Source organism: Lytechinus pictus, chromosome 3 (genome assembly GCF_037042905.1).
Source record: "Lytechinus pictus isolate F3 Inbred chromosome 3, Lp3.0, whole genome shotgun sequence".
In the NCBI taxonomy this organism is placed as follows: Eukaryota; Metazoa; Echinodermata; class Echinoidea; order Temnopleuroida; family Toxopneustidae; genus Lytechinus; species Lytechinus pictus.
Genome location: NC_087247.1, coordinates 51,880,212 through 51,952,300, shown reverse-complemented (window position 1 = coordinate 51,952,300; position 72,089 = coordinate 51,880,212). Strand labels below are relative to the sequence as shown.

The 72,089-nt window shown below is 34.2% G+C and overlaps 1 protein-coding gene and 1 long non-coding RNA gene across 3 annotated transcripts; both read right to left on the bottom strand.

The window, feature by feature from the left end:
* Positions 1 to 26,063: 26,063 nt before the first annotated feature.
* On the bottom strand, positions 26,064 to 38,602 carry LOC129257048 (high mobility group protein B1-like). Of its 2 annotated transcripts, none has more exons than XM_054895276.2 (5): positions 38,438 to 38,602; positions 38,115 to 38,299; positions 33,900 to 34,010; positions 32,959 to 33,204; positions 26,064 to 32,035 (listed from the first exon to the last, which is right to left on the bottom strand). In XM_054895276.2, exons 1-5 carry the CDS (start codon positions 38,538 to 38,540, stop codon positions 31,766 to 31,768), a joined length of 915 nt encoding a protein of 304 aa, XP_054751251.1. In that variant the 5' UTR covers positions 38,541 to 38,602; the 3' UTR covers positions 26,064 to 31,765. The 2 variants fall into 2 exon arrangements, with proteins under 2 accessions (XP_054751251.1, XP_063953410.1); XM_064097340.1 differs by having other exon boundaries at positions 38,115 to 38,317; positions 38,438 to 38,601.
* An 11,063-nt stretch (positions 38,603 to 49,665) lies between these two features.
* LOC129257049 (uncharacterized) lies at positions 49,666 to 67,439 on the bottom strand. The gene is made up of 4 exons (XR_008584133.2): positions 67,252 to 67,439; positions 63,869 to 63,931; positions 56,681 to 56,746; positions 49,666 to 54,331 (listed from the first exon to the last, which is right to left on the bottom strand). It is a non-coding gene; the product is annotated as an uncharacterized LOC129257049 (long non-coding RNA).
* Between the last annotated feature and the right edge of the window lie 4,650 nt (positions 67,440 to 72,089).

The window sequence follows — 72,089 nt, the reverse complement described above, 5'->3', positions numbered from 1 at the left end:
ACCAAAACCAAACAAGCTCTCTTCAACTTTGTCTTGGTTTACATTTGTAGTGGCTATTGTTGATAAAGGCAACCAGTGTTGTGCTCTTTGGCTTTCTCGAATCATGAAGGTGCACATGTAGACAACTCAGTATTGTTCTGAATATGTACTGAAGTCTGTACCATTCTCAGGATTCTCAAATATTTCATAACATGCCACAATAAATTAATATACATTGAGTATTTGCTCTCCTTACATGTAATTGTACAGAGTAAGCTGAGAAATATTCAAAAGAGTAATATTTATTTTACATGTACATGTTTTAATAAAGCACATGTTGACTTCACCTTCTGCCCATTGCTAACCCAAATGATATTTTGAAATTAGCCATCACGACCTTTCTTATAGGCTTTACAGGATACAGCTTTGTGGTATAATGTTTTATGAACGTGAGCTTCTTTCATGGCAATAGACTTTTATGAAACATTAGGTGGTTTCAGACCGCCTCGAAGTTCGTCAGTTCCAGGTATTTTCTGATCGGGAAATTTACCCGATCAGATAATACCAGGTAATATTGGCAATGTGAAAGCAAATTATGAGTAATCTCCCCGAAAGGAAATACCCACTAAATAGTAGGTACTTGTCAAAATTACGAGAACTTTCGCAGGGATTTTTCCAAGGTCGCAGGTATTTTGGCAATGTGAAAGCAATTTACGGGAACTTTTAGCCCAGCGTGTAGTTGGGCGCGGGCGCCGTGGGTGGCTGCTGAGCTAGTGATTTTGAATCTCGCGCCTTGCCTGCTTATCAGACCATACTGCGCATGCTCGTAACTTCAGGAACTTATCCCGAAGGGTATGTTTCGGGGCCGTGTGAATGCAGGAATAATTAATGGGTATTTTTTAGCCTATAAATGTTCTCGTAATTTAACAGGATTCTTATGATCGAGGTGGTTTGAAACCACTTATTGGTACATGTACATGAAAGTTTTATGAATAGAATTCATTCAATATTCACAAAAGATTCTGGCATATTTCTTAATCTAATATTCTGCAGATTCCCAGGATGCTGACCTGTGAAATCCATGTGCATAAATAACTTTACACTGATGAAGAATACAATTAACGTATGGACACTTCCATAACTTCAAAATCAGTTTCTTATTTTTTCCAATTATTGCACACAAAAACATCCAAAATGATTGATAATGTAATATATCTTGAGGCTACAATGCCTAAGTTGAAAAGGGAGGAGTTAAAAAAAAAAAAAAAAAACAAGCAGCAACCAATCGTATCTTTGGATCCATGAGGACGTTGTGTTTATACCATGGACTTATGTACATTGTAGGTCCATTGTTATACACAGTTTATTCCTAATAAAGAGAGCTGCAGTCTGATTGGTGAATAATCAAATCATGTGATTGAAGCTAATGCATGTGTGCATTAAAAAAGAACAGTAGCATATACATGTACCCACAAGAAATTAAACTTGTTTACCTAAATTTAGCCATCAAATATGATTCAAATTTAGGCATCATTTTTTAAGAGAAATATAGCCCCATTTCTTTCCACTATTTTCTGCTTTGAAATGCAAAGATAATGGAATCAGTGGATGAGACAAAGTATCATTAAGTAGGTTATATGAATATGAATGCTTTCTTCAGAAGATACATGTAGTTATAAAATATTAAAGTATACTTGTGGATGCTCTCTTATATTAGAGAGTTGCATAAAATAAAATGTAAATTGACATCAAAATTGCCTCAGAAATGATCACTTGTCCAATCACTTTACCAACAGTATGTATCTGCATAAGGCTTCTGGACTGGAGCTGTCAGCTGGCTAAACTTAAAGGAAAATGAAACCCTTGAAACAAGATAGCTTGTGCAAAAACAGAAAAATCAAAGAAACAGATAAACAAAAGTTTGAGAAAAATTGAATAAATAATAAGAATGTTATGAGCATTTGAAGTTTAGATCATTGTAATGTAGATCCTCCTATTGGCAATGCGACAAAGATGTTTGATGTCACATGTGAACAACTTTCCCATTACTTTTCTATATATTTCACTTAGAATGCCTCTTTTCTCACATCTATCAGTAGATCATGTATTCTTTCTTTAGGAGGGCATGTAATACAGATTTTCAAAGAATACATTATGGATAAAGAAAGAGCAAAAATATACATTTTTGTGGTATTTTATAGTCCATCAAAGGGAAAGTTGTTCACACGTGACATCACAAATTGTAGTCCATTGCCAATGGGAGGATCTCCATAGCATTAGTGATCGCAATATTCAAATGCTCATAACTTTCTCATTATTTGTCAGATTTTTCTCAAACTTTTTTTGATCTTATTCTTTGATTTTTCTATTTCCACAAAATCCAACTTGTTCCAAAGGTTTCATTCTTGTAAGTCAAACAACTTTTGTAGTCCAAAGAGATTCAAATTTTATGAAGTAACGTAATCAAACTGAACATTTACAAGACAATGCCCTGAGATGTCAATTACTGATATCAAACATCACTGTGGTCATTTGATAGTACCAGTACAAAATGTACTTCACTACAGTTTCACCATTTGCATATCATTAAACAATCTTCATCACAATGTAGGCCTACAATATGTACATGATAGGCATCAATGTTATTGTTTTTATTCTTCACAACAGAAACAAACAATCTGGAAGAGGAATACAGCTTTGCTATTCCCCCCCCCCCCCTCTCCCTGCCATATCATTACCAGTGAACATTTTGATGATAAAGTCTATGTTGGTAATCTTAGAACTTAAACACAAGATGATACAAAAAGATATATACTGTATATATACATCCTAAAGTCTACCCCCCCCCCCCCCCATTCTAGGATTCTAATCAAATTTGACACATTAATTTTTGTATTATATGTAAGAATTTTACTCAGCAAAATAAAGGACAAAAAATAATTGCAATCTGATTGGACACCAAAATACAGGTCACTAGTTGTACATTAACAGTTTTATATCAATACGAAATACCACCCTTAAAGGTGGTATATTTACATACAGTATTTTCTTGTAATATGATCGCTAAGCAGTCAAGGCCTGTCTGTGTATTCAGGTTAGTTCCATAGCAAAGTGTTCAGGTATGAATAGCTTTGTGTAATTGCACTTTTCTGACAAGACAACTTTTTTGTTGAAAAATTACTTTGACACACTTGTCAAGGTCTACAAATTGATAAACAATCAAACAAGGACTACATAATGTTTTTACAGTACATTGTCATTAGGTTTTCGTATAAAGCATATTAAAGGTAGTGCATACATTGTATGTTCTACATTTTTGTACATGCCGGCCTCCACATCATTACAAATTCCATAAAAACTGAACTCTATACAGAGCTCTCATAAAATAAATAAAACTCCTGCCATGGACAAGTGTACATTGCTGATAGTCTTCACACATACTTTTATATCAAATCATGAATTTTTGGTTTAAAAAGTATGATTGCCATTCAATCCTTATTGAAAAGCAGGAATGCCCGGAACCATTCTGCAATTAGACAATCAAGACAAACTTGAGGAAAATCATTAAAGGGCATTAAATATGTAGGCAGTTGGCACACATGACATGACCCTAAAATTATATAATGGGTAGGGGATCCATGAACTATACTGAGTAGTTTAGGTCTTTATGATAGTGTTCAAAGAGGCTGTGGTATATTGACTTATTAATTTATAAAATAAATGTATAATACTTGTTTGAAGTTGTTTCTATGTTTCTATGATTAGCATGTAAATTTTGACCGGTCAATTTATAAGAGCATACAAAAGGGGTGGTGCCTGCATACAAAAATGGTGGCAGGAAGACTCTTATAATACAGACGAGAGTGATAATGTTAATTTTGGAGAAAAATTAACAGTACATCCTATCACACATGTACAGGATACAATGTATGGTCAAGAATTTCAAAAAGCAAGGCAAAGATGGCATTATCAGCAAAATGCCTTAAAAACCTTCCTTCACAAATTAAAAAAAAATCTTCCTGGGCAGAAAATACATGTATGCAAATTTTAATACTGTATCCTGTATATTTGTCTTCCCCAATTAAATGTGCCCTTCTCTTGAGCAAAAACGATGAAAGTAAATCTGAAAAATACAGCGAATCAAACCAGAGCTGCATAGAATGACACATGCACAAACAACCAGAGGTAATAGGAGCTCTATCCACTGAAAATAACCATGGCAACCACACTGTTGATCTTTTGCGTCATTCAAAATGTGCCTGATTAGAATTGAATTTTAATCAGATGCTAACTTTGAGGTTAGTGTAGGCCCTACACTCAGTTTTTTAGCACTAAGCAATACAGTGTGCATGACTGTAATTTCAATTTCAAACAGGGCTTGCCGCTTGTAACCTCAAATATTTTTTCACTTAACATATTTCACACTTAAAAAAAATCTTCACAATTTAAAAGGTAATAGGCCCACCCTACTAAAGGAAATATATAGATTCTCATATACATGTTGTTGTGTCTGTGCAATAACACCCCAACACCACACTTTCATGCAGCGCATGCACACAAAAATGCCCTTAGCTGCATGCGTAAGGGCATTGTGTACGAGCGTTTCTGAACTTTCTGCACCGATGGGGTGTGCGAAAATGTTAAAAGGCGTTCTTACACCAACACGACGACACGGCTTTTCATTTTTAATCATATTGGTAATGGTTATTGTTATAAAGAAATGGTCCTGACAATTTCAGTCCCTATAAATATGGTGCTTATGGTCAGTGGCGTAATGGTAAACAAATATGGCATTCTGTACCAAACAGGAGGGGCAGATAATTACAGGCAAGAAAATGTTGTCTTTCCATGCATATTGTTATTTCATTCATGAAAATTTAATTAATATGAAATAAATGCAACCTCGTGAGATTTATGACATCAAAGCAAAATGTACCGGTAGAATAAGGAATTTCATTCATCCCATTCATTTTTCATTGGTGCACCTGGTCCCAATCAAAGAGATGAAATTGCGAACCATTTTTTTTAATGACCCACAACTTATTTCAATATTTGGCAAAGATTTTCTGTAACTGAGAGAAAATAATAAGGAGACTCGAGAGCATTAATACAAACTAATCTCACACTGCTAGCTCTGAAGAGACTCCTAGTGAAATCAACCAAAGCCTGTCTGGTGAGAAAAGGCAACCTGATCAATGGGTCAACACTGGGTGAAGAAAGAGAAAATGCATCTCTGTTGTCAATATATGCACAGGCACTCAACCAGCACAGGCATAATGTTCACATGTCATTACGTTAAACCCACCAGCATGGTAAACAGTGGGAGCCATTTTTATATAATTTCTCTGCTTCTATCGATATGTGAGCCTGAATGTAAGGCTTATTTGTGAGAGTACATGAAGCAAATCAGATTGCAGTAGTATAAAGGCCTACACGTTTTTTTTTTAAATATATAATGTGGCATAAATGCTGGTTTGTACTAAGGAGGGTTTAAATCCCTGAAAGAATACCCTCCCTACATGTGCATATTCCAGGGTTCAAATTATGACACTGAACTATGAATAGGCCTGTGTAAAAATCATATTTTGCATGTTCTTACATATTTTCTGTCATATATCGGCCTATACATGTACTTGTGATAATACATTGATTTCCATTTAATATCTAAAATATTCATTCTCTGATCAATATAAAATAAATTCAATGTAGGCCTACAATTCATAGGTATATCGACCATAAAAATTGCATTTGCCTGTACCTAGGCCTAAATGCTAGCATATTCATCAATACATGTAGGTCTACATGTTTATTTATATTTCACACGCCAACATTTACACCTGCATGAATTAATTCCAATAGTGTTAAAGAACATTGCCACCTTTGTTAATCCTTCACACCAGAGGAAACCATTGATCATGGTTCAATAAGCCCATTGTCTCATCTACTGTATATTTACTACTGGCAGGCCTACAGAATTTAACCACATTGAATCTGCCATACATGTAATGGTTCCTCGTCACATGAGGCAACTTGTTTGGGTAGCACAATGGATTGACTAACCCCTTTAAACTGAGGACAATGTCCTAAGGATAACTGGCTGATGAGATCAGGGGGATTAGGCCTGAACTACACCATTGACTGGGGATAAAAGTCATAAGGGTTCAATGGGTCAGAGGGCAGTGTATTCATTGCTACCTTGCTCCAGTGTAGGTACTGTAATGGTCTTTGTTTGAAAGAGGTCCCATTGATATTAAAAGTACAGGAAGTGAGGATGATGATAGCCTACAGTTAGTACACAAAGAAATAATATATGTAACAGGGCATTCGCCAACTCTCCAATCCATTTCATACCAAAAGGCCTACATGTACATACTGTCTAAAAATAGGTGTACGTTTACATGGAGGTCTACCTATACTTGTTTTCAATGTGAATATGTTAATGTGAGCAGTTAAATGGTTCAATAGACTTAATTAACTATATTTTGTTAGGACTATTGATTGTTGTAATGAGTGATTTCAAGTATGGTGATCTGGTGTTGGAGTTGTGGCAACACTAGCCACAACGGTGTACTTGAAATAAATGTATGAGGCTGGTGTTAAAGACTGACCTCAGAAAATTTTCGGCACTTCGTGTTGAAAGCTGGTTTTGTAAGTCGTCCGCTGAACTAAGCATTACAGCTGGTGTTGACGCTCTACATGTACGTACATTATCCCCATTCACCAACACTAACCCCTCAGGATGAGGGAAATCATGTCAAGTTTGGAGTCGGTGAAATGTTGTAAAAATTAGCTTGAAAAGATGAAAGCAAATCAGTATAGCTTTATATTTCACAAGAAATAACATTTACCCTTTGGATTCTTAAAGTGATTTTAGACTATGCATTCTAGATTTACTGCAAAATCTTCATGATTTCACTTTCATCACCATGACTTCTCATGTGAAAAAGGGATAATAAGCAGAGGCATGATGTCAAGATCATTATCATCCTTCTAACCTCATTAAAGGATTTCCAAATGAAGGGGGCACAAAAGATTTGTTGACCAACAACAAATTAAGGGGGAATGTGACCACCAAAAAATCTGGTACTTAAAGGACAAGTCCACCCCAACAAAAAGTTGATTTGAATAAAAAGAGAAAAATCCAACAAGCATAACACTGAAAATTTCATCAAAATCGGATGTAAGATAAGAAAGTTATGACATTTTAAAGTTTCGCTTAATTTCACAAAACAGTTATATGCACATCCTGGCTGGTATGCAAATGAGGGGACTATGACGTCATCCACTCACTATTTCTTTTGTATTTTACTATATGAAATATGAAATATTCTAATTTTCTCCTCATTGTCAAGTGATACAACGATTAATTCCTCCCTGAACATGTGGAATTAGTATTGTTTAATACTATATGGTTCAGTCAAGTTGGTCCTTATTGTCAAATCTATAAAAAATGAAATATTGTATTATTCAAACAATAAAAAACAAAAGAAATAGTGAGTGATGGACATCATCGACTGACTCACCTAGTTGTGCATATCACTGTTTTGTGAAAAATAAGCGAAACTTTAAAATGTCATAACTTTCTTATTTTACATCCGATTTTGATGAAATTTTCAGCACTATGCTAGTTTGATTTTTCTCTATTTATTCAAGTCAGCATTTTCCTGGGGTGGACTTGACCTTTAAACATACTTTTCTTTCAGTATTAAACTTTTCAAGACAAGGGTTTTTTAATGTGTATTTTTCAATGGCATAAGTTTGTTTGCCAGAGTTTTTGTTTATTTGCCAGAATTTTTCTATGGCAAAAATTTCATGCAACGGGCCCTAGTTCAAGTACAGTTCAAGAAATGGTTTTGAGTCAGACAACATTAATTACAGTCTACTGATCACTGCTTAGGAGGATAACTGAAATTCTCTCCTCCCATCTTTCAAGAGAGGGCCTCCCAAATCCATTATTCATCTGATGACTCATGAGGTTATATAGAAGCAACTTACGCCTTCTCCTACGCACCATCCATCTTGCTCCTGGAAGTGTTTGCATCCTAGATGATGCAAGCCCAAGACTAGACCATCTCCTATTATTACAGTCAATTATCATACTGCCATTGCAATACATATACCTACTGTAGATGCTGAAAATTATTAATCTATAAATTTACGGTAGTTGAAGAAAGAAAACTAGAGTACTATAGTATCTAGTTGTCTGTTGTCTTTTTAATTTTATCATTTATAATTGTGAACGTATGCCTGGCATCTTTCCATGTCAAGTTAAAGTTATCAGCAGGATTCAGGATGGTGATTTAATGAGGTGGAACCAAAGGTAAAAGCTGGAAATATGCCATACATGTATTACAGTATCTGCAATATTTTATAAATCTGCTGCAAATTTCCTTCACTGAGAACCAAGCTACACTATGAGAACTAACAAAATTCACTACACATGTTTATATGTATGTACATGTACATGTAAGTACTGTTTTGTAGCTATTTCATGTATCTATCCCATTATAGAAATCTAAAATTCACCACTTTCAGAAGAGCTACAATTTACAGCTTCAACACAGCACAATAGAAAGAAGGGGGGATGCTACGACTTGGCAAGTAGCTCACTGATACACAAACCGGTTAAACTTTAACTGTATGAGCATAATGTAGAAGAATAGGAAATGGTCACAGTATTTCTGCCTTCTAAAATTTGACAGATGAGTGGATGGTAGTGTACATGTACGTGTACAATTTATGTACATGTATGGCACTATGAAATTATCTCCAGCCAAAACCAAATTGCATCTTCATATGAATTGAACTAGTTGCTGAATAATTTACCAAAGTTCAAACAGTACTAATAAAAAGTCCTGAATTAACTACATTTTATGATGATTTGTAATTCTCGCTACCCCAAATAGCGATTTCGCCGAGATCCGGGAAAATCCCTGTAACGCGCATTGCATTATGGGATAGCTTTTCGGTATTACAACTTCCTGTTCGGAAGTCCAATGCACTGTTTTGCCATTCAGATCAACAGTGCCGTCATGCACAACAACACAACGTCGCTTTCACTCGGAAAGTTCGTGATCACAACCCTCTCTTTCACGATACAGTTTAACTGCCTTTTCTGCTAAAGTCACTCATTCTGCCCGACGTTTTCCATTGCAAGGTATTCCTCTGTCAGTTAAGATTTTTTTAAGATCCGAAACTGATTTTTTATCCATTTTGTGGTCGACGAAAAATTGAACGGAATGAATGCTGTATATATTTAGCGTCTAGTCGAATACGATCGTGATGTCGGGCCGGTCGCTAAATGCTAAATTCAAAGATATTCATTTTTTGTTTAATTTTTTATAACCAAATAAAAACATGAATAAAAATTATTTTCACGTGAAATATATGTTTAATTTTTATTTATAATTCAAATGGAATCAAAACTGACCAAATTAAATAAAAAGTATTATAATCTGTACATATTACGCTGATTGGCATCGATTTCAGCGTGGTGGAAAACTCAGTATCGCGAACCTCGCGCGAGCATAACTCTGAACCGGAAGTGGTGATGACGACCCGACGGAGTGAAAATTATCTCGTCTCGCGCATTATGAGATTTTTGTTCCTATTTGGGGTAGCGAGAATTTTGGAATGAAAAATACAAAAATAGCTCAAATAGCGTCTTTCTTACAAAATGATCATGAGATTGTTCTGATCAGGATAATTTGCCAGATCAGAAAAGGAGACAAAATTTGAAAACTGTAGATAGGCCTACTGTATATGCATGATAGACAGATATTACATGTAGATGAAAACTTTCCTGTCTAGATCTGGCCATGAAAGATCAACAGTTTGTCAATTGATGAGTTTCTTTCCTATGTGGTCAGCCTCGTAGGGATAGGTCTACATGGACCAAGCTTTCTGTTAAATTCATTACAGAGGGAGGTCTACTCTTGATTGCCAACTATAAGTTTCCTTTTTTAGGAAATTGAAGAGACAGGTCTATTCACACAGTATTGGAATAGAAATACACGCACTTGAACGATGGAACTTCAAAAGCTTGAACAAAGGTGTAAAGACTTGTTACAAGTTGTATCATTATTACATGTACATGTAGGTCTACATCATGTACTTTAAATTTGTCATTGCATAATTTTGTGCATTTTCTATAACAAATATGGAAATCTTGAAAGAATATTTAATGATGAAAAAAATTGTACAAAGTTTTAAACAATAAAAATAATGGATGTTCATGTTGCCAAATGCCAATGGCTATATATCCTTGTGTAAGGGAGATCATGGTTAGTTGGAACGCGGGGTAAGTTGAAACATTGTAATTCTCTTTCACGCCTTTAAATAAATTTATGCAATACTGCCCTCAATTTATTGCTATTATCAACAGCCATCCACCATATTACAGACAACACATTTGCGACAAGCCTGGTGAAGTTAGAAAGGAATTTTATTTTTTTCACCTTCTGAGTAATTTTTTTTCTCTTTCAGAAATGTTTTATTATCTCAGAGAAGTTTATAGATCAAGTTGGCCTGTTTGGGGGTATAATGGACACTTGTACCAAGCTACAAAGTAAGGTTATTAATATGCCATGGTGAAGTCCCTTTTTTGTGCTGTAAGCTTATAAATGTCAAATGGGCCTCTGGGGTTAGTTGGAACAAAATTGAAGGGGCTAGTTGGAACATGTTCCAACATACCCCAAATATAATTATGAATAAAAACATTGGATATGAGAAAAAAATGTATTCAGTATTTCACTCTTCTGAACATGTATTGTATACCATGCTTGTTTTGTTTCTCAGTTAGGTCTGAGTGTGCATTTAAAGCCTATTGTAGGCCCCTAATGCAATATTAAAGTGATCATTTCACTTTGTTCTGATTTAAGAAATTCTCCTTTTGGTTCCTGAAAATGGGCTAAACATTATGCTTATAGTATAAAAATACCATCCCAAAAGTTTCAAAGTATTATATTTACAGGATCAATTTTAAAACCTTGGAGATGTAAACCAAAGTTTGAAGTAATAAGTATGTGTATACATGGAATCTGTGCACCACAACACATTAATTCTAGATGAACACAGCATGACCTACATACATGTACAGTGTGTACAAGGTATACAGCTAATAGTGTGTGTATAGGAGATACACACAACAGAAGGCAGTCAAAATAGCCAACAGACTTTTTAAATTGGAGAAAACTCGTCATAAGCTGAACCCGTCTACTAGACGGTTCCCAAAATCAGGCTAATAAATTGCTACTTGTATCTAAATGAGAGTTTTTCATCCTATATTGTGGTCTGTTTCAGGGTTTTTGAGGACAAATACAGGCACTCATACGCACGTTTCAACTCAGTTTGAGAATTTTTTAAATCAGCTGCTCACAAAGTTAAACGATCCCTTTAACCCTTATCAAACTGGGGGGGGGGGTCAATTTGAGCCCCCCCTTGACAAATGTCGTCACTATGCCGCCGCGCGATTTTTTTTTACCCAACCGCTCGCTGACTTTTTACTTTCAAGTCTTGCGCATATTTTGAGACCAAATTTGTGATGCATGGGTGCGCGTTTTCGGAATTATGCAACATTTTGTATGTGCATGTCGGACCCAAAATTGCTCAAAAACATGATTCCGTGTACAAGGTCAATGCAAATTGTGTTTTTCAACCAAAAATCATGTGTATGATTATTTTTACTTTTGTTGGTTCAAATGGATTTATTTTATGCTATTTATGATCGCAAAAGAGTCCCCTACAAAGTTCATCAGAAAAAACAATAAAAAACAAAGGTCCGAAAAAACAAAGAAATACCAAAAAAAAATACATAATTATATTTTTTGCAATTTTTTGTGGACATTTGTTATGAAGGTAAAAACTGATACTCTCACCAAAAATTAGCAATCTACTAGCTTAACAAGTGGAACGCCTCTGGCAGTCTCCCTGCAGCAGTGCGGCCTTTGAAAACAGCTAATGAATAATTATTCACAGAAGAAAACACTAATATGATAATAAATATTATGTCCATTGACCCAAAATGACCTTTGATCATGTGACCTAAGACATGCGCAAAACAATCATTCATACTTGATTACCCTTATGTCGATGTTTCATGAGCTAGATCCATAAACTTTCTAAGTTATGCCAATTCAAAACATACTCCCAACACGGCCAGAGTTCATTGACCTTTAAATGACCTTTGATCTTGGCCATGTTCCTGAAATGTGCACAGAGTATTCAGGGATACATTGCTGCTCTTCAACTAGATCCAAAAACTTCTAAAGTTATGACAGTTCCACATTTATACCCCCAACATTACCAAAGTTTGTTGACCCTAAATGACCTTTGACCTTGGTCATGTGACTTGAAACTTGCACAGGATGTTCAAGGGTACTTGATTGCTCGTCTGTCCAAGTTTCATGAATTAGATCCATAAAATTTCAAAGTTATGATGACAATTCCTCAAATAACCCCAACATGGCCAATGTTCGTTGACCCTAAGTGACCTTTGACCTTGGTCATGTGACCTGAAACTCGCAAATGATATTCAGGGAAACATGGTTGTTCTTATGTCCAATTTTCATGACCTACATCCATAAACTTTTAAAGTTATGATGACAATTCCTCAAATAACCCCAACATAGCCAAATTTCGTTGACCCTAAGTAACCTTTGACCTTAATCATGTGACCTAAAACTCAGGCAGGATTTTCAGTGATACACTATTACCTTTATGTCTAGGACTTATGAACTAGATCCATATAATTTCAAAGTTATGACAGCATTTCAAAAACTTAACATTGGGTAAGATTTCGATATTGATTCCCCCCAACATGGTCTAAGTTCATTGACCCTAAATGACCTTTGACCTTGGTCATGTGACCTGAAATTCAGGCAGGATCTTCAGTACTACTTGATTACCCTTACATATCTGTCCAAGTTTCATGAACTAGGTCCATATACTTTCTAAGTTATGATGACACTTCAAAAAGTTAACCTTGGTTAAGATTTCAATGTCGCCGCCGTCGGAAAAGCGGCGCCTATAGTCTCGCTCTGCTATGCAGGCGAGACAATAAATACAGATAAAGGCAAAAATATACAAAATTTAGGGCAAATTTCATATGCTTATTTGCATAATTAATTAATAAAAAATATAAACAGTTAATTTTTTACATGTAAATTTGACGCAGAAGTACATTAAATTGCTGATAGTAATTATACTTAATTGCATGTAAAATCAAACGCACACAGATAAGCGGAAATCTACTACACAGTTGGCTGGCGTGAGTGGCTGTATAATAGAATACATAAAGTTCAACAAATCCACTTTTAATATTTTGAACTTGAAAAAAAATAAAGCAAATATGCTAAAACCATGTAATATTACGGTTGTAAGTAGTTTTGACCATGCAGTGTTCCAACTTACCCCATACCATGTTCCAACTTACGCCGTACAGGGGTAAGTTGAAACACTTGCGATGGTCTTGTTCCAGTTGGATTTTTTTTCAGTGACCATAGAGTTAACAAATTTTATGGGGTACAAATGAAGCCCTTTAGATATATGCTTCAAGCTGATATATTGATTGTTTCTCAAATATAATCTATTTGGATTTTACAGCCATTTTTGTCAAAATTTTCCAACTAACCCCGGTCTCCCCTACATCTGATCTTGATGGAATTTTCATCTATGCATGCTTCTTTTATTTTTTCCCTTTTATTCCAATCCACTTGTTGGGGGAGGAGTCAGCCTTTAGATTTTCAAACTTACATCTCAAGAACTTTAAGCTTTCAAAGGTAAATGAAGGCTTTTTGAAAGGATACAAAATTATTCTGTTTGCTCTCCCCTAGTCTACATGTATTTCAGAATTTACCTTGCATAATCTGGAGTATTTTGTTACTAAGTTTTTCAGATTTGTCATGTGATGGTGTTGGCATTGGACTGCTGAGAGGAAGTAACAGTTTTTGATTACGGTAGTAAATACTAATAAAAATAGAAGAAAAAAATTCATAGTCACCTCAAGGACTTTCCACTGATTCACGGATATACAATGTGTAGAAAGTCACAACATGAAATTACACACCAACTTTACAAACTCTGTATGCACTTATTGGCAAAATATGATATTATTCCTGTAGCCTGGTTTCATTTTCCAGATATACATGACTGTATGTGTTACTCTAATACTCTTTCGATTTACTTGTGATAATCATTGTACATGTACATGTGTTAAAGACCAAAGTTGAAAAGTACATTTATCAAGAGTAAGACTCACCAACTGAAAGATAATTTGCTCAAAATAAATGTTCATGTGTACATGTAGGCCTACACTTAGGTTTTTGTAACATGAACTAAAGAGAAAAATAAAAACACAAACTGACCAGTACCGGGATATACATTGTACCATCAGTTCATGGTAATCACCGTCTCATTTAACAAAGCAGAATTCTGAACAGGACCTGTCTACCTGCAGGTAATTAGCAATTAGGGCTGATTTAATTGATTGGCTTATAAAGACTAATGAGCTAATGTGAACAAGACTTCATGCTAATGATTGGTCAATGCCAACACATCCATAATATAGTATTATGGCATGCATAGCCAATTGAGTTTCTAAAGAATCATTCCCTCTGTAATCAGGATCATATAAAAAATACATGTAATTTAGGGTGCGTTTATGTGCCACTTTTTTACCCTAGAATCATGATTTGAATCATGATTCAAATCATGATTCGGCAGAATCACGATTACATCCAAAAGTGAAAATAAACGTCTTTCAAATCACAAACATGAAACACGGAAAAAGTGGCGTTTGGGAAGACGTTTCTGTAAAATCACGAGCGAAAATGGTTGTATAAATGCAATCATGATTTGAATCATGATTCTATGATGTCACTGTGTTGGGCTGCTTCCTGTTTGACTCTTGCCAAGCTCAAGGCATGTGCTATTATGTGCTACGCATGCATTTCTGTGTTGGTTATCGCATCGTCCACTGTTTTTTTTTTTTTGGGGTCATGGCTTTAACTGCAAGTTCTAGTAAATTAACTAACTGCACAGACAATGATCTCAGTTGTTGAGTTTACAATGTCAATATTAAATTGGATTACGCTGAAATTCACTTTGAACACCATTTTCGATAAACTGACAAGATAAATAAAAGTAAACAAAATGAGGTATAATAGACTGAATATTGGAAGCAAAAGATTGATTTTTCGAGGCGAGACAGACACGTGCGAAAAGTTGACCTATACTTCTTGGGTCTGCGCACTGTGATGCGCACTTGATCGGCCTGAATCAGAGGAGAAACAGCGTTAGAATGAAGGTCGTCTCAACGCTGATTCTGTGGTTTTGTGATTCATGTTTTTGTTTTGAATCATGATTCAGATCATCATTCAAATCGTGATTCTGGCTTGAGGTCGCATAAACGCAGCCTTACTTAATGTTGCAATGATGTATGGGGCAGAGTTGCGTACATTGTAGAACAATCATTTTGATCAGGAGTCATCAGGACTATAGGTTTAGTGCATATTTTTTTTTAGTTAGAACTACACATGTACATGTGGTTATTCTAATTAATATAATCATTTTATAGAATAAAGTAAGACAAGAGTTTCAATGCATTCAAAATAGCTCAACTAATCCCTTTTGATTTTAGGATAGGAATTTGAACAATAGTTTATTGTACATGCGCACATCATTGAGAGAGGAGAAACTGCCATTTTTCCTTAGGAAACCACAGAAATCACCTATAATCTAAAAAAAAGTTTCAAATACGCTGCAGTACCAACTGTAAATTTATGTAAATGCAGCAACTAAATAGGTCATGAAGTGTAATAGAAAAAAATAGTGATCAATGCATTAGTGTTTAGACCGACAAATCAGACTCAGTCTATTTCCGTCAGGGATATGCTCCGATGAGATATATGTACACTGTATGTAGTCTGGCTCTGCGGCATTCCCTCCATCAATAGACCGAAGTCTCACATAGAACTCGTAGTGCCGGTGCTTTGCGCGATGCTAACTACAGCGTCTATGGAAAAAAGGGTGCGCGCTACCGTACCATCTTTGATTTCTCCTTAATTCCCCCTTTTGATGAACAAAAAAGCGTGTGAATGATAATGAACAATCTAAGAAAACAATCAGCTTACCAGTTTCTTCAAATATGTGATCCAAAAATTAAATTTCGAACAGCTGGTGTTGGGTTCCAAAGTAGCTTGAGCATACAAAGGCGCCAGCCAATCATGTTTGCGTTACCATTTTCAAATTATGATGAATTGAAAATGGTTACGCGATTGGTTGGCGCATTTGTATGCTCAAGCTGCAAAAGAAACATGACGATGATCGATCGTTGGAACCCAACAAAGGGCTCTTTGAAATTCAATTTTTGGATCTTAAATTACATATTTCAAGAAATTGGTAAGCTGAGCTGATTATTTTTTTTAAATATTCATTATCATTCACACGTTTTGGTTTGTCCGTCAAAAGGGGGAATTATGGAGAAATCAAAGATGGTACAGTAGCGCACCCTTTTCTCCATAGACGCTGAAGTTAAGCATCGTGCGAAACATACAAGTCCTATGGGAGACCTCCGTCTGTGTAGCAGGAAGACTATAAAAAAATCAGAAAATGTTTAAAAACTCCTGCAAACAGCGGATTTCAGTCTATAGTCATGTACAGTCTATGCAAAATGCCAAATTATAATGGCTTAAAACTAGCCTACTTAAAACAGAATTAAAGTTCCATTCCTACAAGAATAAAGATGCTATGCTTTGAAGAACAAAATACCACTGACCTGGGGCCCGTTTCTCAACACATGGACAAGTTAGTCATATCTTTATCCACCAACTACGGATTTAGTTCCAATCTTACTAAACCTGTTTCTCGAAAGGCTTCCTAACTAGAATACCTTGATATCGATACTATCGGTAAAAAAAGCAGACGAGACGTAGCCTTAGTCACAAAATAGCATAATTTTCAAAAAGAAAAATTATGACAAAATTGCAAATATTATGATGAATTGGGAAATAAATCTTTTCAAAAATAATAGCACATGTGAATTATGCATCATACATACCTAGACCATGAAGACTGGAGCATTCAATTGCAGAGAAAATTAAATTATGAATAATACATTTCATGACCAAAAAATCACTTGTGGACATTGAGATGGGTACCCCCGGGAGACCCGATTTTTATAGTTTACGAAAGTAAACCATAACGGTTTTCTTTGTAAAATGATGATAATTATACGGACTTTTACGATTCCAAACGTCATCAAAATATAGTTTAACGAAACATTTTTAATCATTGATACCGAAATATACGATATTGGACAAATTATATGCATAAATTAGAGATAGAATTATCCAACTTTTAATAGGGGTCTGAAAACAACAAATACGAGTTCAGTTATGGATGGCCTGACGTGGTAGAATCTTTATCGATTAAATCATTTTACTATTTCAAAATTAATGGTTTTGTGGCGTTTTACCAACAGTTTTTATAGTTTCTTTGTATTACAATTATCATTGAATGCATTATCCCACTTGTTTTGTGATGTAATTTCAACCTCTATGATTGATTACGTAAGATTATAATTTTAAAATTTCTAGGCACTTTTGCATGTCATAGTCTACCCACGTGATGCCACTACGTCATTTAAGAAAGAAGTTATGACAGGTTCGGAGGTGTCATAAATATTTAGTGAGGTTGTTGTACCCGATCTTGGTAAAGAGGGCTTCATGAAACGGTTAGCGGACATGTAGCTCACTATCTCCGATTTAATCAAGAAGTTAGACTTATGGCGGTGTTGAGAAACGGGCCCCAGGACGTTAACTTATATTTTTCAGAAACATAAAAAGTAATGGAAATTATTAATTTTGAACATTATTAATCATAACTTTTTTACAATGTCCAAAACCTAGAAATTGATTTTACTCAATGACAAACAATGTCTAATTGTCCTATACCTGCTGCCGTCATACTTACATGTACATCGAAGGCACTGTTTATAGAATCCCCAGATAAGTTCTCCACATTTATCACACCACGTGATAATATTCAACAGTTGTGTTGGCACAAATTTGTGTCCTTCACCTGCATCTCCTTCTCTTCCATTGTCTATATAAACTCCTTCCCCGTTCACACTCTCATCAATGATAGGATAGGGTTCACAAAATGATGCGTGATCTTGAAACGATGAAAAAGACGAATTGCTTAGATCTCCATCTACACTGGAGGAGTTTCTCCTTCTATTGTTGTTATCGTTATTGTGAGTTGGCACAGGTTGGTATTTTTTCCATGGTTGAAAGTAACTGCTTAATCCAGCAAAAATTCCTCTTCTCTGACCATTGTTATTGGGATTGGACACAGGATGCCCCTCCAGATGGTCTAACGAGGAATAATAATCATCATCAAACTCAAGCTCGTCCGATGACTCTTCAAATGATCCTCTGGAATTGGGAATTGTTTGCATTTCAAAATATTCTGTCATTTTGCTAAACATTCCCCCGATGGAACTGACAACAAAGTTGGAAGAGGTTGCAGCTATGTTGCCAACTGGTCCCCGATTACTTGAGGGGACTTGGTTGTTGACAGAGTCATTAGTGACCGTTGGACCTTCAGCTGGCTGTGATGTGGATGGCGTTGCGGCCGGAGCTGCCGTCACAACTGCAGCTGCCTGCCGCTTTGCACTCATAATTTCCGCAACCTATGCACCTCGCTCGCCTCACACTTCCTCTGTCTCTGGTGATAAAGTTTGGTGGCCTAGAATGGCTGGAAATAAAACAAAGCGATTGTGTCAATTAATCAATAATTATCTTGATAAAATTACTAGGAATATCCGCATGCAACACATGTTAGTTGGTTACCATAATAGTCTGTATTCATACTCACTTCGCACTCTTGTATTCATCTGTAGTTTCTCCATGCATGCATATACGCTAATGTTCGATTATTCTCTCTTCAAGGCGCGGCGAACTCAAGATTATGTTGGCCCCAAAAGGCGATTTTTTTTTCTCCCCCTTTTATTGGGATGTTTATATTAAATTTTATGGTCATCCACAGTGGTGGATCGGTCTCCTAAATTGTTAAAATAGTGACTCAATGTTCTCTTTCATAGGCCTATTTCATCTTTTTTGTAAAGGGTAAATTCCATACAGGTGGATAACCTCTATGGTAATTTTCCTTGTGTGTGTGGTTTTTGTTATATAGGATCCCGTTTGTATACATGTCAACCATTAACCAAAGGCCACTGCCTGCCAAATTTGTGTTCATTTTTTCTATTCTGCAAATGTCATTTTTATAGCCTATTTCACTTTTCAATAATATGCGCACTCTTCAACTAATAGAAATATATTTTAGTAAAATAAATGCACAATTCAAATTATATTTCAATTTTCTTAATATATCTCCCACTGCTTCTTTTCAACCAATTCCGAACTTCATTCTGATATTTAAAAAATCCACTTTTGAAAATTCGATAAGACTCCCTATTTACCCCCTAAAAATAGCTTTTTTCTATTTTTTAATAATGTATTTTGTTGTATTGTGTTGATTATGTTATTCATTTTGTGAAATACGAGAATAAATTCAAATAGAATAAAATCAACACTGCAATTTTATAAGAAAACCACCATTAGGACCATAAGACCAATGTTCAAACTAATTGCCCTCTTCTCTGCATACGATAAACAAAAACATTTTCATTCTAAATATATTTCCCCTTTTGATAAACGCCCGGTTTGTGTCTTCCAAGGTGCCTCATTTTCCTAATATTTCTCCATGTCACTTAGAATAAACATTATCATCATCATCATCATCATCACCACCATCATCAATTAATCATCACCATCATTATCGATATCAATATGAAATTGATTGGTAACATTTTGCACTTGCAAATAATAATATTCGGTAAAAGATTTTTTTACATTACATTTGTGTTTTTGTGTCCCTAATTCTAACAGCAGTTATCACACCGTTTGATGAATAGTTATTTTATTTTACACCAAAAAACAACAACAATAAACACATTGGCCCGTATTCTGAAGTCGGGTTTAACTTAGACCATGCTCTAACTCTGTGCTAAAGTCATAGGAAGCCAAACGTTTCAAAATTTTGTTTACAGTGAATGCTTCTCATGTTAACTGTGCTCTTCACTAAATTTTTAATGGTGAAGACATGTTGTCATATTTATCCTTCCCAGGCAGTTAATGTTTTGGGAGTCAAATAATAATAATAATATAGGTATAGTTACCAAGGGAAGCCACTTAAGTTCTGAAAACTGTTCTCCCAGTGGGCCCTGCTATTATTATTACCCGGCTTTAGCTGGGCTGCCTAGGCGCTCAAGGCATTCAAGGAATTTCTTCCTACCGGGTACCCATTCACTTCACCTGGGTTGAGTGCAGCACAACGTGGATAAATTTCTTACTGAAGGAAATTACGCCATGGCTGGGAGTCGAACCCACGACCCTCTGTTTCAAAGTCAGAAGACTAATCCACTGGGCCACAACGCTCCACAATGAGCTGATACTATTGAGCCTCTAATGTTCCATAGTTAAACCACAACTTAAAACTAGAGTTTGAATTAAACCCGACTTCAGAATATACGGGCCAATGAGTCAATATGAACGAGAATGTGTTTGTGGGGTGGTATTTCGAACAATAAATTGAAAAAAAAAACTGCCTAGCCTGAACTGCGGGTGTAGCATTATAGCCTTTTTTCAATGTTCTATATTTTCGTTAATTTTTTTATGGGACATACTTGACTGAATAAGTTTATATCCTTTTAGATTTTCCCTATTATTTTGTGCTGTTTGTTTTTTGCTTTTTTTTTAAATAAAAATGTGAAAACTGGCCTTGTCCTCAAATATCGAGTTTTAAGGCTTGTGATTTCATCCTTTATCAAACTTCATGCAATGTGAAAGCTTTATTTAGAATTTGAACTTTTACTTAGAGATTATGATAATAAAAAATAAAGTCATTGATTCCAAAGTATCTTCATATATAGTATCCGACCCACCCACATCTCCCATCTCTTTTCTAAATTTTCTGATATATATAATTATGTCAGTCTACATTCATTTCAATCATACTCTTTTTTTTCGCATTTGGGTATTTTGGCAAGTTTCAATTAGATTAGATTATCTTTCAATCCAAGCATGTTCATTAGTTCAGAAATCAGGTTCAGAAAATGAATTATACTGCATTTTGTCGCAAGAGGACGTACTTCTATTATAACGTCTTTCTAGTTTTTAACTTGCTGCAGTTTCAGAAAACTGAAAGGAAATGCAATTTGATACCGACCATAATTATGTAAAGATACAGGAATATCGTATATTATTTCATAGTTAAAACAACTATAGATATGTAATCAGCTGGTTGTAATGATAGCCATAAATTTGAATGAAATTATTGTGGTCTAGTTTCACATTAGGCCATATAATGTATTTAGATGACTAAAATAACAGTCACACAGCTGAACGTTTTACTAGATTAATTTAGGGTTTATGGGACAAAACACTAAATAATTCAAATAATAGCATATAAGATTGTTTTAATATTAATTTTACTAAAATTTCCGAAAGGTTTTATTATAACTATATGAGCATATTTTGTGTGTATGTGTGTGTGTTTGTTTCACATAAATGAAAAAAGTGGCAAAAATTATCAAGCTCAATGACACCCCCAATCATGATCTTAATGCAACTCGGCGTAGCAGAGGTTTTCCCTATAGTTTATTTTCTTTCTCACACACACCCCCACACAACCCTTCTATCTCTATTTCTCTATAATTACTCACCCCCGTCTCCGTCTTATCATCCTCTTTTCACATTTGTCTGTTTCTTATCCACTCTTTCTCACCCACTATTTTCTCTATATTCACCCCCTCCCCGACCTCCCCCCCCCCCTCTCTCTCTCTTCCTCTTTATTTATTTCTCTTCATTTTCTCTATTTCTTGTTCGTTTTTCTGTCATTCATTACTTCTCTTTTAAAAGCACATCCACTCTACGGATCAGGCTGTGTTGCAATTATAAACCTTGCGAAATGATAAGCGAATTTCCGAAAATTATGAAAAGGAAAAAAAACGCTGCAGTTAAAATTGAATATTGGTAATTTAGGGTATACCTTTCTGTGTTTACCTGCGATCAGCCGCTTGTCACGGATAAGTGTTGCATAGATCATAAAAGAACAAGTGAGTATGTCAATGTTTTTCCTAGTTTGGATTATCATATCCCGCGGACCCGCGATCATATCACTGTTGTAAAATAAAGTTGTATTAACGCTATATGATAACAATGTCGTATTTTCACGCTTATTAAGCGTTAATACAACTTTATTTTACAGCAGTTACAATGATAATCTAAATTAGAAAATACATTGTATAGAAATACTCACTTGTTATTTTCGGATTTATGTAACACTTCTCTGTGACAAGCGGCTGATCGCAGGTATACACAGAGAGGCATACCCTTTTAATAATCACATGCGTGTCAACAGAAATCTTTACTCTTAGGTTTTTGCAACGCCATGCAGAACGCTTTCAAGAAAATAGAAAATGTACGTATTGTCAAATGCCCTACATGAAAATGAGCAACCAAGAAGTCTCTGTTGAAAATTGGTGAATCAAAACAAGTTTCGTCCTGGGCCCTGTCTTACAAAGATTTACGATTGATCCGATCAATCGTAACTCTATGGAAATCCATCAGTGTCATATTTTTTTTCCCTACGAAAAATTTGCACAATTTCCTTTGTATGCAAAGAGAAGCGCAATGAATTTTCAAGAAAACAATGAATAAATATCATAGCTAGAAAATATTTGGAACAAATGTGCATAATAGATGTTGACGTTGCTGGCCGTCCATAGTTACGATTGATCGGATCAATCGTAACTCTTTGTAAGACGGGACACTGGGCCCCGTCTTACAAAGAAAAACGATTGATCCAATCAATCTTAACTTTATGGAAATCCATCCATACCATAATTTTTCTTCCCGAAATTTGAAAATTCTCCTAAGTAAACAAAGGGAATCACACTGAATCTTCAAGATGATGATGAATGTATGAACATACATGATATCTAGAAAATATTTTGAAAAAAATTGCATTTTAGATGTTGACGTTGCTGGCCGTCCATAGTTGTGGTTGATCGGATCAATCGCAACTCTTCGTAAAACGGGGCCCTGGACTCTAAACAACCGGCGTATTTGCAATTTTCTGCTGTTTCGTTTCACTAATTTTCGACGAAGACACTCCCAGCTGTTCATTGTCATTTGCAATACATTTACTGTGTTCTAGAATTTGATCTACGTGGTAATGCGAAAACTTGCTATTAGTGTTTGTGGTTTTGTTTGGTATTGATTGTCATCAACGGAGAAAGTAAATATTCTTTTACATGTCCAATCTGCAAAAAATCATTTTGCCATATTCATTTGGAAAGCCTATATACGATTTATTTTCTGATCCACGTAATGTAATATTCGACTGTATTTTCAGAATATTAAAATGATGCGTAAGAATATGAAAATAATTAAATGCCTTTCGAACGGACATTATTGTAATTATTGATTCACCCAGAGGCATCAGTGCATCTGTCATGTCTACTCCCTTTCTTTCTCCCTCTCTCATTATCGGGACATATCATCGTACCTTGCTCTTTGAAAAAGGAGTATATATATAATACTGAGTCACGCTTTCCATGAAGGAAATACGGGAGAGAGAATTTATATTTTTATCTTGAACTTTTTGGGATGCTATTACCTTCTTTTTTTTTTTTCTTCAGGGCATTTCTTTAGAGCACATCTCCCGTGGAAATACAAATTTTGCTTCCATTTTTAGGAGTGCAGATTTTGATAAGATCACAAATTATGGGAAATTTTACAGAAAGACGACAAAGAAAATGTCTCCCTGTGAAAATAAACCCAATTGAGATAAATTGATAACCTTTTCTCTCTCTCTCTCTCTCCCTTAACCTCTCTCCATCCACTGTCCTATATATCTCTGACTCTTGCGTTTCATCCAGCCCCAACTTATTTGATGATACATCAAATCAGCATATGTTGCCTGGTATAGCAACTGGACTGCACCACAATTGTTTTGGAATTATCATGATACAAATTACTCAATGCTTTATCGCTACTTATCTAAAAAAAGCATAAACTTAACACTTCCTGAAATCGTAACATTGCTGGTATTGTTGCCAACAACCATTAACTTCACGAAGTGATGGTGATATAACCTTCAATGTGAAGTTATTTTCTGGGGGATGATCATTTGAAAGTATTTCATTTTGATCAAAGGTTTATCCCTCTAGCACATAAGCTTGTTGAAGACTACCTTTAATTGTTACAACACACTCGACTTATTGCTGTAAGAAGCGTACTTAAACACTACTCCAAAATCAAATCGAAATCAAAATGAAATCAGAAGTGTTAAGGAATTGCATTTGATTAAGTAAGTTATGTTCAAACAAATCAATGTTTATATTACCCTGAAAGTCTTATACTAGGTCAATCCTCAATAACAGCTGGAATAGCTTTTTATGAGGTCCTCCTGAAAGAATTTTCATTGGTGGGTTTGACCAGTAAACTACATATGGGCCACCCTGAGCAGCAATACTAAAATACATGTAGTTGGTGGAATAAATATAACTTTTCAGTCTAATAAGTATAATTTATAAAAATGATATGGTTATCAAAACTATAAAATACCATGGTGTTTCTGACTCAACACTCGAGGGAAATTTCATAAAGTTGTGTATCAAGTAATACATAACTTTACCAACTTGCAAACTCAAATAGTTTTAATCACATGTTGCAACAGCTGACATACAATATTTTAATAATTATGAGCCAAAGCATATCCAATTCAAGAGATTAGTTCGGGTCAAACTATAATTGGAACATAATTACATGTTATAACAGCCATGCTTTGAAAAATCTAAAGAAAGATACTGGGTATTCCTTTGGGGCTTTGGGTCATGCATAAATTCATGGTTCCTTTTGAGCAATACCCAAACATGTTGAAAGAAAATAAAAATTTTACTGGAAAAAAATAGGCCTCAACATTCTGAAATATGCTAAAAGTATTTCAATGCCACCGTTACGAATCATAGTACAATTCACATGAAAACTATGAAGGAGAAAGCATAAATTCAGTGGTTATTTTTGACATCTTTATTAAAAATTCTCACTGGGAAGTACAAATGATAAGCACTCTACTACAAAAATGTAGGTATAGAACATCAAGTTAAAAAAAAAAAAGAATGGCAAATACGTACACCTACAGTTTAGCTACTAACAAATTTGACAAGCAATTGCGACAATGAACAGATATTAACAATATATCTTGTTAGGACTGTGGCCATTGATATTAACAAGGACAATTATGAATGGAATCAAAGGTAGTACATATAAAAACTATGTAGTCAATTATATGAATAATGATTTGCATTACCGGTAATATTTGTAATGATTGTATCAAATCAAGAGATATGAAAGATGAAATACTTATTATCTGTGGTGAATTTCATTGAACTATGGTGTACTGAGAAAGACATTATCCTAATCAGACCTTAAAATATATGATACACATGGCCATTTATAAATTCATTAGATTCACATGACAACAGGCTACAAGATATTAAAAATTGATTTACATGAATACATAATTCCAATATTTGAACGATTGGATAGACTAAAATGCATCAGTTGTTGTTGCAGGACAGAATTCTTATTTCTTAAAAATTATTGGGAATAATCATGGTAAAAATATTTCAACATATATTTGTAACAAACTGTTACAATGTAAATGAAAGTTCAATGAAAACAGACTGAAATTTGATTTATTCTATTTAAACATAGAAATACTGGTCGCTAAATTACATTTCTTGTAAATCACTACATTACAAGAAAAATCATTTTATACAAAAACTACTTAGTTACAGCTCTGATATAAAACAGGCGTTACAATTTTTGATATTTTTGCAAGGAATGCCTTACAGAAAAATATATTTGGTGAGCCAAAATTTAATAGTACATGATGTTCATGGTGCATATTTCTTTTTTTTTTGTATTTGCTGTACAGGGGAGAGATATGCTATATAATACTATTTCAAAATCTGATGTAAATAAAAGGACCAAATTTCAAGGTACATCGAAGGATTTTGGGAAGATTTGGACGATTTCTTGTCTGGCAATCTGGTAATTGATGCATGCATTTTTTACTTGAATGAAAGTTATTTCTCAAAATTACAATGCCTTTGTAAAATGAAAACAAAATACAAAACACCTCTCAGCCATTTTTATGCTACCCAACTACAAAAAAAGATATATCTTTGATTCTTTGAAATGTCAGAGCTAGGGTAAATGAATCTGTCTCCATATTGCTCTTTGAAAGGGATCGAGACATTGTGTCACATAAGTTGTTATCAATAACAAATGTTATAATTTTTACCAAATTCCATATTGGCCAATCAAATGGCATGATTTCAGTAGTTTGTAACTTACAATTGATAACAAGTGTTCTGAACAAAGTCAACGAAGGGTATTGTAGCAAAAAGATACAAGTATTTACAATTGATAGTACCGTTATGTACATGATTTGACACAGAGTTACAATCAATTGTACTATTAATCACATAGTTTATGTAACAGGGCCTAGAGCTCATACAAAGAAGTGGATACATGGATCAAACCTCTATGATAACCAAATAATAATATAAGTTTATTTGTAAGCTAGGAGATGAGGAAGCAAATTCTTAGCTTACTTGATTTTGACTGATTGAGGACTGGCTTCATGGATTTTTAATTTTGACGGACTGCAAAATGTTTAGATAAACTCACCCTCTTATATCACAAATATATGTATACCGATTTGCACCGCAAATGTTTGAAATGAAATGAAGAGCAATGTCAAATAATCAAAAATTTGATTTCTATCGTAATCTGAGGTGGTTTAAAGAACTGAATCAAAAGAAAATAAGGCATTATCATCTACTACAATCAGACAATGTTACATCAAACATATTTTGAATGGAAATGATATACAACAACAATGCATTTGTTTGCTACAATGAGCATGGCATGAACTGTAAAAATAAATAAACTACACTGCATTACATACAGCAATATACCATATTACAGGGTTTGGTTTCTTAAATTTCATTACACTTACACATACAATTGAACAGCCAACATAGCAATATAAGACTTAAAACTGAATTATAATATTTGTACTAAACAACCCTGTGCTGTACATAAGTTACAGTCAAGGAAAAGTATAAATGAAAGAAACACAATATTATGTATAGGTGTGTCAGTGTCTGGCGTAACTAATTGTTTATGTGGACAAGGAAAATAATGCTACAACCTGATTGAAAACATTAAAAGAGAATGCAAACAACATAAGGGTTCATTACAAGGAAAAGGCCTTTATCTTTAACCTCTACAATAGAAAAAGTGCATTTTTAGCATCTGAAAATAATTTGTACGTCTTACAAAGGTAATATTTTCAGATCATCAAAATGCATGAAAAAAGTAGTTTATTTCAAAAGTTATTAAAGAAGGCAGACAATCTTTGTAAATATAATGTCTGGCACTTCAGGCTAAAAATGCTGTATACAAGTTGGTCTTCATCAAGTAAGGACTTATTTCTTTCATTATGAATACAACAAACATGGACATACTTTATACACAAGAAAACATAAGTTATTACCTTACATCTCAATTTTGACCAGATTTAATACATCAGTCAATGCATTATTTTTCTTATAAATAGTACAAAAATGCCAATAACTTACTTTATTTGGCAAATACTTTCATAACAATACAGGATCGGTAAAGAGAATAGGAATCATTTGGCAGGTAGCTCAAAAAAGAAGATGATTTTGTAATATATCTTCTTTTCTAAATTTCATGAAAGTTGCCAACTTTATTCCTATAGAAATCATTTCAAGTTGGATATTTTCTTGTCACGTGCCATCACAAAAGTGACATACATTATAAATCAAATGGACACTACTCTTGAAAAATTATTTCTAACTGGAAGAACTAGAAGTAGTCATGTTGTATCTACATGGTTATGCTACCAAAAAGGCTTAAATTTTTGTGCATGATATTTCATACAAAGATCATAAAATAATCAATTAATTTTCTTTCTCCTTACTAAATGGAATAATTCCCAAACAACTCTTTATTCTTACAGAGGCCCACTCTTTACACCAGGAGATTCCTTCCATTTCATTCTTAACTGAAATGACTAAATGAAAATAAAACAAAGGTGGGGGTGATAATTTGTTTGGAAAGAAAGCTGGGTGCATGCAAGGGTGCAAATAATCTCCATAGACAAACTGAAATACAAGATATACATTTTGTCGCATTAGGATCACATTTTCTCTTCATTCAAAAGAATTTGAAGTAATACAGATTTCTGACACCGAAAATAAAAGCAATATGTAGAAAATAATTTGATAATTCTAATTAATAGGTTATCTGGTGTCTTTTAAAACAATACTTCTATACGGGGGGGGGGGGGGGGGAACTGCCAAAGAGTCCCTTAACATGAAGATACAGTAACATCAGATGGAGTTTTTCTGCTTTAAAACAAATATGAGCTGTATTTCTAATGTACATAAAGCATTAAAAAAACATTAAAGAGAACTTTGTTCACATGTGAGATTACAATTTTGATGCAAGCTACCAACTACTTTACAACACTACAAGCATTGCCCTAGCTTCAAACCATATTGTAGATTGCTGAAGTGCTCCTAGTATTTTCAATTTGTATTACAAAGGATATTTCAAATTTTAATTAAAAAATAATTAAAATTAAATACTGGGACACACACAGCTCAAACCAGATAAGAGAATTATTAATGGAATGGAATGACTAATATATATATATTGCAATATCATTACTAAACACAAAGCAAATTTAGTAATTTACACAGCAACCCAAGAAGTGTTTATAACTACAAGACTGCCATATTACATGAAAGGAGATGTATACTAAACAATCTTATGAAAGTAACCATGAAATTAAAGAGGAAATGTTGGGTATTAGTCTTTGCAAAATATTTGTAATTTCATGAGAAGTTGCAGAAAAATGACTTGCAATTATTTTGAAAAAGGTTTATAAACTAAATGCTTTTTGTAAGAGTTGATATCATGGCAAGAGTTGTAGAATCTATCAAAGAAAGCAGTACTCTTTAAGAAAATTAGGGAAAAAAGAGAATACTAACTCTCCTTTAAAATCATTAAAAAATAAATAAAATCTATGACTCAAAGTGGAATTCAATACAATAGCAGTATCAACTAAAAACGTAATTGTCAATTGCAGAGATCACAGAGTTGGGAGTCAAATAAACTGAATAGCTTGGGACCTAGCATGTATCTTAAAATAAATAAAATTATAAGTATAACTATGAATTGTCTTAATAGATTAAAATAATATAATCACATGCGGAGTGCAAAAATGGCAATAGACAGCAAGATTGGGGATGGGGAGAAATGAACAGAGATTGAACGGAATGCAAATCTATAAAAAGCTGCCTCGTGGCTGAGTTGAATAATAATAAGAAAAAAAACATGGGTTGGCACAATCAAAATAGTTATAAACATTAATATAAAGCTTATACAAGGTATAGAGTTTATGAGAAGAAAAAAAAAAGAATTTCGAACAGCCATAATAAATTCTACTAGTGAATATTGTAAACTAGCACCTTTTCTACATGATCATCATCATCATCATGATTTGACGATTTCAACGGATACCTTCATCTAAACGGAGACACACAAAAACCTCTTCAAAAGCATGCATTCAAGAACAATTGCAATCACAGTGAAACAACTTGGCACTGTACAGAGACATCATCATCAATCAATTAAATAAGATAAAATACTACAGGACCATAAAGGAAAGAAAAAAACAGAGATAAGTGATAGAAATTAGTTACTTCAAATTGCAGATACTACTCCACGCAATGGTTATTCAAACTTGAATACAATACTAATACTGTTCTCACATTTTTGGACGCCTTTAATTTCTTTTATATGTTGATTCAATATCTGAAGCCCACGACTAAGACATAGCCACTGAAATCCTTGATTTTTCTCTTACAACCTAAAGACTGTACTCTTTCACACTCAATATAACATACATGTACACCGATGTGCTGGATATTTTCAACTAATCTCTCTTTACAGGTATCTTTAGGTCTTTTTCGTATGTCGCTGTAAGTCTACACACTCTGTTTGTACTTACATGCCATTTCATAACAGTTGGATGAAAACAAAGGTAACCATGTAAATAAGAAATAACCATAGAAATAATACACTAGATGTACATCAAGGCATGCAGATGTCTTAAAATTTCTCATGAAAACCTGTGACCAGCTTCAGTCAAATGGACTATTTCCAGTAAATTATAAGGATAAGGATTTTTAAGTAGCAAGCTATCAAAAATTTACTGTTTTTCATTATTGTTTCTCTACAATACAAAAACCTGTTTCTAAGCGTTGGTTGGTATGTATTGGTCTATGTTACTGATATTGGAAATACAAATCATATACTTGTCTACAAAGTACTTTGTAAACATAAAATGCTTCTTAAAAATCATTACATAGGGAATGTTAAAATTTGATACATTACCAATTATAAATTGAATATTATAGATTGGCAATTCCTTAGAAAAAAAAACTTACGATCATTCTATATTCTTCTCTAAAAGGGGGGAAAATAACTCGTCTGTAATACTTGGAATGTACTTTCATTGGGTAGTATATTATTTACTTTCATACTGTAAGTTATTGGAAAGGAAATAGGTCCTGTTTGCATGGAGCTGGTCACATCTGTCCAACCAATGAGAGAGCTACTTCTACTTTTTTGCACACAGCTGTCGCATAACATTTATCTTTCCATTTTTTATGATCTGTACAGCTCAATTATTCACTCATGGTAATCTACAAAATTCCTGCTTCCAATTATCTTAGGGTTATCAACTCTTCCATGATTTTCTGTGCTCCTGTTATGGAAGTAGACAAAAATATATTCATTTTCAACCCATGGAGAGGAGAAATAAGTTTATTACTGTACATCAAATATATGCAGATATCTTGCATACAAGGTTTGAAGTTATCTAGTTCTCCAACATTGATTTTAAGATAAAATCTTAACAAAGAGAGTAAGAGAGCAAGAACTTCTTCCAAATGTGCATCATGACAGTCAAAAAATACTTGTTGGATCAACCAACCAAATGCTGTCACAAACATTTCAATTTAGTTTATATCAGTATCATACATACTTACAAGAGTTCAATGAAAGCACCCAATACAAAATTGGCTTCATTTGAGTTTTAAATTCTCTTTACTTTAGTATTGAATTGTTTGCAATGAAATTTTCTTTTTTTTTCACCAAAGACAGACTTTGGAGATAACCTTTACAGGAGACTGATTTAAAATGGGAGAATCCAAAATATTTGTAAATCCAAAGATAGGAATATATTTCTCATTGCAACACATTGTGCTCATACTATGGGGGCTTTTTTTACACCATATTTACAGCACCAGCCCTCCTTCAGTCAGCCTAGTGCACTAAACAGTAGCCTGCTAAGCTTTGCTTTCTCTCTTACTTTATTTTACCAACAACAATTTTTTTCCCAATATGGCATGTTTTGTATTTTTTGTGTGTATGTTAAAATGAAGCTATAATACAGTCCTTGCTTTCCCCTTAATAAGGGGTATTTCATTTTTTCTTTACTTTATCTCCTCATTTTTTTTTGGTGATGTTGGCTTTTGACTTGTGGATGATCACTCATACTCATCACCATCATCATCATATTCCTCATCGTCTTCCTCATCGCCTTCATCATCATAGAGAACCTGTTGATGAGAGGATGGGCCTTGCAATTCACCATTATAGCTAGCTTGAGCTGCTTGTGCCATGGCCATACCTGCCATCATGCCTGGCTGTGGATTGTGAGGGACCATAGTAGGTGGGGCATGATGTTGAACTGCTGGTGGCTGTGCCATGGGCTGTGGTGCCGGTCTTGGGGTACTCGTAGCCGCAACCAGACCCTTCTGTTAAAACAGACAAAAATACAGTATGAAATCATACAGATAGCAAGATTGCTTGTAGGATTGTAATTATCTAAATCAGAGAAATAGTACAAAGATCTTTTGTTCTATGACCCCAAAACCAAAATGACAACAAAAGAATCAAACCTAGAACAGCATGGTACCATATTCAACATAATATGATATTATATAAAAGAGGTAAGCGGTGATTACCCCAAAAGAAACATCTTTACTTTAACAAATGGGAACAAGATCTATTCTGTTTGTAACCTCATGATCATTATCATGTCTAATCCATTAATTTATATTTGTATCCTTACTTTCCATCTTCCCTAGCTCAATTTGTGCATAACCTGAAAAAATAGTATATTTTACCCAATGGCTGTAGGACCAAATGTATCTGTGATAAATACCAGGGTCCCACAACAACAAAATTGTGACTAATGAAAGGGCTGATTTTTTTTAATGCTTGAAAGCACTAATTATTATGTAAATCAATCATAAATATCAACTTTACAATCAATTACTCAGCTTAATGTTATCAGACCAAAGGTCAGGAAACAGAGATGCTGGTTGACATCACCCTATTAGTCTTAACCCTAACCCAATGCTGGTAGATCATACAGCCACGGGCCTGTGAGCCCCCCCCCCCCCCCCCCTCCTCAGGATTTCTATCATCGACCAAGCAATCACACCAAACACTTGCAAGCATGTTGCTTATGGCATAATCTACAATATTGCATGTAATATCTAAAATCAATATCCCCAAAAAATGTTTTCTAAATAAGTGATTTCATTGACTATTATGCATAATATATAAATAATTTTTGCATTAATTCATAATTCTGAAGTACACAATATACAAACAGAAGTGATTAAAATTTGAGAATGTCAGAAAAGAGGCACCTCTGAATCAAATTTTATACCTTCTTTCTCCATTCCTCCATAGCAGCTTGATATGTCTTGTATTCTGTAGCTACCCTCTCCAGGTAAGGTTTCTTCTGTTCATCTGTCAGTTTGTTCCATTCCTCACCACAGATCTCTGTCAAACGTCGTCCTTTCTCTATTGTCTTACCCTTCATCTGTTCACGGAAATCCGTGAGAAAGTAGAAGTACGCCGTAGGTGGCTTCTTTGGCTTGTCTGGGTCACGTACTTTCCTGTACACAGAAATCTGGAAAAGATGGAGAGCATTTAATACAAGAAAGAGTGAAATGAGTCTACTAGCTCTTTATGTGGCAAAGACTAATCCTTTAACCTGGAAATGTTAAACCTTTTTTTTTTTTTATGAAATCATTTTATCTCATCTAATTCAATATGATTGACCACATGACACATTATGTGGATAACTTGTGGGGCAATTTAGCTCGAATGCGCGCTAGATATTTCATATTTTGTACAGGAGAGAAATGCTATGAACCATATTTAAATGTCAAATTCATGTTATATATCATACTTGAAAGTTTGGGCCAACTACTACCATGCAACAAGTAAAATTTGCTAAAATGTATTGATTTTGAGTTAAAATGATTAATTTTTGAAGTTCTTTCATGTGAAAGTTATTTTTGATCACATAAGTACCTATCCTATTCTCAAATTTCAAAAAAATATAAATGAACTTAATTCATATGGAGGATGTCAATTCACTGATCATATCTGAATCAGTTATACATTGATGTACAAATCTCAATTATAAACATTGAGTATTGTAATCACTCTGACTACAAACTTATCAAATGAAGACCTTCAAAAGAACCATTAAATTTTGAGATGAGTAATCGGTTCTTAAAGTGTTTTTCAAATTCATGGATTTTGGACAGAATTTGATGATGCAGAAAATAATCAAAATGAAGGCAAACAAATTGTTACCTCTGCTTCATATCTTTTTCTGTCAATGCCTGCTTTCTCCTGGTATGGTCCCTTCTCAGCATCCGTCATCGAACTCCATTTCATACCACATGCCTTTGTGATCTCACTTGCCTGCATTTGTGTCAATAAGATGAGATACATAGCATGAGCTTCATGAGATACATAGCATTAACCTATTAAACTATAACTTGAAAATGAATTCACACATTAAATAAGCTATGTACAATAAGCGCATTTTCCCTTGGATTAAATCAACCCTATTTTCAACAAAAAAGCTGGTTAGGAGATTTTCTAACTAAGATTGAAGTATAAATTAAAGTGTGTATAAGCTGAATGGGCATGTAGTTTTAAGGTATGCAATACACACTATCGTGAAATGAGCATGATCTAAAAAATTATGTTGATATGATATTGCTAGATAATGTATGCATCAAGAAATTTAAGTAGAATTATACGAAATTAACTTTGGTTATACTTGTTTTGTAACCCCCCCCCCCCTGAACTGAAAATAGCATCAATAGAAGTTTAATCTATTAAGATCAACCTGTGAACAACTGAATTACAACATATCCAAGTATGTATTCATGCATTTGTCTCTTTTCTTTGAATACATGTATTACATATTTCTTTATGGAGACATTTGCTAAAAGAAAAGTGAATTTAAGTGATCGGGTATTGGGTAACATTTTAGATTTCTAAAATTATCATTGTGCATTCGTGACACCTGAAAATAGTATGAACATATGAACTGTAGATAAAAATAACAATCTAAAAGAACTGTAATTTACAAAGTGTACATGAGAAGTAGTAATAATATCCGTGACAATATGATATCCAATTTCACTTCTGGTTCTTGTAACGACTGTCCAGATTTCTTTGCTAGATTTGAAAAAGGTTGAGTTTTATGCTTTAAAATTTTGTAAAATTTGAGTTATATTTTAACACAGAACGGTCTGAAAGTCTCAAAATATCAAATAAGATATATATTTAAATCACAAAAATCCAATGTTTGAAGACGATTTTAATGGTATACCAATGACTGATCCTTTCAAGTTCAACAGCCATGTCTCATGTTGAGAAAATATTGACAACATTCCTATTTTTAACATATCCAACACATTTCATTCAATCCTTTAATTTGTTTCAGGTGTTTTTTTTTTCCTTTTTTGTTCTATTTCTTTTTCAATTATATACTCACAATGTTCCCTTATGTATTAAAAAATAAGAATAAATTTCTCATATTTTTTTATATTCCTTATGAAAATTATCTATTCAGTTTGTGATTTCATATTCTACATTGGATTCTTCACTCCAGATTCTTGTCAGGTCCTTCTTGTAGGGTGCTTAAAATGTCTCTCACAAGAATAGAAATGACATCTTTGCAATTGACAAAATGTTGCCAGTCCATAGCCTGTGAAACTACATAGCTTTCATGTCCACAGGGTTTATGGAAGCTACTATTCAATCTGTCATATGACATCATTCAATATGACAGAAGTATGACATGAATTATTCACACAAAAAAGTGAGGAAAATGGGTTTGTAGGGAAGTACTTCTGCATAGATTTTCTATTTAAGTTTTCTATTTAAGTCCCTACAAAATAATATCAACTACATTTGGTCAAATATTCAGAGACATGTCTGATTACGACTCACATATCTATTTTCCTAAAAATTCAGATAATTTAGCATGTGTTTTCACAATACTGCAAACATTATCAAAAAAGATAAACAAATTTTGAAGGTTATTTCATGAAACATAATCCATCATCTGTTTAAGTTGATTTGATTGCTTTCTTTAAAAGAACAACTGGAACACTGACTGACCTCAACTGTCAATGACAAGCCACATGATACTAGATTAACAGAAATTGAACAGAGGTAACTCCATGCAGTAATAATGACTGTAATTCCTCTATCCTCGCAAGATTTAAATGAAAAATATTTTTTATCTTGTCATTTCAGGTTGAACTTTCAAAGAATTAAAATATGGGGACATTATCAATATTTTCTTTAATTGAAAAAAAAATCAATTGTAACTGCAATTAATGTCTGAAATGACTGAAGAGATAATGGTTCTAAATATTAGAAATCAATTGCCATCTTTTTCATGTAATGAAGACAAGAGGTGAACTGATAATAATTAATCAAATATTTAACATGATTTTAAAAGAATCATTTAGTCTTTATTACTTCAGTTTCCTCTCAGCTTTGACTTACTAGTAATTAACATGAATACAGAAAAACTTATTTTATGGAAGTTTGTTTCCAAATAATAACATGGAATTGGAAACAATACTCAATATCAAAAGTAATTGAAGTTATATATATATTTTTTAATGAAGTTAATACAATACATTAGTAACTTCCATGCAATGATTGTCATAAAGCCCCTAAATTATCAAATGAACAAGCCATTTTCATAAAGTTAGGTCATGGGGTAAAATTACCTGTTGCCCTAATATTCCTTTGCTGCTAAGAATAAGTGTTTATATACAGTGCATATCAATAAAAAGTTTACACTTTGAAAAAAACATGGGAATTGAAAAATATACACCATGGGGATAATTTTTTCACTTATATTCTTGGGTTTGGTTCTCGTCATCAAATGAAAGTATAAATTTTGACAGAATGTTACACTTGAGTGAGCACTGTCCATTTTTGTAAAGCTCGCAAAAATTGGTTTGGCAGAAATGCTCATTTTTGCGCTATGTTAAGGAAAAAGGCGAAAAAATCTGACCGTGCGGAACATTTCTCATACATTTCTCTTGCAATTTTAGCCAATAGAAATGAAACAGATACACTTTTTAAACATTAAGTTGTTACATTTTGCAAAAAAAAATTTGCCACCCAAATTAACATTTTACCATTGGGAAGCACAACCTTTTTTGCGCCAGCTGGATCTGAAGACGTAACTAAATGTAAACGAAAAATTTAATTTCAGACATCTCCTACATTCTTTCAAGTTTCTATTATTTAAAGTGGGTTCACATTTTATTTAATACTTGTTCTCCACACTTTTCTTAAGCTTGACAATGATTAACAAAACAAAAATCAAGCCTAAGCCATTTCATGTGAATCACAGCCCCGTGTAAAGCAGATATCATCACGATTACCTCGGTGTGTGTTTGGGGAGGGGGGGGGGGGGGTAATGGCACTCTATGAAGTGTTTTGGGCAAGGAAACAAGTAAAAAAGGTAAAAGATATCTTCAAATCAATCTTCCTAGCTAAGATTCATGTGTTCTTCATGATTTATGTCTACTTTTATTCACATAAATATTTCCAAGTTCTGTGCAAATCATTTTTTACAAACTTTTTTAAAGTAAATGGTGCTCACTGAAGCATAATTTTTTTTTACAGTTATATCGCTTACAGAGATCTGTACCAATGTTTAAATGTGGAAAAGCTTTAGGATGTTACAAATATATAATTTTACAGGATTATTTACTTCAAGTGTTAACTTTTTTATATGCACTGCATACATAAATATATATATATATATATATTAATATATATACATATAAAATAAATAATGCTCTTTCAAGAGGAAGAAGACAAAGCCAGAGAAACGACAAAATTCTAAATCTGTATTTCACTGAGATTCCCTACGGAGGCATTTAGCTGGATCAGCAAGTAGAATAATTGATCAAATCTTGAGATCTGGCGGGAAGCAACTACAGCTAGTGTAATTTCTTACTTCCTCAATTCCATCCGCTAAGTCAATGTACACTGAGTGACAGATTCAACAGCCTGGATTTGATTAATCAAGCCACTAGGTGCTTAAAAACTCTCAATTTAAATTTATCCTATAAATCTTTAGGTATTTCTTCTACATTTTAACATGAAGAATTCATTTTGGGGAAAGGGGGTGGGGGATTGGCTACAATAATAGTAATAGATAATTCTACTAATCTCAACATGTTCCATTAGACATCTTATGATCCGCACTAACAGATGTATATAACCACAGAGCGGTAAAGCATATAAGCTCCCAAACTTAAAAAATCTTGAAGAAATGTCATTAATCATAATTTCCCTTAACTATCATCAACATATTCATGTAATTTCAATTGTACTAAAAATCATTTTAACATTGCAAATTTAATTGGACAATTCTGACATATTCTGAATTTATTAATATACAAACAGGAAAGTATGAAATGAGTAAAATCTGTGAATTGGCAAAGAAATAATTCCACTTGGGAGGATACCTACCCTTGGGATCTGGTCACCATCCTTCACATAATTCTTGCGGAACGTGTCAAGAAAGAAGAAGTATGCTGTCTTTGCTCTCTTCACGTGGGATCCAGGCCTGTTCCTCTTTCGTCTCTTCTTGCCCTTATCCGCCAGAGGCTTGCGCCCTCTCTTCTTGGGGAAGTACATCGCTGAGGGGTCCGTTCCTGACAAAGGGAGAAACTCTGCAAGAGATGAATATGCCCCATGGTTGGGGGAAAGAGGCGATTGGGATTAAATTTTGAGGGGGTTGTGCCGAAAAAGAGAGTGTCCCACCACCTTGGTATGTTAGCATGCATTTTTACCTTGCGATGATACCATGAGGTTCTTCGCCACTGCCTGGGGGTTTGTTTGGGTGGGTCTTGGTCCATATCTAGGATAGACCACATCTACTCCCTGGTCAGACATTGTTGGAACACGTCCTGCTTCACTGATACTATAAACTTGTGCATCAGCTGATCTCCCTAGTATTAGGGGAATAAATAAATTGATGTCAACTGGCACAAAGATCTACATTTTAAACATGTGAGCATTCAATGTTTGATCATACAGTTAGAACATACAATGGAACATACAATCTAATTGAACATAAGACTTGCTTGCTCTGAAGCCTTTAACATGCAGAATGTGACAATGCAAGTAAAATGGTCTGGGAAGCAATTCATGAAAGGAGTTGTCAGATGTTTTATCTGACAAGTCCCATTTTATCTGACAGTAACCATAGTAACACTGCTTCTTAGCCAATCAACATCATTGAAAGTTGTCAGCTGTAACAACTTGTGGGACAAATGTTGATGAAACACTCCCCTGATCTCATTTATCGGCCATGCCAGGTTAATTAAGCACCATTTCTATGAAAATCTATAGGATATGCTATGAGTGAATTGTAAAATATTATTTATTTTGCATTGTGGCTGATAATTATCAATACTCTCTTTCTGTAATAGGGTGAATTGAATGAAAGGTGGATGCTGGATTGGAGACGTTTCATAATTTTGTCCAAAATAATGAGATAGAAATTATATCTAACAGAACGAGTGACAATTTATCCCAGCCACGTGAAGTTTATCGTTGGTGCATATCGTCTGCTGCTATTCGTTGAGTTGATTGGCCCTCAGATTCGGATATGAAGCTTGTTTGTAAGTACACTTATATCATTATTTTCCATTTTTAGAGTAAATTTTATTGACCGATCGAGGGAAGAGATTCTGTCTGGATGGTCAGGCTGGAATTCATTTTCATGGATTTATTTTGGCCCGCGGTACGTGCAGCTAGCACTAGCAGCTGCATGACTTGGTAGCGAATCGGCATGCAAGTTGAATTGTCCAACTCATCATCATAGACGTAATCCCCCTAATTTACCTCCATCCACGTCACTAGAGCTAGAAACTTCATCATCATTCTCTTCATCTTCAAAATCATCAATTTGAAAATCCAAAATCTAGATAAACTTCTGAGTTTTCTTTCATTTCGTGATCGAAGTATTCAGTGACAGTGTGGAGAAAACGTACCCTTGCAACAGGTTTTGCATACAAGTGGAGCTTGACATGGGAGAGCCAATCACGTCTCTCGTACACTTATACACGTCATAAAAAAAAACAAATTTCGCGGACGTAATTGTGCGTTTGAAGCATTCAGAGAAAGAACTTTAAACCATAGAGCTATTAAGAAAAGGAGAACCATCTTCCAAATCCTCTGTTAATCCTTTGTTATCGCTTCCTTCGGGCGAAGGAACGATATCTAACATCAATCGGCGAGCCACCAGGCGAAAGTTAGAGCCCGCTTACATAACGTGATAAGCCCCCTCGTAAAATCTGAGGTCAGAGATTTTTTGAAGGACCCTGCGTGGCACCGCCGTAAACGACGTTCTCCCACATAACTTCTCTCCGAGCTCAGTTTTTTTCAAAATTAAAACACGACTTGCTGTTCCTCTAACATTCATATCTCTTCGTACGGATTCCTGATGTACGTCTTTTGTGTATGGTTGAACTTCTGAGATGCTCCCCTTTGCATACATACCACATACGTCACAATCTGATTTGACTCAACAAAATTACAAACGGAGGAAGTTGGAGATTGGTCATTTTAGGTATGTCTGTCTTTCTTACGAAGTTAAATCTTTCCATGCTCGTACATGGTTTAGAAATTATAATAAGGTGAAAAAGCATACTTTGAGCTTTATTTTCATGCAAAAATCCTTTGCGTGTTTACAATGGTCTTGATTATATAACGACGAATCTGCGGGGCATTTCTCTGGCGATTGTCGCATCCGTACTCCTATTTGTGTAAGTTGAAAGTGAGTGTAATGAATGACGGGAGCTCCGTGCTCGCTCAGCTCTTGTCTCTGGATCGTTTTTGGAAAATAGCAGGGGCCGCGGAGCGAATAAATTTTATTTACAAACCAGTAAAAAGGAGAACAAAGTACAAACAAGTGGAACGCCTCTGGCAGTCTCGCCTGCATTACGCGATTTAATATAGCAGCAGTGCTAACTTTGAAAACTACTATAAAATAATCATTCACAAAAACACCATTCATATAATGACATAATACCACGTTTATTGACCATAAATGACATTTGAACGGTGATTTAAGACTTGTCAACTACACCCATGTCCACATTTCATTCACTCTATCTATTAACTTTCAGAGTTAGGATGGTAATTCAACAAATACCCCCAACACGGCCAAAGTTCATTGACCTTTAATGACCTTTGACCATGGTCATGTGACCTGAAACTCGTACGGGATGTTCAGTGATACTTGATTACTCTTATGTCCAAGTTTTATGAACTAGATCCGTAAACTTTCAGAGTTATGATGGTAATTTAACAAATAACCCCAACACGGCCAAAGTTCATTGACCTTAAATGACCATTGACCATGGTCATGTGACCTGAAACTCGCACAGGATATTCAGTGGTACTTGATTAACCTAATGTCCAAGTTTCATGAACTAGATCCATAAATTTTCAAAGTTATGATGGTAATTCAACAAATACCCCCAACTTGGCCAAAGTTCATTGACCCTAAATGACCTTTGACCTTGGTCATGTAACCTGAAACTCAGGCAGGATGTTCACTAATACTTGATTAACCTTATGTCTAAGTTTCATGAACTAGATCCATAAATTTTCAAAGTTATGATAATAATTCAACAAATACCCCCAACTTGACCAAAGTTCATTGACCCTAAATGACCTTTGACCTTGGTCACGTGACCTGAAACTCGAGCAGGATGTTCACTAATAGTTGATTAACCTTATGCCCAAGTTTCATGAACTAGGTCCATATACTTTCTAAGTTATGATGTCATTTCAAAAACTTAACCTTCGGTTAAGATTTTGAAAATGATTCTCCCAACATGGTCAAAGTTCATTGACCCTAAATGACCTTTGACCTTGGTCATGTGACCTGAAACTCAGGCAGGATGTTCAGTAATACTTGATTAACCTTATGTCCAAGTTTCATGAACTAGGTCCATATACTTTCTAAGTTATGTCATTTCAAAAACTTAACCTTAGGTTAAGATTTGATGTTGACGCCGCCGCCGCCGTCGGAAAAGCGGCGCCTATAGTCTCGCTCTGCTATGCAGGCGAGACAAAAATTGTTATTCTACATAATAAAGAACTTAAAAATAACATGTTTGGGACCAAAAAGAAGTATACCCAGTTCTGTGTCAGGACGATTCATTTTAAGTTACAAAGTCATTTTGAAAAATTTACAAGCGAAGTTTTACAATTTTTAGTACAAAAAATAATTATGATTTAAAAAATATTATAGAGAACAAAATAAAAGATGATTACAACTATTGAATTCATATTTTTAGTTTAATCTAAAGAAAAAAGAAGGTTTCCAAAATATAAAGTGTCCGGACACCCGACCCCCCCCCCCCTCATTTCTAAAACATTCTATTTTTATTCTAAATATATTTAGAAACACGAAATATCATTATGATTTTGTTAGATTATGGGATTTTTTGTTGTTTTAAGATTGTACTTTTTTTCTTTCTTTCTTTCATATCCTTTTTTCTTCATCATACTATCCTTCCTCTTTGCCCCTTTTTTTATTCCATCTATCTTTATTCCCTATCTTTCTTTCCTGATCTTCTCTCTCTGTTCATTTTTCTTTCTTTCCTTCTTTGTCTTACTCTCCTTCCTTTTTTAAATTTCCTTTTTTCCCTTCATTTTTTCTTTCCTTAAACTTTTCTTTGCTTCCTTCTCCCTTTTCTTTTCGTTCTTTCTCTCCTTCCATTATTTTCTCTATATTTATTATCTCCTCCCTCTCTTTCATCCTTTCTTTTATTCTTTATTTTATTTTTTCCTTCTACTTTGTGTCCTTTTTTCTTTCTTTCCTTCCCTCCCTTCCTTCCTGTTTTTCTTCTTTCTTTCTTTCAAAGAATGAAGGAAACATTTTTCTTTTATTCGTTCTTTCTTTCCTCCTTTTTTCTTGCTTCTTTTTTTCTTTTCTCTCCCTTATGTTTTCTTTCACACATCTTCCCTTCCTTCTTTTATTTTTCTTTCCTTCTTATTTCATTTCAAAGAATGACGGAAACTTTTTTTTTTCTTTTATTCTATCTTTCATCATTTTATTCTAACATTCCTTTCTTTTTAATATATTTTCCTTCATTTTCCCCTTCATTTTTTTATTTCTTTCTGTTTTCATTTCAACTCTTTTCTTTCGCCTTTTCATTCCCTCCTTCATTCTTTCGTTCACCCCCCTTCCAATTCTGTACATTTTTTTCCCAAGTCGAACACCATGTAGCCTCCTTTGTTGATTTTTTTTAAGACCTGGCTCGGTCGATCCGCTCATGCAGCGTACTTTGTCGATTGTCCCGTATTTCTTTTTGTAAAATGTGGTCACCCTGCATTCAGCTGGTTCCAAAACCAGATTTTCGTCTTCGAAATCGTGAGCCGCCATGTTTGCATAAAATTCGTGAAGCCGATGTGAAATGCATTATGGGTGAAAACGCTACTCCGCAAGCGCAAACCCGAGCTGTCGACCGCGTCGATCAACTTTCCTTATCTGATTTACGAGCGGCCTGTGTAATGCGCCGTGAGGGACCCTGCTGAGAGGGGATTAGCGGTGCCACGCATGGGGCAAAGCGTTTGAGAGAGTCAGATCTCCTTCTGTTAATAGCTCCATGTTTAAACTATCAATTAAGTGAGTTTCATCGGTCTCCATGATAAATGATGTACACCATCGTGTTCTTCTTATTTTCCCCTTTAATTTGATATATAATTCTTCATTTTTATGATTTTCAATATATTTCTACTTTAAGGCCTGAATTATGTGACACACACACACTGTGTCAGAGTTGTGATTCCATAGGTTTGTTGTACATAGAATTGGATTTCCAGATTATGAATTCCAATTTCGCTCAATTTGCAGAGGAAAATGGCACTGACAATTATTCAGTGGATGGAAACCTTCCTCTTCAGTTTTTTTTTGTGTGATCTATTTGTTTTATTCTTATTTGGTATAAATTGCTATATCAAGAAAAAATGTTATGCATAATCTGAATGCAGATGAAAATGGAAAGCTGCACCAAATAAGCAGGAAATACAATACATGTATGGCAAAAACGAGCCCACAGCTGCAGATTTCATCAATTCAAGCTTGAAAAAAAATATTATATTTCTATGAGATACATTGTAGAAGTGAGGAGAATCAAATGTATCGGACTAATCTGAAGCAAAAATATCAACCAGTTTTTTTTTCTTTAAACCTATGGAATCATAATGTTTTAAAAATAGAATGACATAACAGATCTGAGGCTGGTGAAAAGAATAATTATGCTTATTTCGAAGCCCTATAATTGGAGCTATTCTTAGGTAAAATAACATTCTACAAGAACACCAAGACAATCTTCAGAAAACTGAATTATGACAATGTAACACGGTGTCTTATCTCGAAAAGAAATTTCAAAAGTTATGACAAAAGAAATTAAAGCTCTCCAGAATACCACCCCAGGATTTCATATGCACTATATCTCGTAATTTGGGGCTTGAAATATTCAGTACTCAAATGGATGGAAACCTTACTTTTCATGATGATTTTTGTGATTTATTTGTTTGAATCTTATTGGGCCTATATTGCTAAGTCGGGAAAGAGTCTATTTTTTGTTACTTGTTCTTTCTCCTCTTACTTTTCAAAAACTCCCTTTCTTGAGGTTTTTGTCTATCTTTTGTCACCAATTTACATTAATAGAAAGCAATAACAATGACCAAAAATACACATGAACCAAAACACATTTTTCTTGGCTAGTGTATCAAAATATCAGCTATACATAACACTGTAGACACTATGCTATCAATGGGCCACCTAAATTGTATCAATACTTCATTCAATTGTGTGTGTGTTTTTTTAATATTATGTTTCCACATGAATAATAATAAAATCTGTATCTTTGCTTTATATCATTCTTATTTTTTAAGCTAACTTGTTTGAATGCAGCACAAAAATTAATATTTATTATTCTCATTTCTATTTGGATCAACTGCCTGAAGAAAGAATGATTACCTGCAATGCAAGGACCTAGAAAAATATTCACATCACATCTCTACGATTGAGAATGTAACAAACACCAACTTGTGAAAAACAACTTGAGAGGAGAGAGGGAGGGAAAGGGTAAGTGCGAGTGGGGAGAAGGGAATGAATAATGGAGTGACATGAACAAAAACTGCACATAAAAAAAAACAAAGAAAAAGATAATATTTTTCATCGGAGCAAGAGAGTAGTTCAGCAAGTAATCTGTACACACCACTCCATGAATACTATTTTATAATAAACAAGAAAAAAAATTATAGAGAAAAAAATGAGAGAATATGAGTAATCTCAATACCTGGTACAGGTAACAGTGTTAGCATTATTCTTTGGAATTTCATGCTGGATATCATTCAAGTGTTCTACTGCCATTTTTATTGTATTTGTAATTGTATGTACTTGTATTAGATTATGACATCTAGCTTGCAATAAATCACACAAAACAATAAATTCAAGATCAACCACTATGGCCAGAATTCACAAAGGTGGTTTTGAAAACCCAAGGTTGAATCCATGGTTTACGCAGATTTCCTGTATAAATTACGCTTAATTTATCGCGTATCGGGCGCGTGTATAAAAAATGTCCAATGCTGATGCGCGCTTTTGTCACAGTGCGCCAAGTTGACGCCTGTTGCCGTGGTTATCCACGCTTTTTTATTCATGAGTCCACTCTTCAAACAGTGGACTCATGAATAAAATAGCGTATCTAACCATGGTAACAGGCGTCAATTTGGCGCACTGTGACAAAAGCGCGCATCAGCATTTGAATTTATTATACACACGCCCGATACGCGCTAAATTAAGCGTAATTTATACAGGAAATCTGCATAAACCATGGATTTAACCGTGGGTTTTCAAAACCACCTTTGTGAATTCGGGCCTAATAGTTTATGTTTCCTTCAAATCATGTAAAAGCAATAAGGTAGCAGAGAGACACAGAGAGAAACTGAGGAGTAAAAGAGAGCTAAAGAAAGAGACAGAGAGAGGGGGAGGGGGGGGGGAGCAAGGGAGACAGCACAAACATCTTTCTCAAGACTCAAATACATAGCAAGATGACACAGGGATGTAAGTGGAAATAATATTCATCATATGTATGCATTGCTATCAGCCATCACTGAGAAAATATCCTATTTCCATTCATTAGGTATGAGTGAGGCAGTGAGGAAAAAAACACAAGCCGATGATAAAGGTTACAAGAGAGGTGGAAAGAGAAAGAGAATGAGAGTAAGAGAAAAGCTGTTAGACAGAGCAATAAGGCCAGCGATATGAGCTCATGATAAGCTACATTTAGAGAGTAAGACAGAGAGGGAAAATAGAGAAATAAAAATATGAAGAGTGTAATGGCAGTAGCAAAAATTAATAAAGAAATAAGAGTGTCTGGGAGATCTTGTTGTGAAATAGATAAGATAGTAAAACAGCAAGAGAAAATGAAAAAGATAGTAATTGGACTGTGATGGAAGTATAGTAAGGCATTGCAAAGAAATTGAGAGGGAGGGTAAGCTCAATAAGAAAGAGAGCATTTGAGAGAGAAATAGGTTAAGATGGAGAGGAGAGAAAGGGGGGGGGGGGGGAAGAATCCCATCACTGAACTGAAGTCTGAATGAATGGTTAAAATATGCATGACATTTTCACAAAGAATTAGGGACACATGAATCAAATCTCTACACACAGATCACAAAGATTTATTCACAATACATAGGAAACAGTCTAGTTGGCTAAAATTTGGGCATTCTTAAACCACCAAAATAATGCAAATTTTCAAATAAAAAAGGATTGTTAAAGGGTTGTTTTTTTCTTCCTTACAAATTATTCTCACATGAATATGTGATATTTTCTCGCTCTCTCTCCATTGATAAGAATGCTTACCAGGTTCTCTCTATGTGCTCTCACGCGTGTGTATAAGGCAGGTTCTTTGTTATATTCTTACATGTACTATGTGTGTAGGTGTTGCTTGTGTGTGTGCTTGTGTGTGTGCCTTGATGCGCAGATATCAAAGTACACCAACAGGCATGCATTTTCAATATAGACACCCACACACACACACACAATTTATACATGTTATGTAGAGTCTACTGACACACTCATAACAAAATACACATAAAATGGCAAATTGGCAGCAAAACGTAATGCAACAAAGGAAATTTAACCCAAAATGAATTCCTCATTTCATCAATGCCATGTTTTTTTCTGAAGCTTATATCAGATCATTTCCTTCCATATTTGATTGTTTTTAAGCAGCTTTGTTTCACATCAATAACTTTATTGAAAATATGTGACCTTAAAAAAAAAGGATTACTAATCTGTAACTATAGGCCTGATATGTAAATCATCAATAATCTCTAAGAGCATATAAAACAGCATAACGATAGCAATCTATTATTTAACATACTCCTTAATGCAGGAATAATACATTACAGTACCCTCACTACTGTTCATTTCTTAATTATAAATTTAAAATAAAGCTTGCTAGTTGCTAGTAACAAAAATATCACAAATGCTGAAAGCAATATGAAAGGCAAAATGCAAATGGAGTCCCAATTAATTCAAATCTCCATTGATAACAGAGTACAAATGAAAGAAATAATTAATCCACTATCTCACATAATTATCATGAGGCTCTCTATAAATAGGTCATAATTGAATAATATATTATCTTGTTCTTCAAGTGACAAAAGAATTCAGTTGCCAGGGTCATCTAAATCCCGCACACTTAATTCCTAGCTTTAAAAGATTAAAAGTGATTCAATATTGAGGCAATGTTCCTCCTTTCAGGGTGAATTTTCAAAGAAATGAAACTGAAAAGAGAATTATAGTACTTTATTTTATACAATGAAACTGTGTTTGCAAAAAGTCTCATGCCGCAATATGCATTCTTGTTTCTAAAATAAGAAGGGACTAGTTGGCAAAGTATGACATCAAATATAAAGAAATATTATTCTAAAATATCATTTGCTTAAGTTAATGAAAATAGATAAAAACAAGTAAAATCTATATAAGTTGGGTATACATAGTACCTGATTGAAATAGATACTTGCTAAAATCACCAAAATATGAAAATCAGGGGGAAATCATAAAAGCTCACTCAGGCCAGGTTAGGGACCCGTTTAAATAAACTATTCTAGCATTAAATTATGGGTATGAAGAATATGTCCTTAAAAAATAAACATTTAAGGTAATTTGGGACAAAATCTGTCAATCACTTGATCATTGAATATGGCACTAATAAATATAGTTATTAATTTGCATGATAATTTCTTACAAGTTACAAGTTAATCAATTCTCAGTATGTAATATGGAAATGATTTGTGTGGTACAATACGTATACAGGGAAGATCAGTAACTTCTTTATGATGACGTTTGTAAATCAAGGGAAATGATTTGTGTGGTACAATACGTATACAGGGAAGATCAGTAACTTCTTTATGATGACGTTTGTAAATCAAGATTGTCAGGTTTCATTATGCAACAAATATTGGGATCTAAAATAACTGTTTTGAAACTCCTATAGCTAATACGACAGTTACGGTTGATACATATTATCTTCTAGAATAGTAAAAAAGGCATAACACAAAATGTTATGTCAGAACCATTATTTCATGAATCCCTTTATATGAAAAAAAAAACAAGATGTCAGTGATATTCCAATAAAATGACTTCAAAAGTTCACATTGCTAAACAGAGGGAACTTTTCATTTAAAAACCTCTGTTGAAATTGACCTATATTCATGAGATGAAACTGGACTTTATGCAGCAAGAATGTAGAAATAGAATTGCATGAAAATCACTCTTCAGATGTATTACAGAAACATTTCTAAATATATTTACATAAATCATGAATTATATATTACTCAAAATCAACATAAATGCATTAGGGCTTTTGATATTTCAGTATGTAAAAAAAAGGTTAACCTACATGTACAATATATGTTGACTCCATACTCCATCAATTAACATACAGTGTATGCTAATGAAAAAAAGTGGTTTTATTCAGTGAAATAAATTTTTCCTCTATTCAAACTGCAAAGTCATGATCATTAATTAATTCAGCGTTCAGGGTTCCGTAACACAATGGTTTGTGAAGAATTGCAAATATGAAGGAACAGCACTGATTGGTTCCCAGTCATTATTTTAAATAGAGTGCACATGCAACGATAATCTCATTTGGTGATTGGTATTTAGCGATTGATTGCAAACTTTTGTGTTACAGAGCCCCGGTTTTGGTTCAGTGAACGTTTTGTCATAACTAGAAGGCAGGTAACCATACATGTACATGACTTAACAGTCATTACATTACAAGGTTCCTAATGACACTCTTTTTTTCTATTCCATTCACAATAATTAATTTTGTATTTTTCTCATAGAAAGAAATGCCACATGTTCAAGATATTTTCCTATTTCTTATTCTTTCAAAACAATGGTCCGACTCACTGTCTTATCTGACACTTTTCCCAATTTCTTTTTGCTATGAAAATCAAACAAGACTCCCCAATTGTATATTGTCTATGTCCCCCTTTGTGAATATCAGCAAAGCTGGACAGCTGCAAACTCAAGGAGAAGGCCACACAGATGATTGAAGAGTGAGAGATTCAAACCCATCTCCAAACAATTTTTAGACTTACTCTTCACTATTTTCTGTATCTCATCTACTCGTCAGTAATACCTCCAAATTGGGATGATTCATCATGCAAATTAAAGGTAAATGCAGTCTATGAAAGGTTCAAGAATTTCACCTAAAAAGGATACTGGTAATGAGTTTAAAATGATTCATATATTCACAGCTGACGATTGCAAGGTATTATTGCTCAACTTTTCATTCATATAATTGTCAAAATGTCTAATTTGACTGTTGGAGCTCTTTCTCTCTCCTCTAGAGTTGACGTTCAATCATTTAGAATATGTACAATAGATTCTTTTTCTCTGATATATCTGTGTATATTACAGCATAAGTCTGTCCTATTCTGACATAGTTAATATCTTCATTTTTTTTTTAAAGTTATAATTTACCTGATTTTGGCTATCATTACAGCAATGTATGATGGCAAAAACATGTACCTACTCATGACTTTTTAATCTTACAAAATAGCAATGATAGAGGATAGAAATATCTAAAACCAAAAGACGCTACCAATGTAGGTCTTTAACCACCCCCCCTTCCCTCCCTGCATGTATTTGCCTCGCATTCATTTTGTTTTTATGAGATATTCTAGAATTATATCTTACAACAACATCTACATACATGTACATGATCTATTAAGTACCAGAAACATATGAATATATAACACTTTTCATATTATTGACAATAAAATTTCAGGGGGTGTTGCAATTAACTATAAATTCAAAATTGATAGATCAACCTAATTCTGTAGCAAATGAAGTTGGAATTTGTTTTTACTGCAAAGAAGCAGACCAACATTTAAATACAAAAATAATTTATTGCAAGACTCATGATAAGTAATTGGGATGTACAATGACTTGCAATTGATTAAATGTTTCTTGTACTTGTATTGCTCTGTTTAGTATTCATGTCTGCATAAGAAGGAAAATATCTGCCTCCGACTTAAGTACACGTAGGCCTTCTCCTAACAGGCCAAAAAAATTCTTTATCAAGTTGCATTCATGAAACTATGTTACTGCTCTTGAAAAGACTGGGGGGAAAATAAACACATGCATGTGCAATTTAGAGCATAAAAAATACCAATAACCATTTTCTGGAGGCTACTCTCAATAATTGTTCCTCCAAGTTATTGTTGTTGTTAAGGATGAGAGAGGGGCTACTATATATAGAACACATTGTGCATGAATTATTTACCTCTGTGTAGAAAATATATACTACAGTAGATATGTGACGCTCATGCATTATGAAGTATCCCTAGCGCACTTTGAATCTCATCATCAATTCATTCATGTTCATCAATTATGATGGAGAAGAAATATATGCTGGTACATGCACAGCTAGCCTGCTAGACGGGCCAAAATCTACAAAGAATGCATTGTACTGCACGATGGCATTTTAATCAATTCCCAATTTAAAATGGGATATTTTTGTATTACATTGCCAAAATCTGTTCGCAGTAGTTACACGAATAAAGTCGTATAGATTAATTTCCCTTTTTCTCTCTTTCAGCTATAGATTTGAAGCACATAATTACTTTAGCTCTTCTGTTTTAATCGTCATTAATCCCTTCTCCCTGCCAGCAACAACAAAAAAGAAGAGCGAAATATTTGATCAGCTACAAATTTCAAATACAAAGCTAAATGACTGTAAATCAGATAATTGTATTACATACACATGAAAATTTGAATAAAGATACAGAGTAGAAACCACTGAAAACTAATACCCTTTTCTCACGAGCCAAGATTTCCTTAAACCTGTTAAGGGTGCAGTAAATGCTAAACTTTTTTAGGGGTGGGGCATGGGCAAATATTAATTTTCCGTTTTCAGGGGCTACATTTCATGATCTACTGAATAAATCTGCTACATTGGATAAGCTTTCACATTGCATTTGCAGTGCATGGGGAAGAATTTAAAGTAAAGCTTGACATTGAATGAATAGATGTCAGATTCCAAGATGGCTGCTTGCATGAAAAAGTTTATTTTAAGTGATGATTTTGGAATATATTTTTTTACTTTGGTAAGTAAATACTTTCATCAACTGTCACAAAATAGGGAAATATTGACAGGCAATCAAATTTATCCGCATTTTAGGACAGGATGCAAGTTGAACGATCCACAGACCATACCATATGACTTTTATTTGTCCCCACATACTCACATTGGTGCTAGATCTAGACTTGAAAATGCGAATTTTCTATATTTTTAATGGAAATATTCCAGTTTCACTTCATTTTACATTCAAATTAGAAATATTTATTACTGAAATATACATTCTTAATTCATTTAAAAAACAGTATGGTATGAATTTGGGAATATTTTGGCAATTTTAAGGGAGTTTTTCAGTGATTTCATTTTTTGAAATTTTTTCTCCCATTTACACAACGTTAAATGTAACCGCCCTGCCCATTTATTTATGTTTAAACGTTTTTTTTTTCAAATAAACATGATGACTCAGCCCTAATAACGTCCCATGAAACGATACTGTATTTGTAAGACTACAAAAAAAGCGTACAGGTGTATATGTATGCTCCTACAATTATTGAATAATTGAATAAAAACAAGAGGAGTTTCCAGAAATTGACTCAACCCTTTAACATCCTTTCTTTCTCCTTTTCAAGATAATATTTTTTGCATTATTAACTAGTACATACATGTACATGTATACAGGATAATCCAGACACTTAAATATTTAGACAATGACATGTATACCATGATAATTGTACATGTAGGTACATCATTTGTTTACCTATTTGCAACATTTTGAACCATAACACTGGACTCGAAATGCCCAAACATACTAATATTTATCAAGAGGACTGATTGAATTATTTGGCAGCAAGCTGATAGGATCCATGACAATAGGTGGTTTCAGACCGCCTCGAAGTTTGCCAGTTCCAGGTATTCTCTGATCGGGAAATTTACCCCGATCAGAAAATACCAGGTATTTTGGCGGTGTGAAAGCAAACTACGCGTAATATCCCCGAAAGAAAATACCCGATAAATAGTAGGTACTTGGCGAAATTACGAGAACTTTCGCGGGGATTTTTTCAAGGTCGTGGGTATTTTGGCGGTCTGAAAGCAAATTACGGGAACTTTTAGCCCAGCGTGTCGTTGGGTGCGGCGCCGTGCATGGGTTGCTGCTGGGCTAGTGATTTTGAATTTCGCGCCTTGCTGCTTATCAGACCATACTGCGCATGCTCGTAACTTCAGGAACTTATCCCGAAGGGTATGTTTCAGGGCGGTGTGAATGCAGGAATAATTAATGGGTATTTTTCAGCCTAAAAAAGTTCTCGTAATTTAACGGGGATTCTTGTGATCGAGGCGGTTTGAAACCACCTATTTACTCCTGAAATAACTGCTATCAAAAATTACACATTAAGCCCAACATAAACCCAAATTTAACCTAATCCTCACATGATTCTGAACCAAAAAACCCTATCACAATGCTAAACCTCATCTTATGTAAATATACATGTACCTTCAGAGAAGTTAGCGGAGGAGCAATTTTCCCAGGAGCTGGTTACCAGCTAATTACTTACTATATCAAAATTTCATTTAGAATTTATATCACATTGACAGTGTCATCTCTCAACTCACTCACAAAATTCAGAAACAAATAAACTCGCAGATGAACATGTGATTCTTGAAGATTGTCATAGTGGTGTAAAATCTATCTCAGGTGATGAATTTGAATCTGGATGACGTAAAACCTCTTACTTTTCAGAAGGTGCTGGACTTTGGGGATTAAAAATGATGCTCTAGATCTTCAAATTGAATTCCCTCACTAGCTCTCTTTTTTATTTCCCCTCTCCTTCTCTATCTCTCTTATTCACTCTTTGTTTTCCCCATGAGTTTCCCCCCTTTTTAATGATTTTGTTTTCCCCCATTTTCTTTTTGTTCTTATTTTTTGCTTGACACCAACAGGCAGCTTAGGCCATATTACTGGATTCCCTGGATTCAATTTCTTCTCCCTCTGTCTCCCTGAAATTAACCGCTGCTTATTAGGTTAACATCAGATTCATGAACGCATTTGACACTGTAGGAGTGTGATTCAAGGTATCTGGAACTGCTGCCAGGATTGCAATATTTGAAGCAAAGGTCAACAGTCTCATATCTTTAGAGAATATAGTAACAAGTTTATAGCATTAACTCTAAATACATAAAATGATTCATAAATTAGTTTATTATTTGAGATATATTACTTGCAGGAGGGTGGGGGTACTGAATCAAATTTGCAATGACTGTTTACATGTTTAAATATTATAAAAATTATTATTCACTGTGGGCAAAATATTTGAATAGTAGAAGCAAGTGATACTCTATTTCTGATAAGTGGTGAGGTTTACGCATAGTTAAATACTTGAGTGGGATGTCAAAAAAGTTCTCTGTGACAAATCCATCTTTTAAGGTTCTGAATCCTGCTAACTTTTTTAACCTTTTCATTTTTTGTTTAATTAACACCTTTAAAAGCCACCATTCTGGGTACAAAATCATCACCAGAGAGCAAACTAAATGTTCATGTCAGAGAATTAACATCATGGATTTAATTTGGTAAGTATCTGAATTAAAGAAGTATGTGTTTCTTTCAAAGCAAACATATACAAGCACTGAAAAGGGGAAAATGAATTACATGTATTATCATAGGAGAAACAAATCTTCACAGAGCCAAGCTTCATGTCAACCTACACAAAGAAGTTTAGATTTCTTTGAAGATTGACTTCATATCCAAAGACCAGACAATTCACAAGAGGGACAATGAATAAAGGGTAAACAAATCTGTGAATAAATAGAATGGGAACCATATGCACAACATTCATACAAGTTTAACACATAATGCAAATCAACTACAAATACATGTACATGAAAGCACACTAGACTAGACTTGGAAAAAAGAGAAAATGAAGTTAATCGATGATGTTAGTTGTTTCTTTCAATGACTCAACAACAAGATCAACTAAGAACACTACTAACCTCCATGCATTGTCCTGGGGACAGACGGCTGATTGGCTTGGGCCGTTAACGTATTGTACATTAATCTATCTGTAATTACAAAGAATGGATAAAATAATTATTTGTAAAAATGTGTCAGATTAACTTGAAACACATCAAATTTTTAAACATTGTCATTTCTGGACAGGATGTTGCTTTGACTTCATAAAAAAAAAAAAAAGCCTTTGCATGGATTTTAGAAGCAAGGATACTGGCGCTTTCACCACATTTTGTATTAGACATTTTTTAGGAGCTCTGCAGTTTCTACTCCACAACTTTCATTAATATGGAAATTATTATAATGAATCAAAAACAAATTTGCTTCTCTTTTGCTCATTTCATTTTTGTGTGTGCTAATTTACAGACAAGAAAGAATGACGCAATGGCTAAGCAAAAATTAAATTAAATTTAAAAAAAAAGCAAACCATACATGTACATGCAATTAACAGAGCAAACAAATGAAGCAAGCAAATCAAAGTTAAAAAGTATACAAAATGCTTCAAACAGGATGAGGATAATAACTCTTTTAATTGTTCAAATAAATATACGGTGGAAATATATGTTTTGGAAATAACAAATTCATGAATATTCTTAATTCTGACCCTTTGTGATGATCACTCATTCAATAATTATGTACATCAATTCCCAAAAAAGGAAAAAGTAAAATTTATAATATGTTTGTTTATAATAAAATATCAATATACATAAAGGGGAGATTCTGTGGAAGAAGTAATGATTCTAACTGAAATATCGCATTGAGCATTGTTGATGATGCTTACTTCCCGTCTATTCTTCTGCGTTTGATTGTAGCCATTCATCAAGTAGCACATAACAATAGATATCTAGCCAGCCATTTTAGTTGTTGGACAATTCAGGTTTACACATCATTTTAAAAAGGTTCTTTAAAAGAAGTGCAACACAAATTGATTTTGGGTCAACACAGTTCAAATTGGAATTTGTCATGTTTCCTGATCAAGAGCTGTGAAATTTGGATTTTTGTTGATAATCATATTCATATTATATTCATGCAAAAAATTATGATCTACATTGTAAAATATTAATAAAATAATGGATAAAAAGGAGATTGAACACAATTCTGTTCATCACTTCTACTACTACAGTAGCTTTACCGGTTCTAGATTAAAAGCTCTGAAAACCTGTTCCGCCTAAGGCTAATTTCCTGTATGTGGAAATGGTAAATTTTGATCTATTTTTATTGCAACATTTTTTTATAATCACAGCTGTGCCCAATTAAAGCTGACCTATTTTGTTATATATTCGGAAAATCTCTATCCCCTCACTAATTCCACTTAGATCCGTTTTGCTTGTTCTGAAAAACAAATCTATAAAGAGCAACAGTGGACTTATGATTATTGCTTTGATCTTGTTATAATGTGCGATTGCAAAGGATAGGTGAAAAGGAACAACAATTATTTGTATAGATTTGATACAGAGATAAAAAAAATTGATTTAAAAGCTGATAATAATCCATTGCAGCTTGAAAACAATCATACAATTAAGTACTGATTAAAAAAGAACACATGCAGATAGCAACAAAATGGTCATGCTCTGTGTCATATCATATTGTGAGTCATCATCTGTATCACATATAATTAATGGAAAAGTAAATTTTCAAGTGAAAGCATTGACTTTATCCTCCTCTAACTAGTAGGCATGATATAAAACACAGGTTTAAAGGATTTTTCAAAATTATTTTTTTATTTTTCATTGATGAAAATGCAGGATAAATTTGAACATTCTCCATTTTCTACAAAGAAATTGACTTGAGAAAATAATCAGATGAACTATATATGATCTGGGGGGTGTTTCACAAAGATTTAAGTATGACTAAGAGTCGCACTTAAATGTCTCATTTCGCGCTATATAAAAGGCACGACAGTATTGGTGAGATCATGCCAAGAGGACGCGCTCTACTGCGTATTGATCAATAAGATTGCGCGTTGCATATCATGTACACGTCGGCATTTAAGTGCGACCTAAGTCATACTTAAATCTTTGTGACACCCCCCCCCCCCCCGGTATCTACATTTTTACAAACTTGTATACAGTACTGTACACATTTCAATTAACATATTTTGAGTCTTTGCAACAGTCACATAAATTCCTTAAAGTATCTATGGAATTAACCATAACTTCGTCATAAAAAATGAAATATATCAATTGTTTTAAATATAATCTGAAATAGAAATGCTAAAAAATGAGTGAATATGTGTGAAATGAGTGAACAAATTATAAAATAAATATCAAAATAACTCTATTCAAATGATCATTAACTATTTGGAGGGGAAAAGATGGAATAAAAAGGGAAAACTACATCAAATAGAAACTGACAATACATGTACATTCATAAAAAATAATTTAGTAAACCATCATACTTACGTTGATAGTTTTGGTAAGCCCCAAGTTGTGAGGCGGTGTAATGATCTCCAACCATACTATCATGATCTAATAGGGTATGAGAAAACAAATCATGAAGAAATCATTAAAGTGATAAATAGTGCACTTTAAAAAAAATGAAATGTAGTTATATCTAAATCTTTGCAGCTTTCTACTTTGTAGATCTAGCTTTGTAAGATATTGTTCAAACTTCAAAGGCCCTTTTAACAGAAAGTAAAAATACTAAAGAGTGGGCAGGTATATATCCTTCAATGTGAAACAAAAAATTTCACAAATAATCAATGGATGAAAAGAGTTTGTAAGACTTGAAGTGAACCTTTACCAAACTTTTAGCCGGGCTTTAACATACATGTAGTTAGCACACAATTTAATAAAATAGGAGAAAACTCAGTAGATCAAATCAACTCTGTTAAATACAACACAGATAAATGAATCTTATAAAATACACAGAAATCTGGGTGGCATCATTTTTGACCAGTCCCCTCTTGTGCAAATAGCCATCCATACACTATTTATAATGAAGAAAATAGTGCACACACTTTTTTGTATATTCCACATAAAGCATAAGCAGGTGCTCCTACAGTAATACACAACACCAAGAGAAAAGACCATTGCTTAGTGTGCAGCCCTGTTTTAACCCTGTTCACATTCCCATGAACTGAAATCAGAAATATCAAACTAAGTGAACATGTACTGCTGAAAAAAGGGTAATGAACTTATGTATCATGCAAGAAATACAATTTGAATTGCTTGTTTAAAGGTGAAATCAGAACAAAAGTATTTTCTCTCCTGAAATTCAAAGACCTCTGATACATGTACATGTATGGCACTGACTGGCCTCTTATTACTCAAGCTACATGTATGTATCTTGATGTTCTAGAATCATATTTATTACTTTCTCCAAATAAAACTAGATTCAAATTATTTCATTTTTCCCCTGTTCAGATTATTGCAATACAGTAAAACACAATACCGGTACTTATAAAAAAGAAAATTACAACTGCCATTAATAACTTACAAATCAATTTGGTAAATTTGGTAATAAATAAATCTTTCATGTGATACGTAGACGGGAAAAGAACCACTCCACATAAAAAAATAATTTCGAGACATATGCCCTAGTGTTTGTAAAAAAATTGTTTCTTTTTCATATCCCATTGATTTTCATTCCTCTACCAGGTGGGTGTTTCATAAAGCTGTTCGTAAGTTAAGAGCGACTTTAAGAACGACTGGTGATCCTTTCTTGTGATAAATGGTATAATAAATGGGCGATGGTTTAGCATGTAAGAAAGGATCACCAGTCATTCTTAAAGTCACTCTTAACTTAAAAACAGCTTTATGAATCAGCCCCCAGTTACCATAAAGTAGTCCTTTTGACAGGAAGTTACTAAAATTTATAATTTAGAATTTTATGTTGATTTAAGATGACCATGACAATATTTTCAACTAAATTGTGGCTTTTTATCATTAAGGACATTATCAGGATATTACAATGTTAGCCACACAAATGTTTTGGGTTTTACAAACTAGTTCAACTGCAAGTGATGGATTAATATACAATACTCTCCATATTCGTAGTTTTGCTTGCTAACATAGGTGCGGTGTGCTCATGCACATGTACTGTATCATTATCATGAATGGGCTATTTCATTAAACGTAAAAACCTACATGTACATGTAAATTATACCTACATGTAATTAGAGGAATTAGTACATGTATTGTACATTTACATCATGCAGCCTTTGTCAATACTTGAAATATACAGTACATAAATACAACATCAGTTTGAAATCCATGGAGGATGTGAACAGAGCCAAAGCCAGAAAGCAAGCCAGCCACCCAGCCAGCCACAAGATATTGTATTACATTGCGCAGGCTTTTTCCCCCATCTTGGCGATTCTTTGTGCAAATGTCACAGAGAATAGGTTAGTTAGCATGAGAAAAGAGGTGAATGGCTGTTGGAGAAACCATGGAGAAACCTAAAGAAATAACATGAATACATTTCGTAAAGCAAGAAGAAATGAGATTTCTTCCCTTATAATGCATAAACATGTCTGAATTGCAAAGACCCTTTACCATTACTGGAAAGCATTCATCAAACAATCTAATCAAATCATAGTACATCTATAAATTTCCTGGACTTCTAAAATATAAAAATGAAATGTAATCAAATCTAAAATTCCTTGATAACAAGTAGCCATATTGTCTGACTTGTGAATGATATCAATCTTGCAATATGAGACCTACAACAAAGACTAGATCAAAACAGAATGATACCATTCCAACATACATTTTATTCAGCATTCACACATACATGTTAAGTATTGTAGTAGTACATTATGTTGATCACAACATTCCTGTACATTATCGTATGGAAATATTGCATCATTGATAATATTAGCCCTTCAAGTTCAAACATTATTCTTGCACAATATCAATTGCATCTACATGTAGGCCTATTTATAACAGAAATGTTTTATCATACTGCTTTTAAGAATCATGAGGTAGAATTGTTCCAATTTACCCCAGCACTTTGGCAATTACAGCTTTACACACACATTTCTTTTCAAAGTGCTGCACTTTCAACAAGCTTAATGAGTTCTTCCTTCTTTCTACCACCTGCCTGAAAACTCTTGATGAGTTATTTCTCACAACAGATGAAAATGGGTTTATACAATTACATGAAGAGAGTGGATGAGTCTCTAACCAGGAGCAGAGAGGGTTAGATAAAGAGTGATTGAGAGTGGAAGACATAGAACAGTCAGACAAGAAAGGGATTAGATGAGCTACATACATGTATCTGTAGGGCCTACAATACATGTAAGTTTACAGTAGATTCCAAAGCAAGCAGAAACAATATTTAAAAAGAGAATCAGATTTAAAAATATTATATTCTAAACTCAACAAATAAAAGGTTGGGGTGCAAAGTAAAAAAAAAAGTGCAACTTCATCTTAAGATATTCATGGGGTGTACCTCGGTCAAATTGCTCTACGGCGGCCGTACGGCTAGTCGAAAACAGCCATTTTATTCATATCTATTCAAACCACCTATATGAAGCTAGTACAAAAAATGTTAAAACAGCTGTTTTCAACTCGCTGTACGGCCGCCGTAGAGCAAATGTGACCGAGGTATAAAGCATACTGTAGGCCTTAATATTTTTTAATTCATAAATAAGGCTGACATTGCATGGAAAATAATACAAATTATTTAAGAGAACCATTATCAATAAATAGGTCAGTGATTTTTGTTGTATACACATATACCTTGCAATAGATGAATAGATGTGAAATTACAACTGTACCTCCTAGAAAAATATCTGAAGTTGTCATTAATCTCAGTATTATCTGGCAAACATGTGTACAGTGTACCTACAGCAGACTCAAAGTGATTCATGGGAATCATGCCATACAAATTACACTGTGCATACCAAGATTCAAAAGATTGTGTGCCAGAGTGGGGAGGAGGGTGGTGAATAGAGCAAGTTTAAAATAGATACTTGAGGTGTTGCTGAGAAGTACATTCACACTGAATAGTAGGTCATTCGGCTGTGACTTGCACCACTGTAATCTGTGGCCTTATTAGGTCACAGAGTTCATTGACCTTTCGTGGTAGACTTTAAGAATAAGTCATAGCAAACCCAGAGCTATCAATAGGCTCCTGGCTTCATCAGACAGCCTACAACAGGTGCACAGCTAGTCTACTGGAAAAAGGAAAAGGATCAGTATCAACCTCAAAAAGGTAATGAGATGGTATGGGTTGGCAGGATTATTCACTACACATTCCAGGTTTTAAAGGAGGCACCTTCTTCTTTATTCATAGTAATAGAATTAATTTCAGCCTAAATCACTGTCCTAAGTGAGCATACAAGTAGGAGCGCACACTAGATCTTTATAGTAAATTGTTTAGATTGTAAATAAATATGATAAGGTAGCATGAGGGGCAATGATTTTCCATTTCAAAACATTGTCTTTGTTCCAGAAAAATTGTAATTCTGTTTCAAGTGGAAATTCTGTTTTGTATGTAAATGTACACAACAAACACATTTCTTTCATTTTGTAAATCATGTAAATTCACTGAATTTTTACATGGAAAGTAAAGAACCGAAATGGATTTTCTGTCATCTTTGCATTGTTTTAAAGCAATTTTAAAATGTTTACAGTGACATAAAAACAGATACACTGTACATGTATTCCATTTTGATTTACTGGTTAATAAAATCACTCTCCCTTAAACATTAACTGAGATGTTTCTGATCTCATTGTAACAAAAAATCATGGCAAATACATGTATTTATAATGTATTGAAATATATTTTTTGTTTCATTTATGGAAATTGATCGGCCAACCTGAATTTGACCAGCCAAGAGTATGTAACATGTATGAACTTCATTTTTTGATAATACAATGTACTATGTAGGCCTATATACAGTATTTTATTTCACTGTAAATCATTCTGGAATTGATGTAAAATAATCTAAAGATGTTCAAATATTTTATATTGAGGGGTTACAGTACAAAAAAATATGGATGGTAGCTATTCAACACAAATGGATCTATATGTATGTACATGTAGGCCGACATTTAGATACACTGTGACTGTAGTACATTCTGATCAAATATAGAGGAAAAGCATTTTTGGGGTCAGTAAATACAGGATCAATTTCAATTTTAATTCAAATGTAGATATCTTTTAGAATTTCAATTTGCACTCTAAATTCACAATAAATTTTTGAAATGATGAACCTACATGTATTATTTGTGTTGGGGTGTTGCAATAAACTTGATATCAATTGCAAGTCTTTTTGGGGTCTCTAAATCAATCATATGTCTTGCAAATAATTGCAAATTCATGATTGATTGCTTATATGCTCCTTGAAACAAGGAGTGTAATCTGATTTGCTAGAGCTAAAATTGATATATTAATTGTAAAATTGCAACAGAATATTTGCAATTGATTGCAATATTTTCTTGCAAAACCCCCTTAGGCTCTCAAGATTGCTCATGTACATAAAAACAATTAATAAATCTTATATTCTTATATTTTTCCAGGGGGGGATTCTGTCTTGGACTGTACAGACACACACTTTGCCTATAGTAATGTAGTACACATCCTTTTTCTGTACAGTATAATCATTTCTATGTGCTAGTATAATACAGAGAAATTAATTCATTGAGTAAAATATGTAGACTGCTTTATTCAAAACTGTATTAAATCACATGATATTTCATAGTTTCAAACACATACACATTAAGAGAAGAGATAATTTACATAGTCTTCAGAAATATACATAAGTCTGAACATAGCATGAACATTGAAAAAAAATTCAAGACATCCAAATGAGTGTTAGTTGCCATTTCACCAATAAAAAATAATTTGCCCCTTACTTTAAATCATGATCACATATGGTCACAAGCGTTAAGGTGGTGTAATTGGGTTACGTATTCAACATGGGCAAAATTCATGTAGACAATGACAATGTCATCCTCTTTTAATTCAAACAAGTTTTAAACCAAATATCACCCTAGTTTAGGTACTACTAGGTAATACATGTAAGTGGTCAGGTTTTCCATAGGCCACAATATGAAATAAAAATATTTTGCAATTCTCTTGTGCACAAGTATGTGTATTGAAAAATTCAACTTAATTTCTTCTTATTCTTACTTGTAGTTATGTTAGAACACATTTTCCCATACTGTACCTCTCCCCTCTGCCTGCTCCACCACCCCTACTACATGCTACACATTCTGCTGCCATTTTTAGTGTAAGCTTTCTATTTTTTTCACATTAGTAGCTCTGTTTGAATTCAAAATGAACTACAGCATGTTTACATTGTCACTGTTTTGAAAAGTGTAACTCCACCACCCTTTTGGGGGTAACAGCTTCTGACATGTGAACATATTAATAATGATTTTAAAGTGAAAGAAGTAAAGATTATGAAATGCAAGAAGTACTAATAGCTAGGACTGAGTCAAAATGTTTCAAGCAATGTTCTAACCATTAAAAGCATTAATGTTTACCTATTTTGACAACCATATAACTGTATATATACAGTATAACTGTATATATATAACCGTATAGATTATAGATATAGGGCCTAGGGGGAAAAATAAACCTTCCTGGCATCAAAGTTCACATTTTACATCTCATTATTCATGAAATGGTCACCTATTTTCCATATTTCCTTCAAATTGTTTTGATTTAATTGGAAACTACTGAAAAATTAATTTTCAACTCTTTCTTGACTCTAAAAATCATTTTATGATGTTATGTTCATAAATAATGTAGTCTCAAATGTAGATTTTCATGTTGCTGACTGAGTGTAAACAATTACAAACAATTGAAAGGATCAAACGATCAATGATGTTGCAACAGCATGAAAGTTTACATGTCAGAGTACAATATTGACCAAGTGTTTCATCATGAAACAATTTTCAGAGTCAAGAAAGAGGTGAATATTCTTTATTTTCTTGATAGTTTCCAACTAAATAAAAACAATTTACAAGGAAATATGGAGAAAAAAAAGATGGCCGTTTCATGCAAAATGTGAAATTTTATCATCTTTTGGTGAAGATTTTTTTTGCAACATCATAAAACAATCGTTCAGAGTAAAAAAAGAGGTGAATATTCTTTTTTTTTATAGTTTGCAACTAAATTTAAAAAAATAAAGGAAATATGGAAAATAAATGGCCATTTCATTAAGTTTAAGATGCAAAATATGAAGTTTTAGCAATTTTTGGTAAAGGTTTGCTTTTTAATCCCTGCTGGTTTAACCATAAATGCCATTTATTAATAGCATTTCAATGGTAATGACTCAGGCCTGCTAATAGCTTTGCTATATTTTTTTTATATTACAAAAATAGTAAGAGCATTACAAAATGAAGCAGAAAACTAGCAACAAAATATATAGCAATGTAAACAAAACAAATATTCAAAAAATATATAAACAAAAGGAGTGTTATTTGTTTGAAGAAATATTACAAAGCAGGTTCAAGTGAAGACCTAGATACCCGTGAGCTGTTGGTGCATGTTACTTCAAGGTGAGTTGGTGAAGAAATGTTAACGGGAAGTGTACCAGTAAAAGATATGAACAAAATCAAGAAAGAGTGATTTCAGTAAAATAAAGGGTTAAAAAAGGAAACACATAATGAAAAAATTATAAAACGTCTCACATTGCCGTGCATAACCCAGGTCATTCTGTTGCTGCTGTGGTTTCGGTATGCCTACATGGTGACCTATTGATAAGAAATTAATGATGATACAATGTAATTATCAATATCAAAGCAATTGGAAAATAATGTGAAAAGAAAATATTTTTATAGTTCATAATATAGCTCCCACTGTATAGTATAAAGAGAGAATAATTTGTGTTGTCTGTTATTCAACACATAAATGAATAATGGTACATGATGTACAGAGGTTCAGTAGTTGTTTGACCAAAGCAAGAATCTACAGCTAATTCCAGGGCCCATGTCATCATCATATGGGCATACATATACATGTACACAAAAAAAACTAATGGAACTTGATTATAACAATAAATGGTTAAGTCGCACCCCCCCCCAACAAATTAACAGAGCACTCACACATCTTTTTATGATCAATGGAATAAATATGATCAATTCAAAATAATAATTTTAATCAATCAAAGTCCAATATACTACTTCATGTATGTGTAGTGTACTTGGATGAGATAGGTACTATCACAGCTGCAGTGAATGACTGAATGACCTGTTCATCATCCTTGGTCGGGATAGACGACATTCAGGAATCTGTCAGATGTGATCGGATTCCAGTAACGTTTTCCCCATTCCAGTGTTTTGATGAAATAAATAACAGCAGCATAATTCATGATAATAGGTCTGAGTATAACTTTCTGTATTCTTTTTATTACAATGTAGCTTTCTCACAATATTGTCATCCAAATGAACCCTTGCAGTATATTAAATCAAACTATAGAAGCATGATTGGCAAGTCAATTTCCCTCTCTAAAAATTCCATACACTGTTCTCTTGCAATAAAAATTTTGACATTTTATACACAAATTGTTTACCATTGTTTTCACTGGGTGTAATGGGGATTAAAATGGAATGAGTAAAAGTTACAAAAATAACATCTCTATTGATTTCAAATGAAATGTTAGATCCACTGACATGACATCACCCCGGTGGTGGCACAACCTACATGTATTCGAAGGCGTAACGCATGATCATTCCCCAGGTTGAAAAATGCCCCCTTTTTTGCATGGTTTTGAGTACATGTACATTTTGAGCAATTTTGACCCCTTTTTTTACATGAAAATGGGTACAAATTAACAGGAAATTAACCTTTAAAAACCCTTTGTTTGCATTTCAAGTACACTTTTACAAAATCACCCTTTTTTTGCATTTCAATTGGCTCGGTGTAAAAATGGCAGAGGTAAAAATGGCAAAGGTAAAAATGGCAAAGGTAAAATGGCAGAGGTAAAAATGGCAAAGGGAAAAATGACGAAGGTAAAAATGGCAGAGGTATAAATGATAGCGGACAATGGCAGAGGTAAAAATGACAGAAGTATAAATGGTCAGTCTTAAACCCCCATGCCAAAAAATCAAAAATCCCCTCCATGCATAACAGTAGATTGAATATTGTACCTTAAGGTTATCAACATACAACATACTTTTATTACAGAGCGTTTTGTTATTTTTCTGTTATCCAAGTTATGCAAGTGGTTCAAAGAAATTACGAACTTGTCTATTTCAGTGTGTTAATGGCAGCGCACATTGGTGTTTACATTAAAATTTGTTAGGTATGTATGCATGGGATGAAGTGCTGTTCTAACTATACGAACTGGCCAAGATAAATCCTTTCATCAATCACTAATTGAAATCATTTTCACATATGAAAATGTTTGAGTTTAATCATGTCTACGATAGAGTAGAGACATAAAATGATGACAAAAAATCCATAAATATCTAATCAGTTAATAATACTCATTTCATCGGGAGGAGTCCATTCATGTTCAATAATTATGACTGACATTAACCTCTGTCTTCCTTGTTGATGTAGCATGTCATGATCTTTACCTCTGCCATTTTTACCTCTGCCATTATTACCTCTGCCATTATTACCTCTGCCATTATTACCTCTACCATTTTTTTTATCTCTACCGTTTTTACCTTTGCCATTTTTACCTCTGCTATTTTTACCTCTGCCATTATTACCTCTGCCATTTTTACCCGGCACCTTTCAATTACACTTTTACAAAATCACCCCCTTTTATATACATTTCAAGAATACACTCAAAAGAACATTATAATTTTAAAGAAGAACTTTAAATATACACTATACTTGTAATCATGGCAGCCAACATAGCTGTCCTGGGAACATTTGTCAGATAACAGCAAAACACATGGCAAAACATGACTGGAATAAATATGAAAGAAATTGTTAAGAATTATAGGATTTCACATTTTCGTGTTGACAAAAAAAAAGATACCTTTTTAAAGAAATCGAGTACATCGTCTAAAAAAATGGACCCTATTTTTTCAAAATCGCATACATTTATGTTTGCGTATTTATTTACAACCGGGCTAAAAAAGCACCCACCCTTTTTTTGCGAAAAAGGAACTATCTAAGTATCATGCATGCACATCAACAACAGGAAGTGCCACCACCAGGGGGAAATCATCTAACCCTCTCTTCATGGCCCGCTGCATACAAGTAATGTTCCAGAAAACTGAGTTATAATTCATCAACATGTACATATTCAGAGTATCATAATTTATTCATTTATTCACTGCTGTTTCAAGGTCCAGTCTCCTCCTTGACTCGTCTCACCAAGTTACCAAGTCTCCAGTCAGTGCAACATCTGTGCAGTTCATTCATTCATCTTTTCATTCATTCACAAAATTCACTCAATGAAGCCTGGATGCTGCTGCAAAACATCATGTAGTGCTAGCTTTTTCCATAAATAATATGACATGAAATTTGGGGGAACTTTTCTTTACAGTTGGTAAAAATGATGGCAAGCGAAATGCCACAAATATCAGACACAGTTTATAAATATGAAAATTATTAGAAACATCCATGACCCCTAACCCTCCATTTGTCAGCGCAGCGAATGCTTTCCCGTTGGAACAATCAACAGAAATGCAGCTCTGCGATTGGCTCGCTGCGCTAATGGCCGCTTCATGCTTACTAACCCTATGCAAGGGGCCCCAACGCGCACAGATCGGCCAAACAAAGGAATACAAAGCAGCCTCTATTTTGCTTCTTATTTTTTGGCCAGCTATGTTATCCTTCATTTTTTGCTTGTATCCACGTGCACCGCAAAAGTGCGGACTTTCGGATGCAAGTCATTTTTTTAGCTAGAGACATCAAATAATGAAACGGTAAAAGAGAATACCCGACGGAAAATTGGTACTCGGGGAAGAAAAACCAATCTTACTACACGCCATGGATAAGAAAACATCGGGCCTTCATATCGCTCCTACATTGAGAAATCGCATCGCGTTTACGGACAGCTCATGAATAACAAACAAGAAGATATATTAACACAAACTCCTTGTAAACTCACCCATTGGCAAGCTTGACATCTTGCAAATATCTGCAATATGAGCCTCTGTAGTCAATCAAAATGTTCTTATGGTAGTGGAGTGCTTTTCAGCCTCCTCTGAAAAGCGAAATGTTCACTTTTATATCCAGGTACGTTTGGCAGGTCTCAGCAATCGTGAAGCTTCAACAAAACATTCCGCTGGAACTGTGCGTCTTCCGGTAAAAAAAATTGAGATTTTGAAAGCCCGCCCGCAGGCGATGGACACAATATTTCTTTTGTTCTTCCTCTTTGTTGCGGGTCGAGATTTTAACTGTGTTATGTACTTTTTCTATGCCATTTTCTCTTTCTACCGAACATTATTTTTTCTGCCCCTATGCAATTTCTCATAAACTCTCATCATCCCCGTCCTTCTTCTGTCTTCTTCCTGTTCATGTTTTTTTTTATTCTACTTAATTCTTCTTCATTCTGCTCAATATTTTTCTGACCCAAGGGAGGTCAAAAGGTCATAAGTATTCTACATCTCTATATCTTCTTCTTCTTCTTCTGCTTCTTCTTTTACTATACTTCCAAACTGTAACAGCGTCATATTTCACCTTCATTCGTATATCACACTATTATCATAATTCATTATAATTTCTACTATCTTTATGATCATTAATAATATATATTCATACTGTGGGGGCGTCGTGGTCTACGATGGTTCTGACTCTCGCCTTTCAAAAAGAGGGTCGTGAGTTCGAATCCCAGCCATGGCGTGTTTTCCTTCAGCAAGAAATTTATCCACACTCTGCTGCACTCGACCCAGGTGAGGTAAATGGGTACCGGCATAAAGTAATTCCTCAAAAAGCTGTGCGCACCAGAATCGGTAGATTATAGCTTAGCCAGGGTAATATAGGAGCGCCTTGAGCACCTAGCAAGGTGGATACGTGCGCTAAACAAATCCTATATTATTTATTTATTATCATTATTCGATTATGTTTATATTTTTTAAGCTTTGTTTGAGAAATCGAACTCAAAAGTCAATTTTAATTAAAAAAACGCAAATAAAATGAGAGGAAGAAAAACAATTCAAAAAAAAAATCAGGTCACCAAATAAAACACTGATATTAAGAATGATATATTCCACTTGCTCTTGGCGCTCGTACAGCCTATATTAATGTTCAAGATTATAAAAACGACGCTTAAATCGTATACCGTTTTTAAGTTAGTACACAAACAACATTAATATTTTGCTCGTGTTTGGTGCATTCTCTATAATGTTTTGTTTAGGCATTACGTTCATGATTACATATCTCAATTTCAGTTTACGATTCTTGTTCGCATTATTCATTTACTGACACTATGATTACGTATCCTATTGTGATTAACCCGTTGGAGACGATTCATTTGATTTCACTGGAACACACATTCCCCATAATCCACCACAAGATAACTCGTATTAGTCCAGTCAATCTAGCCAGAATAGGGGGGTAACCCACCACTAATTGCAACACGAGATATTCCACTGAAATGCTTTCCAAGAAGGTCCCCTAAACACTAAAAGTCCCAAGAAATCCAAGCAGTGGAAATTTATGAAATTTGCATATTATGCAAATTAGCCATGAAAAATTAGAAAAAGAAGGGAAATAATCCAAAGATTACAAATTAAATGTCCAAAACTGAATTCAATGCTTTTAATCAAAAGTGCGAAAAATTCTACCTCATTTGCATATTATGCAAATAAGCATCCTTATATGGAAAAAATGTCAAGATATTGTGATTTTTCTCAAAGAGACTGCTTGAAAACATTTCATTAATGTTGAAATTAATATGCTACTATATCACCAAGCATGAGAATTCATCCCAATGCCTGAAAATTAATTTGCATATTATGCAAATTAGCCATTAAAAAAATAGAAAATGAGGAAATTAATCCAAAGATTAAAAACTAAATGTCCACAGCAAGTAATTTTGAACAAAAATTCATGATGAATAAATAAGTTCAATGTCTTTATCAAAAAAGCTAGCAAATCTGCCTCATTTGCATATTATGCAAATAAGTATCCTTATATGGAAAATGTCAAGAAATTTTGATTTTTATCACATTGACTGCAGTGAAAACATTTCAGTTTTTCAAATTAATATGCTGATATCACTAAGCATTCAAATCTATCCTAATATGATTTATATTCAAGGAAAAATACTAGAAATATGTTCTTCGCTTCCTAAGCGTTAGTCTGACAAGATGATGGGATTGGCAAGAACAAAGCACAGTGTTTGAATTGGTGTGTAGTTTGTTAGAGTTGACAACCCTTTCTTATATGGATGGGAACGATATAGACTTTCTTTAAATTTCACCGCATAAACTTGATAAAGGGAGGCCAGGAAAAGCAAACTTATGGCAGGTAAGATCTGATGAGTAGTCTCATTAAGAAGTGCAGCAGAGATTCCGTCTGGCCTAGTAGATTCATGCAGGTTGTTTTCTTTAACAATTTCTTCAGTAGTCTGGCTACACCTGCTTGACTAAAAAATATGTTATCTGGCCATATCTGGGTCAGGACTGGGTCCCAGGACTTCAGCGTCATCATCATCATGATCAGTGGTGAATACTAAGACTAAAAATCTTTGCCTTCCTTTAATAATGATATTCCAATGTAGTCAAAGCTATTGATATTAAGGGCTCCCAACATGCTAATTGTTACAGCCTGGATCATTGTCAATCCGGTCAACAAATTATGTATTATAGGCTTGTCTACAAACCCTCTTATGGTCCTCTTTAATGCATTGTAGCAATTCTGAGCTTTACCTTACTGATACTTTTGGAGCTCTAAAATGTGCAAGCCTTCCTAGCCTTTCTCTAAAACTCTTGACATCTTCCGACACAACTTATGTCCATTGTCTCATTGAGGCAACTTGTGTCGGAAGAAGACATGGTTAACGGTGTTGTTCTTGTTAAAGTCCTCTTGATTGGCATTCAGTCTCCTATGCTCGACTTGTCGGATTTCAGTACAGAGAGGTGTATGATTGTCCAAAATACATCTGCATGACACTATTAAAGTCAGCATTCCTCCAGAAGAACATCCTTAGTCGTACCATAAAATGTTTATTCCTCTGGATAACCTCACGGTATACCCATGAGTAGCACATTGTAGCAAATAAATCCTGGAAGTGGTACACACTGTCTAATCAATGTTGGATGGTATTTGATGGTGATGTTAAGGGTGTTCCATTATGTTGTGTCCTCTTGTTGGAAAGGCAATAATCTGGCTTAGTCCTCCATCTGGTTTGTTCATTGTCTCACTGAGGAATTTCTGTTTACCATAAATATCAGGAAATTAATATTATCATTTTCATACGACTTACTTAGAAACTATAGCTTTAATATTTGGAGATGGTTGCCTTAGGAGATTTATGAAAGAGGAAAGAACAGAAAATGGATGCTTCATCATGAAGCAGCAACTGGATTCAGCAAGAACGTCTAATCTCGATTCCTGTATCTGAGAAAGATGCCTATAATGCACTTTAAGCCTTCATCATGAATTTATGAATGGCTTTCATGTCGCTCGTATAGGCAATTGCCCATTGTTACTCTTATTAAGCATGCCCAGAGATCTTGTGATCCAAGCAAGTACTCATATTCACCACCAAGACAAGTGATGATGATGATGATGGGATCTTGTAAAGCGCCGGTATCCGCCTCAGCTGGGCGCTCATGGCGCTTGCTCAAAAATAGGAAATATCTCACAAATTTCAATGTCTTCAAACAGTGCTTAGGATCATCATTCAGTTCAAGTACTGTCCTAGTAATGCTACAATTGAGTTATTCTTGTCTTGGGATAATGTTGGAGTGGGGAACAGAAAGGTCTTCAGGTAAGACTCAAAAGTTGATTGGGTCTCTGCTGTCCTGATAAATTGGGGACGGCTATTCCACAGCTTTGGTCCAGAGATGTAGAAGGCTCTGTCACCCCAGGTTGTGTGGCTGAGAGATTCCCTCAGCAATGCTTGAGCTGCTGATCTGAGACTGCGTGTTGGTCTATGCTGAGATAAGAGCTCTGAGATGTAGGGTGGAGATTTATCGCTAAGCGCTTTAAATACAAGGACCCCAAGTTTATAAGCTAATTGGTGTGCTACAAGGACCAAATATTCGAAGCTAATGGGCTTTTATTTGTACGGGTGTGACATCTTGTGCTGATCACTTGGCAATCCAGGTTGCTAGCGTGGACTATACTCGCAAGAAACGCAAAGTCTCTACAAAGTCAAGAAGAGAGCAAGACTTGGATGGAAATAATGAAGCATTCAAGCAGTGGGATCCATGTAGAATGGACTCATCATTGTACAATATGAGTGGGGTAACTGCTCGTGACAAAAGTCAATATCAGCCAAGCAAGAAATGTTTTTTCCATGTAAAGATGCTCATATATATGCAAATGAGGTAGATTTATTTACGATTTGTTTTTTTATTTAAAAAATAAATAAATTTGTAAAACTTATCATGGGCTTCAGTTCAATTCGTATTGATTTCTGCACTTGATTTCCAATATTTGGATTATTTTCCTTATTTGTAATTTATTATGGCTAATTTGCATAAAATCCAAATTTTGTGATTTTCCTATATGCTTGTATATTTAGGACTTTTAATATGGTGTTTAGGAAACCTTCCTGTAAGGTATTGCCATATTCCAATTTCAATAGATAATCTACTTGCAATTTTTGAGGGATGTATCACCAGTGTGTTTTCTTGAATATTTATAACATGTTAGATACTTTTATTTGCATAATATGCAAATTACACTACATACACTAAGCTGAATACAAATGTATTCAACGTCCTTAGTGATAGCAGCATGTAAATTCCAACATTAATGATATTTTCAAGCAGA

Bases quoted from the DNA above. Each gene is read 5' to 3' on its own strand.
- LOC129257048 (XM_064097340.1), bottom strand. From the start codon at position 38,540: ATGTCTGACCAGGGAGTAGATGTGGTCTATCCTAGATATGGACCAAGA. The intron at 33,205-33,899 runs GTAACAATTTGT...CATCTTTTCCAG, and splicing joins GAAAAAGATATGAAGCAGAG to ATTTCTGTGTACAGGAAAGT. The intron at 32,036-32,958 runs GTATAAAATTTG...CTGTTTTAACAG, and splicing joins TGGAGGAATGGAGAAAGAAG to AAGGGTCTGGTTGCGGCTAC.